Source organism: Marmota flaviventris, chromosome 6, assembly GCF_047511675.1.
Source record: "Marmota flaviventris isolate mMarFla1 chromosome 6, mMarFla1.hap1, whole genome shotgun sequence".
Lineage (NCBI taxonomy): Eukaryota > Metazoa > Chordata > Mammalia > Rodentia > Sciuridae > Marmota > Marmota flaviventris.
In genome coordinates, this window is record NC_092503.1 from 47,506,639 (window position 1) to 47,578,727 (window position 72,089).

Genomic DNA, 72,089 nt, shown 5'->3' on the forward strand with positions numbered 1-72,089 from the left:
GAAACATATATGGAAAATATGCATTTGGATAGAATTGATATAAGTTTGCCTTTATTATTTATTGTACTACCAACAAAAAATATTCCTACAGGAGTATTTTGGCAAGAAGGTCCATTATTATGGATACATTTATCTTATTCTCCTAACACTATTCTTACTAGGTATCCTGAGGCTGTAGGACAATTAATACTCAAAGGAATAAAAGCAGCAAAGGGAGTGTTTGGAATTTCTCCCAATAAAATTATTACTCCATATACTATGAATCAAATTGATGAGTTAGCTAATGAGTTAAATACTTGGGCAATAATCATGTGCAAATCTAATGTTTCATTTGATAACCACTTACCATCTAATCCTTTATTGTCTTTTTGGTCATTGCATCCTGTAATTTTTCCAAAAATGACAAGAAAAACACCTATCATGAATGCTCCAAATATATTCACTGATGGGTCAAATAATGGTACAGCAGCAGTAGTTACCCCTGATCAAACTTTTACATTTTTAGTACCCAAACAATCAGCTCAAAAGGTAGAGCTTAATGCAGTTTTACAAGCTTTTTTGATGTTTAAAGATTCTGTATTTAATTTATTTTCTGATAGTCAGTATGTAGTTAATGCTATAGTATCTCTTGAAGATGCTGGTAGGATTTCCCCTTCTTCTACTGTTTTCTCTTTGCTTTCCACTATACAAAGTCTAATCTGGGACAGAAAAGATCCATTCTTTATAGGACATATCAGGGCACATACAGGATTGCCTGGAGCCCTTAGTTTGGGCAATGATTTAGCAGATAAAACTACACATGACATACATATTTTCTCTACACTAGAAGAAGCTATAAATTTTCATAAAAAGTTCCATGTCAATGCTAATACTTTACAAAAGCGTTTTAAAATAACTAAGGAACAAGCTAGACAAATAATAAAACAATGTCAAAATTGTGTGACCTTTTTACCACAAGTTAATCTTGGAGTCAATCCTAGAGGATTGATACCTAACCATATTTGGCAGATGGACATCACACACTTGCCAGAATTTGGAAAATTGAAATATTTACATGTTACAGTTGATACTTCTTCTGGATTTTTGATGGGCTCCCTTCATGCCGGAGAAAAAACTAAAGATGTTATAGCTCATTGCTTACAAAATTTTGCCACTGTGGGTGTTCCAAAACAGTTAAAAACAGATAATGCCCCTGGTTATACTTCTACGTCTTTTAAACAATTTTGCTCAACATTTGGCATTACTCATATAACAGGAATCCCATACAATCCACAGGGACAAGGCATAGTTGAAAGAGCTCATCAAAGTATTAAAATGTACTTATTAAAGCAAAAAGAAGGAATTGGGATGGGGTATATATTCCCCAAAGATAAACTTAAAATAACCCTTTTTACTCTAAACTTTTTAAATTTGGATTCATCAGGACTTAGTGCTGCGGAAAGGCATATGTGTCCAAAAAATGTGCATAAGCCCAAGGTACTTTGGAAGGATATTCTAACAGGACAATGGAAAGGTCCTGACCCAGTAATTGTCTGGAGTCGAGGGTCTGTTTGTGTGTTTCCACAGGGAGAACAGCAGCCGATTTGGATTCCAGAGAGATTAACCAAGGTCCTGACCCAGTGATTGTCTGGAGTCGGGGGTCTGTTTATGTGTTTCCACAGGGAGAACAGCAGCCGATTTGGATTCCAGAAAGATTAACTAAAGCGATTTCTACAGACCAAAAAGAAGATGATTTGGCTCAAATCCATAACAACTGATATCCAAAACTCCAGTTTGGCTATTCTTACATCTGCAACAGAACCAGGATGCTTTTTTCAATATCTATTTTATTATTGCCCTTTGCCATATCATGAAGTTCTATTTTGTTTTTTGAGCTCATACAGACCTAGGTTAATGTTTTGCTGATCAGTTCTATTTTTTGACTATAGAGTTTTTAAACATTGCAATGGAGATTTCACCTGTAAAAAGTTATAAGGCCTTTACTATAATGTTATGTGTTGTATGTATTATATTATGTGTGCACACTTGTGTTTTGTGTTATATGTTTGAATGTATGTATGTCCATATATCATATATGATGAGCGCTCATGATAAAATGAATCCAAATATTTTTTTTCACGTGATTTATATGGTTTAATTTAAATTGGGTAAACAACTGTTGAGGATTGTTTTAATATGTAAACAAAAAAGAAGGTTAACAGATCTGTTTGTTTACTTTCACCTTTCCTTTTCATTATATTTAATAATTCTCTTAAAGATAATGTCAATTGTTAAGAAATTTGTTTTCTTTTAGTGCCTTCTGTAATGTTACATAATTTTTTCTTTAGCCATTGTTTCCAGAATTCCTATCTTCATCCCAGTGCTGGTGAAGTCAAAGATAAAACCAATCTACAGCTTCTACAATAGCCATCACTGAACTGCTTGCAGAACTTGCCTGGACACATTGTGAGCTCACCTGTATGCATTGTGAACTATCTGTTGGTGCAGCGACTTGTGGTAGTGTTGGGGTATTTTTGCTGATGATGTCATTGGTGGTACAATTTTTCCAAAAGGAGCCGTCAATTGGCTTGGTGTATCTTCCTCCCTTCTGCTTGTCATGATCGTCCAGCTAAAATTTGGGGGCCAACAGAGGTGAGGCAAAGAACCTCACCCCCCCCCACTGGTACAAAGACCTCTCCACAGGTGTGGCTGTATACTGGACCGGTAGTCAGTGACGGGTAAGATCCAATTGCAATGGTACCAACCTAAGGACCATATGTACTATTGGACAACCTAAGGCAGGCACAGTCCCTAAGCCACATGCTTGTTGTTTAAACAGAGAGGGGGAGATGTTGGGAGCCACAGCCGAAGGGGCCCCAGCAAACTTCCAGCTGCCAGCAAACTTCCAGCTGCCGGCTGATGATTGGCTCACAGCGGCCCCAGCAACATCTAGCTGATTGGCTCCTCTGCGGTGATGCTCATTGGGCTGTTTCCCTGCCCTTTCAGACCACGGAGCTGCTCATTGGGGGACTTTTTTGGCTCCGCCCATGTGACCCAGCCAATCGGCCTCAAGAGCAGGAGGATTGGGGGAAGTGGAGAGAAGCTTGTGTGGGAGAGAGAGGCTTGTGGAAAGCCGGTGGTGGCAGTTGAGGCTCTGAGGGTTTTTCCTGAGAGGCTGTTTTGTTTGGCGTGTGGTTCTAAAAATAAAGTTAGTTTCTTTTGACAAGTGGCTCCTGATTGTGCCCAGCCAGACTGCGGCAAGGTCCAATTATGCCCTAAGGCTTATTCCAAAGGATGCATTTGTCCAATTGATTTTATTGCCCTGTGATTCAGATAAACACCCACAAGTAAATTCAGTTTCTAAACCGCCAGACAGAGTGTACAGGTTTCAGTTAGTGCGACAAGAGCACCCTTTATTGTAACTTAAAATTAATCATAAAAATTTCAAAGGAATTCTTGACACAGGTGCAGATATTTCTGTCTTTTCTAGTAGATTCTGGCCTAGGAATTGGCCCTTACATGTAGCACCAGCTAACCTAGAGGGAATTAGACAAATTTCACAGCCTGCTCAAAGTGCAAATTATCTCTGTTGGGAAGATTCTGATGGGAACTGTTAAAAACTCCTTTAAACAGTTTAAAAACAGTTTAAAGGAGTTTTTAAACCTTATGTGTTAGAGTCTTTACCAGCAAACCTATGGGGAAGGGATATTTTAGCAAAAATGGGATTGTTATTAGTAACTCCAAATTCTATAAGGTCAATTGAGGAAGTTAATCAGAGGTATTTTCCTGGAGACGATAAGGAGACCTTTCAGGGAGAGTATCTGTTTACAAACCAGTCTCCATGACAAAGATTAGTAAATGCTCCAAGCCAAAATTTTTACTAGGGGCCCTGAGTATTTGCCCGATCCCTAAGCAGCTGAAAAAATTACCTGGATCACAGAGGAGCCTATATGGATTTCTCAGTGGCCCATCTCAGGGGAAAAAACTTAAAATAATTCATAGGTTAGTTGAGGAACAACTTCGGGCTGGTCATATAGAACCAACACTCAGTCCTTGGAACACACCTATTTTTGTTATTAAGAAAAAGTCAGGAAATTGGAGATTTCTACAGGATTTAAGGGCAACAAATCATGCAATTCAGCCTATGGGATCATTACAGCCAGGACTTCCTTCCCAGACAGCCATCCCTTTAAACTATAGCTTGATGGTAATAGATTTAAAAGATTGTTTTTTCTCTATAAGGTTACATCCTGGAGATTATGAGAAATTTGCCTTCACTGTCCCAGCAATTAATTTTAAGGAAGCTGTTAAAAGATATTGCTGGAAAGTACTTTCCCAGGGAATGCGTAATAGTCCTACCTTATGCCCAAAATATGTAGACCAGGCGATAACTCCCATAAAAAATAACTTTCCTGATGCGTATATTATTCATTTTATGGATGATATATTATTGGCTCATGCTAATCCAGAGGTACTTTCAGAAATTTTTACTCAGTTAGAGGCTTCACTTATAGCAATGGGTTTATGCATTGCTCCTCAAAAAATTCAAAAGATGCCTCCCTTTCAATATTTAGGTCAGATAATTCAAGGACGTACAATCTGTCCTCAAAATCTTCAGATAAGAGTTAAGGAGTTACATACCCTTAATGATTTTCAAAAGCTATTAGGAGATATTAATTGGCTGAGGCCATCCTTAAAACTAACTACTTTTCAGTTAAGTCCTTTGTTTCAGATATTACAAGGAAATCCTTCTCCAACCTCTCCATGTCAGCTGACCTTAAAGGCTAGAACAGCCTTAAAAAGTGTTGAAAATGCAATTAAAAAATGCACAACTTACTAGAGTTGATCCTAAGGAAATAGTGTATTTATTAATATTTCCAACTGAGCATACCCCAAAAGGAGCCATATGGCAAAGATTAGGAGTTATTGAGTGGATTTATTTATCCCACTCCCCTCAGAAAACATTGATTCCTTTTGATGACTCTATTGGTCAATTAGTAATTAAAGGTAGAACTAGGATTTTACAATTAAGTGGATCTGAGCCTGATATCATAATTATTCCATTTTCTGTTCAACAGACTAATTGGCTTTTTCAAACTTCTAGCTTATGGCAGATAGCTTTTGCTGATTTTCCTGGCCAGATAGATAGCCATTACCCTCATTATAAGATTATCCAATTTGCATCATTAACGTCACTTATTTTTCCAAAGATTGTGCGTTCACATCCTATAGATGAAGCTTTATCGGTGTTCACTGATGGTTCAAGCTCAGGTAAAGCAGGTTTTTATAGTCATGTTCACACAGAGGTAATGCAAACTTCACATACTTCTGCCCAAAGAGCAGAGCTTCAAGCTCTGATTGTGCCTTAAATTACTTTTCAAATGAGCCTATTAATATTTATTCTGACAGCTTATATGCAGTTGGAGTTACCAAAAATATTGAAACTTCAGTTATTGGGTATACTTCATCACAAGAGTTATTTGAATTATTTCATAATTTAGAGAAGGCAGTGCTAATGTGAAAATACCCATGTTTCATAGAACACATACGGGCTCATACTAATCTTCCAGGAACTTTAGTTTCAGGTAATGACAAAATTGATAAATTAGTAGCTTTTTGTCAACAGATGTCTTCATATGACTGTGCACAAGCTTCCCATTCCTTACATCATCAAAATGCTTCTAGCTTACGTAAAAAAATTTAATATTACCAGAGAACAAGCTCGTCAAATTGTAAGCCAATGCCCTAAGTGTGTTATTCACACTCCATCTCCACCATCAGGGGTAAATCCCCGTGGATTAAAACCAAATCAAATATGGCAAATGGATGTAACTCATATTCCTCAATTTGGTAAGCAATGTTATGTACATGTCATAGTTGACACATATTCCAGATTTATTTTTGCCACAGCACGTACTAAGGAAAATACTCAACATGTAATTTCTCATTGCCCAGCAGCTTTTTCTGTGTTAGGGTGCCCTATGCAGATTAAAACAGATAATGCACCAGCTTATGTAAGCTCTTCTTTTCAACAATTTTGCCAAGAGTTTCAAATTAATCATAAAGCAGGAATTCCTTATAACCCCCAAGATCAAGCCATTGTGGAAAGAGCTCATTTATCTATTAAGCTTCAATTACAAAAATTAAAAGGGGGGAATAGGTTTATGACTCCCCCAAATAGCCTCAATCATGCCTTGTTCATTTTAAATTTTTTAAACTGTGACATAGAAGGCCACACTGCGGTTGAGAGGCAAATGTCTCCCTCAGTAACAGGCCCTTTAGGCAGAGTTTTGTGGAAAGATTTACAGACTGGTCAATGGAAAGGCCCAGATCCAGTGATTATGTGGGGCAGAGGTCATGCTTGTATTTTTCCAGAAGGTGCTTTTTGTCCTATCTGGGTGCCTGAATGTGCAATCAGACATGGAAGAGATAGAACCGAGATTCAAGCGACTGAAGATCGACCCAGAGAAGCCACCATCCAAAAAGAAGAGATATTGGAAAAAGACAAAGAGAAACCAGATTGACCCAGCCGAAAAGCTGATTTCATGGGAAGATGTGAAGAAGCTAATAACACAGGCTGCCTGAATAATTCGACTCCTAGGAAAGAACAGGACCCCAGTCTTGATGGTAGAGACAGTAATTGCCCTGCTGGGCTGTCAGGTAAAGGGGAACCAGATAGACACTTACTGGACATATTTCCTAGATCCACCCCTGGTACATCCAGCTGTGTGGACTGGAGAATCTATTCCAGTGTTTACTAATGACTCATTCATGATGGGAGGATTTACAGATACTCATATTACTCCCAATCATGTGACTAGATTTAATTATTCTGGCTACAGTGCCCAATTACCTTTGTGTTGGTCCCACGATAAACATGCTGGCTGGCTGAAAGTATCATTCAAGGAAAAGACAGCAATTGGTAGACCTAGACTGACAAATTATTCTATTTATGGAGACATAAAACCTTATACTAGATCAGTAATTAAGATGGGACTTTCCCATAACAAGCCAGTCATTTCTGCAAAACCTCCATGGATACCCCACTGTCCAAATAGTTCTACAATTGATATTGGCACATTTCCTAGATGGATGGATTGTGTAAATACTTTTCCTGTACAACATAAGGTGTCCAAAGATAGTGGGTATATTTTAGACTGGTCTCCAAAAATTGATAAAAGACAATTATGAAAAAATTCTGCTATGACACCTGCAGGATTTGTTAGTAATATTTTGACTTACAGTGAGGGTGGTATTCAAAAGGATGTTTGGCGCTTAATTGCTGCCTCAGAATTCTTACATTTTACAGACAAACCTTTACCAAAATTTGTTGGCAAGAACTATAAGGAGGGATCTTGCTATGGCTTACGAGCCTGTGCCAATCTCCTTATGTTTTAATTATTGGAAATGTAAAAGTTAAATGGATAGATGACAGATATGTTGTCACATGTAACAAATATAACCTAACCAATTGTATTACTAGGTATAATGGAGGAAAAGGAGTGCTGATACTTCATCAGTCCTCTTTTGTTTTATTACCTGCTAATATTTCAGAGCCATGGTTTGCTGATACTGGTTTACAAGTCTTGCAGCAAATTCATGCCCAGCTAGCAAGACCTAAACGTGCTATTGGAATTATAATTGTTGGTGTTTTGGCGTTAGTCTCTTTCATTGCATCCACTGTTTCTGCGTCTCTGACATTGTCTCAAAATATTCAGCATGCAAAATTTCTTAATAATTTAGCTCAAAATACTTCCAAGGCTCTGCATAATCAAGTAAATATTGAAGAAAGGATTGAGACTAAATTAAACGCCTTAGAGGCGACTGTTATAGACATAGGTAATGAACTTTCAGCTTCAAAATTTAAAGAAAGGCTTAAATGCCACGCAAATTATAAATATGTGTGTGTTACAGCTGCCAAGTACAACGCTTCTCTCTGGGATTGGGAGAAGGTTAAAAACCATTTGTTAGGTATTTGGGGAAATAATAATAATAGCTTGGATCTTTTGGAACTTCATCACCATATCCAAGACATTCAAAATAATAGAGCTGATTTTTCGGATCCTTCTTCTTTGGCTAACCAAATATTGAAGGAGTTAAATGGATTTAACCCTGGAAATATTCTTAAACACTTGGCCTGGTACATTATTGGATTGTTCTCTTTGCTGTTAATTCTCTTTTGTGTTGTAATTATAGGATGGCGAGTCTTCAGAACAAGAAAGCAGAAACTCAAAAGAGTGAACCACCGCCTGATTTTTAAGAGAAAAAAGGGAGAATATGTGGGAAGCCATTCTCACACGTCATTGGGCACCTCCCTGATTATGTGTGAGGCATTCTGGCCAAACTGTGTCGGAGCTAATCCCCACCCTCTCCAGGTGCAAGAGCCTGTCTGAGTGGGGGTGTGACTGACCATTGACCCTGAGGCCAATCACTGACCCTGACCTTGTAATGCTGCCCCCCTCGACCTTCATTGGATGGAATTTTTCCCTGAATTTCTTGTTCCCCAATAAAAGGCCACTCCCTGGAGGGCTCTCTCTCTCTCTCTCTCTCCTCTTAGTCCTGAATAAACCTTGCTGCCCCACCAGGTGGCTTGAGGCAGGAGCCAGAGGGGAGAGCCATCTCGGACCTGGTCATAGAAAAATGTAATTGAGTCTGTGTGTTTAGTCTGATCTCACTAGTTAACTTCTATGCTACGAACCTCTTAAATGAAACCAGCATGCTGGTTGCGCAGTGGATACCCCCTTCCTCATTCAAGCATTCCCTCCCATTATTTCTTTTACATTTATTTCTTGATATTTAGGGCCAAAGAGATACTTTTCCTTCTCACATATTTAATCATGGCTTCATTTTTTACAAGTATCCATCAGAGATATTTTATCTACAGATGTGAGGTAAATCCACCCCATCATCTGTTTTTGTATAGTCTGTGAAGGAAGAATGATTTTCTATAATGAATGGAAAAGAATTAAAAGATTTTGTTTCACATAAACATTATATGAACTCTAAATTTTAGTGTAATTTCATGAAGTTTCATTTTCAAAATGTTATGATTCATTTAATATTTCTCTGACACTTTTGTATTAAATAGTCAGTTTGAGCAATAGTTGCAGAAACTACACCTAGCTGTCTACATGAACATTGCTTTGCACTGTTGCCTATCGCACTACAAGTCACAGTGATGTCATTGTAACACAACAGTGCTTCATGTTGCATGAGTTTTGTCATAACCTGGTAGTTAGTTAATGTTTTAAAATCACCAGTGCATACTCAGTGTATAAAAGCTAGAAGAGAAAAGTGTACTATGAATGTTTTTAAGGAAACACAGAGTGTGGATATCCTCTTATTAAGGAAGTTACCAAAGCACACATTTGGCTATCAAATGCTGAAGAACATAGTGTATATCAACATTATCAGATTAAGCAGTCATCACAATATTCCTAACTCACAAGAAAGAAATGTTTAGAAACATTAAGAAGCTTAAAACCCATCAAGTTCCAAATTTTTAGTTTTGCAAATATTTCAACACAGGTTAATGCAAAGTTATTGAAAGTGTTATATTTTTTGCTCCATTTAAGCTTTTGTAGGTGTTCCACATCTGATAGGATGGGACAAAATATTAAATATGGTTTCATAGATTCAACATCAGAAAATAGTCTGCCCTGCATGGCTATCAAATGAATCACTGAGATATTGACTTTGATTACAGATTCATTTTCATGGTTTTGTTTTTATAAAAAAAATATTTCAAATGAGATTTAATGAGTGAGGCCTTCTAAAGAGTCTAGTTTTAGAAAGAGTTACACTTTATAAATGCATGTTTTTTACAAACAAGAAAAGGAAAAATAAAAATGATGCTGGAACAAACTTCTCAGTATTCATTTGTGAGTCAAGCAAGGTAGGCTGTTTCCTGCTGTTGACTCAACTAAATGATGTTTGATTAAAGCAGCTGAAGACATGTGCCCAGAGAAAATAAACGCACCTAATATCATACCCCCTTCCAAAATGAGTGCACTCTAATTTTAATTCAGGTATTGACAAGAACTGTTATAAATTAGTGTTATCTTTGCATCTGTTAGTAACATTAGGAACTTTTTTTCTTACTTGTTGTCAACACCTGAATATTACTTGGTTCTTGCCACTTTTCCTGAAAGGCCTAAAACTTTTAATGTCTGTCCCACCCAGTAAGGTTTGTCTTACCTTTGTATAAACTCATATTTTCTCATTGTACTGAAATGGTTTTAATGATTATGATTATGTATTGCAAAATTCAAATTGTTCCTGAAGTGGTCAGATGTGATACCTGCAAGCTGGCTCTGGTATCATTTTGACTTTGTCATTATTCTTTGTGTGAATCTTTACACTGTGGTACAAGATGTCCCACATCTATCCTTTCCTGCCCCACCTCTGCAATCAGCCATTGCTCTAGATTCCTCTCAGGCAGTCTTACATGCTAGATGCACATAACATTGTGTGGTTGGGAAGAACGAAATCAAAAATGGTGCCTCTCATTCCTCACAGAAATAGAAAAAGCAATTATGAAGTTCATCTGGAAAAATAAGAGACCCAGAATAGCTAAAGCAATTCTAAGCAGGAAGAATGAAACAGGTGGTATGGCTATACCAGACCTTAAACTATACTACAGAGCAATAGTAACAAAAACAGCATGGTACTGGCACCAAAACAGGCTGGTGGACCAAGGGTACAGGATAGAAGACACAGAGACTAACCCATAAAATTACAACTACCTTATATTAGACAAAGGTGCTAAAAGCATGCATTGGAGAAAGGATAGCATCTTCAACAAATGGTGCTGGGAAAACTGGAAATCCATATGCAACAAAATGAAATTGAATCCCTATCTCTCACCATGCACAAAAGTTAACTCAAAATGGATCAAGGATCTAGGAATTAAACCAGAGACTCTGCATCTAATTGAAGAAAAAGTAGGCCCTAATCTCCATCATGTGGGGTTAGGCCCCAATTTCCTTAATAAGAAACCTATAGCACAAGAATTAAAACCAAGAATCAACAAATGGGATGAATTCAAACTAAAAAGTTTTTTCTCAGCAAGAGAAATAATATGTGCGGTGAATAGGGAGCCTACATCCTGGGAACAAATTTTTACCCCCCACACATCAGATAGAGCTCTAATCTCTAGGGTATAAAAAAAACTCAAAAAGCTAAACAGGAACAACAAAAAAACCAAATAACCCAATCAACAAATGGGCCAAGGACTTGAACAGACACTTCTCAGAAGAGGATATACAATCAATTAACAAATATACAAAAAAATGCTCACCATCTCTAGCAATCAGAGAAATGCAAATAAAAACTACTCTAAGATATCATCTCATTCCAGTAAGAATGGCAGCCATAATGAAGACAAACAACAAGTGCTATCGAGGATGCGGGTAAAAAGGTACACTCATACACTGCTGATGGGACTCCAAATTGGTGCAGCCAATTTGGAAAGCAGTATGAGATTGCATGGAAAGCTGGGAATGGAACCACCATTTGACCCAGCTATTCCTCTTCTCAGACTATACCCAAAGGACCTAAAAACAGAATACTACATAGACACAGCATTATCGATGTTTATAGCAGCACAATTCACAATAGCTAGACTGTAGAGCCAACCTAGATGTCCTTCAATGGATGAATGGATAAAAAATAATGTGACATATATATACAATGGAATATTACTCATCACTAAAAAAATAATAAGATCAAGGCATTTGCAGGGAATGAATGGCATTAGAGCAGATTATGATAAGTGAAGTTAGCCAATCCCCAAAAAACAAATCCCAAATGTCTTCTTTGATATAAGGGGGTGACTCAAAATGGGAAAGAGAGGAAGAGCATGGGAATAAGATTACCTCTACAAAGGGAAGAGGGGTGGGAGGGAAAGGGAGGGAGAAAGGGAATTGCATGGATGGTGGAAAGAGACCCTCATTGTTATACAAAATACATGTATGAAGATGTGAGAAAAAAAAAAGAATAGCGTTACCCTAGATTAAGTAGAGAGAAGTAGAGAAAGGAGAGGAGAGGGGTTGGGGAGATAGGAAGGATAGTAGAATGAAACAGACATTATTATTACTGTGTGTATATATGTGACTGCATGATCAATGTGATTCTGCAACCTGTACACTCAGAAAAATGAGAAATTATATCCCATCTGATTCAAATGTATGATATGTCAAGGTCATTGTACTGTCATGTGTAACTAAGTAAAAAAAAAAAAAATTCTGCCTCTACTCATGGAAGCAGCTGTCTTATTCACTTGGCTGTTATTACTGACTGGTCCAGATGTCTCACAGCTGATAATTATTGGGAGTCAGGGAGAAAAAGAGGGAAGATAGGAAGGCAAAAGATTCCAAGAACCTCAAAAGACCCCCTTATACATTTGGTTCATTAAAATTTGTATAATGAAAGAAATTCTTATTGAGCTTATCATAATAATAGTCTACTCCTATTTCTACCCTTCACAATGTGTTGATCGTCACAAAATGGACTATTTCAGAAACACAGACTTAGTTGAAAAATATCATGAGGAATAAGAGACAGGTTTAATATTTATAAACTGAAATTAGCCTCAGATTACACCTTACTTTCTAAACAAGAGGATTTGTACATTGAAAAGATTCAAGATCTCCCCTGGGATCAAATTCTGTATTTAGCAGGAACTTGAGAATCATTAGAGAATCATTATCTAAGAGCAGCTTGTATGAGCAACAAAAGACTGAGGAATGACTCAAGATTCCAGGAACGATGTTAGAACAGACCTGAGATGAATAATAGTTATGGTGGAAAACAAAAAGGTAATATCCACCATTAAAACAAACAACGGGACATCGATTAGAAATGGTAACTCTATGTGTACAGGAAAACAAATTTATGTTCTTAGTGAGTTCATATAACCCACTTGCAAGTTTATATAACCCATTTGCAAGTTTATATAACCACTTACAAGTTTATATAACCACTTACAAGCTTATATAACCCCTAGAGCCTTCTGTAGCTACTGCCAGTTAAGCAACAGAAGACACAAACTTCCTGAGATTATGCAAGAAAGGACCTGAAGAATGATCACCAGCCCTGAGATGGGCTGGAAAGAAACTTACCATCATTCAGGTACAAGGAAGCTGTCCTTGTAGATTTCAAATGCATCCTTGTCTTTGTTTCATAATTGCTGTAATTCAGTAAATGTGCCTTCTCTTCTCCTAAAGGTTTTCAAGTATCTCCAAAGATTTTGATCCCTTTAAAGAACCTGGGATAACCTGATAGGCTTTCTCCAGTGTCAACAAAATCTTACCCAATTTATAAGAGCAGAGTTACTCAGGTTCTAATACACTACTCACTGGCCAAAGCAAACTCTATAGGGACTATTTCTTCCTCAAAGACAGAGCAGTTCCTCTCAGCCTAAAATTTTTGTGAGAACTGGTTTTCCTTCATCAGCTGATCTCAACAGTGAGTACTAACAGAATAGATTCAGAGACACTGTCAATTCTCACCCACTTTTGAATGAGAGATTACTATCTGTATTTACCTCTTTTTCTCCCTAATTATCTATGAACATCCCCTACCCCTTTTCTTTGGGACTTCCATGAAGGAATAAGAAGGAGACACAGACAGGCTTGCTACTTATACAATCAGCTTCTCCTACATATATCAAAGACATGCAAACTATACTGAGGAGCCAGTGAGCACCCACCTGAATCCTCCTCACATGCAGCTTTCTCCTTTGCTTCTGTGATACCAGAGCTCTCAAAATTTTCTCTCCCCTCAGACTGAAAGTTGAGTGACTAAATGCAATAAACAAGAAAATAGAAGAATTTGGAATGTTTGTAGATGCTGCCTGATGCTCTTTCTCATCACCCAGCATTTCTGGAATCCTTGGTGATATTTCAGGGTGTGTGTGGTGGTGTTATGGGATGATAGGAGGGATGTGGTAGGGATCACACTTCACTTTTGGCTTTCTCCTCTACTTATATCTCCTACTATGGGCTTCTCCATTTATCCATGTGATGCAGTATAAATTCTCCCTCACCACAATCTGAAGGCTGAATTCTCCAAGGTTTTTCCTAGGAAATGCAGGATGTCAATATCAAATTAGCTCTCCATCTGCCTGTATTGAAAACAATCTTTTGATGCGTCAGCCCAACTCTTCTGTCCACAGGACTCAATATTTCATGTTTCCTAAATGTCAACTTAATGAGGGGAAACCTCTAGCAGCTTAGTAGGGCCTTAATTTTATCTTTCATTTGGTAGCCAAGAAATCAATCATGAAGGCATCACTCAGGTGAGTCTAACATTAATCATTTTATGTTCTTATTCTGGAACAGACTAAATTCTGAATTCCTCCTATTTATCAGGTAACTTGGATTGTTTGTAAAGAACTCAATGTTATTTCTTGACATTCAATTTTTAAAAAGCCAAATTTACACCTTTTTAGCAAATTCAGTTTCTTGGTATGCACAGAATTTTTAAAAAACAACTGAAATCTATACTGGTTCTAAATCTACTATTATTAGAACTACGGGATTGTCTCAATCATGTAAACTTCAAGGAAAGATTTCTCAGGAAGATCTAATAGAAATGCTTGGCTGGTCTGAATATTGTAGGTAATCTAACTGTGGAAATACACAGGGAAGCATTCCTTTTGTTAGCAAACTCAGAGTGGGTAACTGGCACTCTGTTTCCCACCCTTAGAAAGCCCTGCAGTTTCTCCTAGGAACTAGTAAGATAATGAATACATGTGCTATGTCTAGCTGCCTCGGCAATGCCCCTAAAGTCTTATCAGCCTCAACCTTGATTTCAGGCACCCAGCTCCTGGGACAACCACAATGTTTCACTGAGCCTAACCCTCTCCACATAACAGTAACTTTATACAATGGACTTTCTTGAGACCTACACAAAGTTCCTAACATTGCACATTGCAATTTAGTATATAACTGAGGGATAAGCTGCATAATGTTGCTAAGTCTGTAACCTGCCTAGTAATACAATGAACAATACTTACTAATGATGCCAATGACTTAAAGTAAACTATGGACATAAATAAAGCTGGCAGCTTGGCCATTCTGCCATCTTTCCTACTTCTGCATCTTGTCTCTGTGTCTCCCTTATTATTTTCCTTACAGATTTTTAATATTTGTCTTTACATTGTATGCTTTCTGCTTTTGTTTTAGTTTACTATTGAGATTCATACAATTTCTGATTTTAAAATCTACTACTGTAAACTATGATAATTTTCATGAAGTAACTTGTAACTACGAGGGCAGCATTTCTGAAGTAAAAACTAATTTAAAAAAGTAAAGCATTTTCATTTTTCAATTTCAACAGTATCTCAGATCCCTAATACAGAAGTTTCTTTCAGAGACAATAAGTTATGTATACTCTAGAAAAACATTAGAAATAAAAGCATATCCATTGAAGAATTTCTTATTTCTACAACAATCAAAAATATAAGTAATAAAATATAAAACAATAAGAATTTCTTGATAAAAAGTATGAATTATCTGGCCAAATTATCCCTTCTCCAATATTTCCAGTTCAGCTAGCTGGACAAGTTTAAATGATTTGGTTGACTTCTCTGAGTTAATTTCCTCTTCTCTATGTTGAGGATCATGGTATCTGTTCCTCGTGGACCTTTAAGAAGAGTTGTCTCACTTTTCAGCATTTCTGCTGCCTCATCTTTAAACCACTGATGCTAGCAATACAGCAATTTTGGATTATTGTGACGTTTTAAATCATTCATATTATGTGCTGTGGTTAGTGTCATTAGTATGTTCATACACATCAGACATTGCAACAATGCTTGGCATATATTGACCACTCAGTAACTATTATTCACTTCTAAAATAACTTGAAATTATATGTTTCCACTTGTAGGTGAAAAAATATGGACAACACAGAGGAATACTTACTTGAATTTAAAGGCTACAATTTTGAAAGGTCTTTAGTTAAAATTCATATAGTAGAAAGAGTGGATGATTTTGAAATTAGAGATGATGATGTCTTCATAATCACCTATCCAAAATCTGGTAAGTGTAAAGAGTGGTCTTATGATAGTATATTTTTGCCTAAGTTTGGTATATGTTTGTGTTTGTGTGTGTGGGTGGGTGTGTAAATGTGCTGTTTTTCAGACATCAACAGCAGCCTGACCTACATTTATATATCCATTAAGAATCAGAAAAAAAGTTAGATGAATCTCAAATCTATACTACCAAAGCTCATTTGTAATGGATATACTGTCAATTCTGTTAAAAAATAAATAAATATATATATATATAAAGAAACCAAATGCTGAGCCATGGGTAAATGCTGATCTGTTGGCTTGGTCTGCTTGACAGATCTGAGACAGTCCAAACTCATCTTTTCTCTAATTTGTAAATGCTTCCTGAGTTGGAAGATCTATCTTCCATTATTATTCGTGTTCCAAGATGTTTCATTTTCTTGAGAAGTATTCCATGACAGCTGAGTTCCACTGAAGATTCTCAAAAACGTTTTCAACCAGTAAGTTCTACTAGAAAATAAAATAAGAATGATTTTGAGATTTGTGAAGACCATCATTACAAAGAAGTGGTAAAACACAATCCTAAACAGGTACTAATGAGTCTTATGTAATAGTGACTTCTACTTCAGCAGGGCAGGATACTTGGCTTGGTTTGAGTTTTTATAGTTGCCCATGCAGACTAAGAGATAAAGCTGTAGTTATTAAGATTCTACATACAATGTTTTGCTTATTTATAGTGTGGTTTCCCCAGAACACCACAAAGAAGTTGGTCATACATGATTAGGCCATACAATTAAACTATATATATATATATATATATATATATATATATATATATATATATATATATATATATAATTATTGCTTTGCTCATGTCAGGTTCTGCTATTTCCTGACATCCTTGGATGTTTAAATAGTTTACAAAACCACCTTAAGTGGTAAATAGAAAAGGGGGAGAAAGTGAAATCGCTTATAATTTTGTTAATTTGTCTATAATTCTAAAGGGTAAAGTTCTAAGAAAGGAATCTCAGGAAGGAGAAAGAGATGCCCACAAACTGTAGTAAAAAAAGACTCAGTAACCAGAAAATATAGAAGAAATAAGCTTCAAGACTCCAAACAGAAAGAAATGATACAGAAAGGGAAATGCTAATTTCCCTGATGTGATAGTGCAGGGTGTATGCATGTGTGGAAATATCACACTCTACCCCATCAATATGTAGAATTATTATAAGTTAAGGAAAAAGTTAAAAATACTAAAAAGGACCTAATATGGAGCAGGAAACAGAGAAGGAGAGGCAGAAATAACCCAAATCATCACTATCATGGAATCAGAACAAACACAGCTCTTCAAGTGATAAAGGAATTTAGAGTCTTTGATTTTCTTTATTAACTTTAATGTTTCATAGAGAAAAAAATGAAAATCAGACAAAGTTGTTAGCATACTTAGAGTGTTTAAAAGAAAAGAAAGCTGAAATGATTTTATGGTGAATAACACTATTGTTGACTTAATTTTTAATGACTAATTGAGTTTGAAAACAACATGATTTATTTTTTCAGGTACCATCTGGACTCAGCAAATACTAAGCTTGATTTATTTTGAAGGGCATCGTAACAGAACTGAAGACATCAAAACAATAGACAGAGCTCCCTTCTTTGAATACAATATTCACAATTTGGACTTTATCAAAATGCCATCCCCTCGCCTCTTCGCTTCCCACCTCCCATATTATTTAGTTCCAAAAGGTCTGAAGAACAAAAAAGCTAAAGTACGTCCTAGAGCTTAATCTTTTTTTTTTTTTTTTTTTTTTTTTTGCACAAACGAAATAACCTGGTTTAAGTAGATTCCCCAACCTCACTAAACCACAGTTTTCCAAATGTTACAATAATTTTATGTTTAGGATATTGCCTTCCTCAATAAAAGTATATGAAAGTCCTAAAAACTATGCCTGTAGTAAGCAATTGTGGATATAATTTGCAATGTAACTCTATAGCATATAACAAAAATTCTTTCACATTGGCCATAAAATGCCATTCTTTTTTATAGTTTCATAGAAATTTATTGTGTGGCTTTGCAATAATTAATGTGTATTTGATGGACAGGTAATTTGAAGCCAATGGATGTCTTGTGTTGTAATAAACATTCCTATAAAGATTTACACTTTAATTCTCATGACATGTTTCAATTAATGTGAAGTTTTGAAATTAAAATGTCTAATATTTTCAGTGTTAACAGGGATTACCTACCTGCTTTTTATCATATATATGAATCATACTTCATGAAATACCATGTAGGAATGCCTCTGTCCTCACATGCTTACTAATAATGGGAATTATCAAATTTGCCTAATATGCTAAGTAAGAAAGTAATCTTGTTTTTGAGGGAATTTAACTCTTTTTCAATTTTAATAAGATTATCTTTTTTATATTTTTATTGGTCTTTAAATATTTTTTCCAGGTTGTCTTGTTTACTGTTTTGTGGAAAATTTATTTGTGGCAAAATCTTTCCCTTTATAAAGGAAAGACTTTTTTAATAAATTGTTGAAAACTTTTAACCTTATGTAACCCAACTGTTAATACTTCTTTCATGACTTCTGGTTCTGATGCTTTACTAAGAAAACACAACACTAACAACAAAGATTATGTAAATGCCCTCCAGCTTTTTTCTAACTAACAGTATTATTTTTAACCTTTTTGTTGGTGGGGTAGGAGGTGTGGGGTGGTAAGGAGGGATTGAACTCAGGGTCACTCAATCACTGAGCCACATCCCCAGCCCTATTTTGTATTTTATTTAAAAACATGATCTTACTAAATAACTTAGCACCTCTCTTTTCCTGAGGCTGGCTCTGAACTCATGATCCTCGTGTCTTCGCCTCCAGAGTAGCTGGGATTACTGGTGTGGGACACGGAGCCTGGCTATTTTTAACCTTCTTATGATTATAAATTAAATCTGATACTGCTTATGAGACATGAACATTGCCTTATACTTGTCTAAGGAGTTTGCTGATTGGCCCAAAACAATTTACTAAAACACTCACTTGAGTATCTCTACTGTTTTAAAGCCTATATATTGGTATGCTAAATTTTCATAGTTGGACACGAATTTATTTTACTTATTTATTTTTATGTGGTGCTGAAGATTGAACTCAGGGCCTCACCGCTGAGCCACAGTTTGAGCCCCAGATAAGGCAAATTTTTCTATCAACTTTCTACAATATAGTATAGTTCCACACTGATTGTCAAATGTGGGTTTTAATTTAAGAGAGATTTGTTCTGGGAAAACAAACATTGCAATATTCTTACATTCCTCGAGTTACAGTCTATGTATCAGGTCTACTTTAATGACATCTATATGTACCTTTTATTGTTCTCAGTGTGATTTTTTCCCACTTGTAGATATTTAACATTGAAAAAAGTATAAAATTTTAATGATCTTGTCAATTTACTCCAATTTTGTGGTTATATATTTGCATTCAGGCTGCAATGATAAAAATTTTATATTCTCTTATTTTTAGAGTTTTCAGGATATAAGGAGTTTTCTATTTTACTAGGTTTTTACTCTCTGAGGAACTAGCCTTTTTTTTAAGCATAATTCAAGTTTTCTTTTTTGTTCATGTATACTTTCATTTTAATTAGTGTCTCATTTTAATATATATCTTTCTATCTTCTTTAATTAAATGTCTAGTATATCTATTTCCAGTGTTTATTTTTGTCAATATTAACATTTTTAAATGAATACCATTTTTAGTGTAACTATGGGTGTAATTTTGTTAATGTTTAAATACTTTGTCATTTCAGTTTTACCTTTTTAATTGGTTTCAGCTCTTTTGAGATTTTTTTTAGTTTGAAAGTGTTTGTATAGTTTTCTATCATGGGCAATGGTGTTTACATATTCTAATTTTTGGAATTTATTTATAAGTTAATTGTCAATTGCATGATCAGTTTTCAAACGTGGAATATGTTTCATACACGAGAAAAGGAGATAAATTTTCTGTGTTGGGTACTTATACAAATTTTAAAAACTAAATAAAATAAAATTTTAATAATCAATTTAACAAATTTATTTTTGCTTTTATTGTTTTGTTAAAGACAATTCTCTGTAAATGTTCTACTATGATTGTGGCTAAATCAAAATACTTACAAATTTACTGGAACTTTTCCACTGAAGTTTTTCTATTATGATCATCAGTGTACGAATGTTCCTTTTCTGTTGGTCTTTGAAAACAAATTATGGGCCATCCCTTTAAATCATTTGGCCTGCAATTTTACTTAATTTCATTTTATTCCTTATTCTCTAATTCGGGACTTTGCCACATGCTCTTGTTTTCCTTGATTTGAAATGCCATTTTCACTGCTGCATAACTTTACAACTTTTGAAAGTAGTTTTATCAGATCCGTTCTTTTTCTTAATAGAAAAATTAGAATATTCCAGCATTTGAATATCACTACATGCTGCTTTGGGCACATATGCAGGCGTTTCCCTGGAATATATATCCAAGAAGGGAACTGCAAAGCCAAAAGTACAAGGATGTTCAGTTGTATGGGATGGGGGCTATATTTTCTTAAGAAAGCAGGTGTATCAATTTCTACTGAAATTGGTAATGGACATGTTTTTATTCCCCCCCCCCCGCCCCGTAATGATACATATCAGACTTTTAAATTTTTTCAATGTGTTATTTATGAAGAGGTATGTTAAAGTGACCTTAACCTACATGTCCAATACTCAGTAATGAGAATAAGCCTGTTTTGACAGGTTATTGACCATAATTATTGTATATTCTGTGAAAGGACTTTTTTGACCCAATTTTTCATTAGTGGTATTTTCCATATTTACTTTCTTTATACAGTTTCTCTCCTATATATAAAAGAATTTATTTCAACAATACTTTTTGTAATAGAGGAAAAATTGGGGGAACACCTAATTTTCCATGGCTAGTAGAATGGATTAAAATAATTATGATTCATTCAGCTAATGAATATGATGCAACTGTTAAAAACTTGAAATAATATACTGGAATTGTTAATATTATTTCTAATTCTCCCTGCAGATTCTTTATATCTACAGAAATCCTAAAGATGTTTTGGTGTCCTTTTATCATTTTTCAAATTGGGTGGCTCGATTAAAGCCTTCTGATACTTTTGAGAATTTTATGGAAATGTTTCTAGATGGACAAGGTAACTATGAGTTTATTTATCAAGGAATTTAGGGAAGATATTTAGAGAGATGGAAAAGGGCAATTGTACAATGGGTGCTTGTGAGTAGTTACTATGACATATCAACCTAGTCTGCCACCCAGTGGCTTTTCCTTCCTTGTCAGGACCGTGTGGGTCTTGTCAAATTTGCAAAGGCATATTGTTTAGAAAACATTTTGACCAGTCCATAAGAGGCTTACAAATATTCTATCAATTTAAACTAGCTACAAATATAATTAAAATAATACATTCCAGAATCACTAATGATCAGGGTGTTTGTGTACTCTCTCCTGGACCTGTGGTAAGCCTTCTAGGGCCATGGTGGAGTTTATCACTCCACTACTGATGAGGATTGATGGTTGCAAGGGACTTGTAGTGAGAAGTATCAGGATCTCACTCATTTAAAGATTACATTCAGGTTTTGTCTCATTGTAAACAGGTAGCTTCACTATCCAGAGATCTTAGAGAATGAGAAGAAAAATGGACATGTGTGTTTTCTGGTGGATATAGGAAAGTGGAGGAACTTGCTTTAAAGAAATATGATTTAAACTTAGACCCAGAGGCTTTCTCATTTCTTTATTGCTGCCTTCCTGCATCCATAAGGTCACTTTTCATGGTCACTTCTCTATGAAAACCATGATTGTTCCCCTAAGCAGTAATCATTTCAAAACAGTAATATAGATGTTCAGTGGTTGGGGCCTTTATTTTTGTTTTTGTGACTATAAGGAGGAAAAGACAGAATACTTTGCTATTCAATAAGTGCAACATCTTCACCTTCTTACTAATTATTTTTTGCACAGTGGTGGGAAGTCGTTGGTTTGATCACATAAAAGGCTGGTATGAACACAGACGTGACTTCAATATTCTGTTCATGAGCTATGAAGATATGAAAAAGGTAAAATAAGAAGTATTTTTTAAAATTCTATTTTTAAACCTTTTTCTCCTGGTTTCAGGAAAACTCATTCTCCTAGTCATTTATGAAAATACATATTTCGTAGGCTTTTGGGGATAAGTGGGGGTTCTAATTTCCTGCTTATCCATTAATTACTGGTTTTCCTCAAGGGTTTGTTCTCAAACAGTCACCATTATTATCATGTAACAACTGTAGCATTAAAGGCAACCTCAAATATCTAGGATACCAGTCTTTGTAAAACATTTTTATTAATATTAATTACATATTAATGGATTTTGTTTTCTGATTTCTATATGACCATACAACATGCACTGATCATATCCAATCTCTCCTTCTTCCACTCTCTTACCTCCCCTTTGCCCTGGACCCTTCAGAGGCCCTAGTATTCATGATTCTACTTTCAGTCAATATTTCTTGTTCTTCTCATGTGTGCTGCTTGTGCTATTTGTCTTTCTATGTCTGGCTTATTTTAGTAACATCATGTCGTCCAGTTCCATGAATTTTGCTGGAGAATTTCATTTTTTGTATCTGAATAATAGTCCAGTGTGTGTGTGTGTGTGTGCGCGCGCACGTGTGATAATTTCTTCGTCTGTTCATCTGTTGATAAACACCATGTATGCTGAATCCTTATCTGTTGTGAATAGCGGTACAATAAACACGGGCATGTGAGTTGTCTCTTGTATGGTGCACTGTTTCTTTTTGATATATACCCAGGAATGTGAAGTTGGATTATACAGTAGTTCTGTTTTTAGTTTTTTTTTTTTTTTTTTTTTTTTTTTTTGAGGATACACCAAACTGTTTTCCATGGTAATTATACTTAATAAAGTTCATCAAGGAGCACTAAGGCACTGAGGCATGAAGTCACTACTAAGAGAGGATAATTATTGCTGAAGATGAGGGTGAGCCCTGTGAGGCACCTTCTTCCTGTAAAGAGAATCTTAAAAACTAGTTCTCATGTGAAGTCATAGAATGCTTATATGCTGGTTAAAGATTCTAAACTGCCTGAAAACTTTGTGTAATTCAAACACAAGACAGGTGAAGCTTATTGTTCTGTGGACTCTGGTTGGTATGTTGATTCATTAATACATCATCTATTTAGTTACTTTAAAAAAATCACTGAATGATTGCTCTCTGCCTTGCACTGAATCATGAGTAATAGACGACTGAATCTTTTATAGACAGAACTCATAATCTGTCAGGGAAAACAAGTACTCACCAAGCTAGTATATGTATTTTAAAAGTAATAATTGCAAATATTAAGGAAATGTCTAATACAATATCAATGTGTATATGTACTGAGGGTATCTAATATACTCAAAAGTAATGGTCTTTTTTCTTTCTTTCCTGAAACAAAGAAAATGGGAAATACAAGCTAATAAATAAGAGCTAAGTGAAAGAAAAAAAAAACATGGGAGAGACTTATAAAAGAAAAAAGGAAAGTACATGAGACCTTTGAGGACCTAAGGGAAAAACTTGAACAATCTGGGAGAGATGAAAGTTTAATATAGGGGGGTTTTATAGGAGCCAGATTTTATAATATCTGTAGGCTATGTTAATGAGAGTGATTTCTTTAATATTAAAAGTAGTAAGGAGACTCTTAAGAGCTATTAAGAAGGGTAGCCATAGATTATACTTAATATTTTTGAATATTATTTACATTTATGAGTTGAAGAGGAAAAATAGTGAATATAAGGAAACCAGAATAGACAGAGACCAGTGTATTAATCCACTGAACATCGGTGGTGGCTTGGATTGGAGTAGTGTCATTGTGAATGAAGAGAATACAGAGTTTTGAGGCACAGTTAAGATGCAAAAAGAAAAGGGATCATCTTCTCTAACTCCATCCATTTACCTGCAAATGCCATGATTTTATTGTATTTAATTGCTAAGTAATATTCCATTGTGTATATATGCCACATTTTTTTATCCATTCATCCACTGAAGGGCATCTAGTTTGGCTTCACAGTTTAGCTATTGTGAATTGTGCTGCTATAAATATTGATGTGGCTGTGCCCCTGTAATATGCTGTTTTTAAGTCCTTTAGGTATAGCGGGATAGCTGGATCAAATGGTGGTTCCATTCCCAGATTTCCAAGGAATCTCCATACTGCTTTCCATATTGGATATATCAATTTGCAGTCCCACCAGCACTGTATGAGTATACCTTTTCCCCACATCCTTGCCAACACTTATTGTTGTTTGTCTTCATAACAGCTGCCAATTCTGACTGGAGTGAGGTGCTATCTTAGAGTAATTTTGACTTGCATTTCTCTAATTCCTAGTGACGATGAACATTTTTTCATGTATTTGTTGATTGATTGTTCTCTCTTCTGAGAAGTGTCTGTTCATGTCCTTGGCCCATTTGTTGATTGGGTTATTTGTTTTTTTGGTTTTTAGCTCTTTGAGTTCTTTATATACCCTAGAGATTAGTGCTATATCTGATGTGTGAAGGATAAAATTTGGGCCTAATCTCACGTGATGAAGATAAGGGCCTACTTTTTCTTCTATTAGACACAGAGTCTCTGGTTTAATTCCTAGATCCTTGATCCACTTTGAGTTGAGTTTTGTGCCTGGTTACAGATAGGGGTTTAATTTCATTTTGTTGCATATGGATTTCAAGTTTTCCCAGCACCAGTTATTAAAGAGGCTATCTTTTCTCCAATGCATGTTCTTGGCACCTTGTCTAACATAAGATAATTGTAATTTTGTGGGTTAGTCTCTGTGTCCTCTATACTGTACCATTGGTCTACCAGTCTGTTTTGGTGCCAATACCATGCTATTTTTGTTACTATTGCTCTGTAGTATAGTTTAAAGTCTGATATAGTGATGCCACCTGCTTCACTCTTCCTGCTAAGGTTTGCTTTAGCTTATGGGTCTCTTATTTTTCCAGATGAATTTCATGATTGGTTTTTCTATTTCTATGAGGAATGTCATTGGGAATTTGATTGGAATTGCATTAAATCTGTATAGTGGTTTTCATAGTATGATCATTTGGATGATATTAATTCTGCCTATCTAAGAGCAAGGTAGATCTTTCCATCTTCTAAGGTCTTCTTTCACTTCTTTTTTTTTTTTAGGGTTCTGTAATTTTCATTATATAGATCTTTCACCTCTTTCATTGATTCCCAAGTATCTTTTTTTTTGAGGTTATTGTAAATGGGGTAGTTTTCCTCATTTCCTTCTCAGAAGATTTGTCACTGATATACAGAAATGGCTTTGATTTATGGGTGTTGATTTTATATCTTGCTACTTTGCTTAATTTTTTTATTAGTTCTAGAAGTTTTCCAGTTAAACTTTTAGGGTCTTCTAGGTATAGACTCATATCATCAGCAAATAGTGCTAATTTAATTTTTTATTTTCCTATACATATCCCTTTAATTTCTTTCATCTGTCTAATTGCTCTGGCCAGTGTTTCAACTACTATGTTGAATAACAGTGATGAAAGAGGGTATCCCTGTCTTGTTCCAGTTTTTAGAGGGAATGCCTTTAATTTTTCTCCATTTAGAATTTTGTTGGCCTAGGGCTTAGCATAAATAGCTTTTATGTTGTTGAGATATGTTCCTGTTATCCCTTATTTTTCTAGTTTTTGAACATAAAGCGGTGTTGTATTTTGTCAAATGCTTTTTCTGTGTCTATTAAGATGATCATATGATTCTTACCTTTAAGTCTATTGATGTGATGAATTACATTTATTGATTTTTGCATGTTGAACCAAACTTGCATCCCTGGGATGAACCCCACTACATCATGGTGCGTGATCTTTTTGATCTGTTTTTGTATTCGATTTGCCAGAATTTTATTGAGAATATTTGCATCTATGTTCATTAGAGATTTTGGTCTAAAGTTTTGTCTTTCTTTCTTCCTTCCTTCCTTCCTTCCTTCCTTCCTTCCTTCCTTCCTTCCTTCCTTTCTTTCTTTCTTTCTTTCTTTCTTTTGTTCTTTCGTTCTTTCTTTTTATGTGTCTTTGCCTGGTTTTGGAATCAGGGTGATATTGGCCTCATATAAGAGTTTGGAAGTGCTGCCTCTTTTTCTATTTCCTGAAATAAATTAAAGAATATTGGTATTAGTTCTTCTTTAAAGGTCTTTTAGAACTCGGCTGTGTATCCATCTGGTCCTGGGCTTTTCTTGGTTGGTAGATTTTTGATGGTGTCTTCTATTTCGTCACTTGAAAGTGTATTTCATTCTGATTCAAGTTGGACAAATTATATGACTCTATAATTTGTCGATGCCTTCAATATTTTCTATTTTATTGTAGTACAAGTTTCCAAAATAATTTCTAATTGTCTTCTGTATTTCTGTAGTGTCTGTTGTGATATTTCCTTTTTCATCACATATTAGTGATTTGAGTTTTCTCCTTCTCTTCGTCAGCATGGCTAAGGGTCTGTCAATTTTATTTATTTTTTCAAAAAACCAACATTTTGTTCTGTCAATTTTTTCAATTGTTTCTTTTGTTTCAATTTTGTTGATTTCATCTCTGATTTTAACTATTTCCTGTCCTCCTTCTTTCGGTGTTGATTTCTTCTACTTTTTCTAAGGCATTAAGAGTAATGTTAAGTCATTTCTTTGTTGAATTTGTCTTCTTTTAAGGAATGAACTCCATGCAATAACCTTTCCTCTTAGAACTGCTTTCATAGTGTCCCAGAGATTTCAGTATGTAGTATCTGTGTTCTCATTCACCTCTAAAAATTTTTTAATCTCCTCCTTGCTGTTTTCTGTAACCAATTGTTCATTCAGTAGAATATTATTTAGTCTCCAGGTGTGGGAGTGGATTTTATTTCTTATTTTATCATTGATTTCTAATTTCATTCCATTATGATCTGATAGAATGCAGGATAGTATCGCTACTTTTTTATATTAGTTAAGGGTTGCTTTGTGGCATAGTATATGGTCTATTTTAGAGAAGGTTCCATGTGCTGCTGAGAAGAAAATGTATTCTCTCATTGAAGGATGAAATAGTCTATATATGTCAGTTAAGTCTAGGTTATTGAGTGTATTATTGAGTTCTATAGTTTCTTTGTTCAGCTTTTGTTCAGAAGATCTATCTATTGATGAAAGAGGTGTGTTAAAGTCACCCAAAATCATTTTGTTGTGGTCTATTTGACTCATGAATTTGAGAAGAGTTTGATGAACGTAGATGCTCCATTGTTTGGGGCATATATATTTATAATTGTTAAGTCTTGTTGGCATATGGTTCCCTTGAGTAGAATGTAGTGTCCGTCTTTATCCTTTTTGATTGACTTTAGTTTGAAGTCTACTCTATTTGAAGGAGGATGGAAACCCCTGCTTGTTCCACAGTCCATGTGAGTGGTATGATTTTTCCCAACCCCTCATCTTCAGTCTGTGGATGTCTTTTCCTATGAGGTGAGTCTCTTGGAGATAGCATATTGTTGGGCCTTTTATTTTATTTTATTTTTTGATTCAATCTGCTACTTTATGTCTTTTGATTGGTGAGTTTAGGCCATTAACATTCAGGGTTATTATTGAGACATGATTTGTATTCCCAGTCATTTTTGTATATTTTTGGTATTTAACGTGACTTGGTTTCTCCTCTGATTAGATTTTCCTTTAGTGTAATACCTTCCTCTACTGATTTTCATCATTTTTTTTTCATTTCCTCTTAGAATATTTTGCTGAGGATGTTCTGTAGTGCAGGCTCTCTAGTTGTAAATTCTTTTAACTTTTTTTTATCATGGAAGGTTTTTATTTCATCATCAAATCTAAAGCTTAGTTTTGTTGGATATAAAATTCTTGGTTGGCATCCATTTTCTTTCAGGGCTTGGTATATGTTGTTCCATGATATCATGTCTTTGAACGTCTGGGTTGAAAATCTGCTGAGATACAAATTGGTCTCCCACTATATGTGATCTGATTCCTCTCTCTTGTGGCTTTTAAGATTCTATCCTTATTCTGTATGCTAGGCATTTTTGTTATAATGTGCCTTGGTGTAGATATGTTGTAATTTTGTGTATTTGGTGTCCTATAAGCCTCTTGTATTTGATTTTCCAATTCATTCTTCATGCTTGGGAAATTATCTGATATTAACTAATTGAAGAGTTTGTACATTACTTTGGTTTGAAACTCTGTGCCTTCCTCTATCCCAATAAATCTTAGATTTGGTCTTTTGATACTGTCCCATAATTCTTGGATGTTCTATTCATGGTTTCTAAATTTCTTCACTGTGTGATCAACTTTATTTTCCAGATTGTATACTTTGTCTTCATTATCTGACATTCTTTCTTCCAAGTGATCTAGTCTATTGGTTATGCTTTCTATTGAGTTTTTTATTTGATTTACTGTATCCTTCATTTCAAGGATTTCTGACTTTGTTTTTCAGAGTCTCTGTCTCTCTCTTGGAGGAGTCTTTTGCTACCTATATTTTCTCTCTTACATCATTGTTGGAGTGATCAACTTTTGCCTGTATTTGCTCATTTAGGTCATCCTTTAATTCACAAATCATTTTAATTATGAACCTTCTGAACTCCTTCTCTGACATTTCATCAACCCACTGCCCATGGGTTCTTTTATTGTAGTGTCCTGGTTTGTTTGGGGCACTTTCCTCCCTTCTTTTTTCTTGGTGTCCATATGTCTTCTTTTCTTGCAGTGTGGATCTGAGATATTATAGTTTATTCCCTATATTCTTATAGTACTTGTGCATATTGTCTGTACCACACCTTGAAGTTGGGCTTCCAGACCCTGCTGGTGTCCCTCAATGTATGCTACTGCAACTAAAGTTGGTGGCGGCAATAGCAGAGGTAACTTGAGATAATATTTAAGGTGCCCCAAGATGGAAGCAATGTCTTACAGCGATGGGGCTGAAAGGGTGGCCCCCACACTCCCTTTGGGATGCCTGCTCTGAGATGCACCTGCTTGTAGGCCCTGTCTGTTGTAAAAATGTTAGAGGCTACTGCATGGGGAAGGCTATCATAATGACTGCAGTGTCCCAAGATGGAAGTGGGTTAGGCTTAGGTTCCCATGTGGGGGAGGGGGTGAACTTAGACCTACCATGGACATGGATCCTGCGCAAGTTTGTGTGGACAGATCTGGGCTAGGCTTGGACTCCTGCAGTAGTCTGCTGGTTGGAAGAGGTGGTCCTATGCCAAAGGCTGGGCTCCCGTGAGTGTGGTGGTTCTAGGCCAGTGTGGGTGCATCTGGGCCATTGGGCTTGACCTCCCGAGGTAGTCTGCTGGTCAGAAGAGGCGGTCCTCTTCCAGAGGCTAGGCTCTGGTGGGTGTTTGCCCCGCGGGTGGAGGGATGGACCTGGGCCTACCAGGTCCCTTGCAGGCTTGTGTAGGCAGTCTGGGCTGGGTCTCAGCTCCTGCGGTAATCTGCTGGACAGAAGAGGTGGTCCTGGGATGGAGGATGGGCTGCGGCAGGTGCCTGCAGGTGAAGGGGTAGACTTGGGCCTGCTGTGAGTCTTGGTCCCGCACAGGCTGGTGTTGGTGGATCTGGGATGCTAGGCTTGACGTCCCCCAGTAGTCTGCTGGTGGAAAGAGGTGATCTTGCATCAGAGGCTAGGCTTTGGCAGGTGTCTGCTGTGCCAGTGGAGGGGTGGACCCAGACCTACTGTGAGCCTGGGTCCCACATGGGCTGGTGTGGATGGTCCCAATTTTAAGTTAGTTTTAATATGTGGCATAGGATCAGGATCAACTTCAAGCTTTTGCATGCAGTCATTCAATTTTCCTATTACCTTTTGTTGAGGAAATTGTCCTTTTACTATGAAATGTTCTTTGCATTCATGTCAAAAATCATTTGACCACATGTGTGAGAGCTGGTTTCTGTGAACTCTATTCAACTCTATTGATTCATACTTCCAAATTTATGGCATTTTCAGACTGTTTAGATGACCATTATTTTGTAGTAAGTTTGAATTATGGAAGTGTGAAAACAGAGAATCTAATATTCTTTTTCAAGACTAACTATTCAGGATGCCTTGGAGTTTTATAAGAATATTGTGATGGATTGTTCTTCTTCTTCTTTTTTTTTTTTTTTTGCAAAAAATATCATTGGGATTTTGATAGAGTGCATTACATCTATCTGTGAATTGATTTACATTGTATTTTTTTAATTCCAGTCATCAGTATAGGATATTGTTTTATTTATTTGTTTGCTTTTACTTTTCAGTAATGTTTTGTAGGTTTCAATAGGCAACACTCTCACCTCCTTGTTCATTCCTTGGAGTTTTAGTCTTTCTTCTTGTGATTATTAGTGTAATTGTTCCTTAATTTCCTTTTAGGTTTACTCATTGTTAGTGTATAGAAATTCAACTGATTTTTACAAGTTGGTTTGATTTTTGAATTTACAACTTGATTAAATTTCTTTGTTCTCATATTCTTTTTGGTGTGTGTGTGAGTGCTTTTTGGGGGCGGGGGTTTCTACATATAAGATAATATTATGGGTTATCAGGGATCATTTCATTATCTTTATTTTCTATTTAAATACCTTTTTTTCTTTTTTATTGCTTAGTACCTCCAGATAGTATTTCTATTATCATAATAAAGAGAAGTAGAAAAACTGAATTGGACTTACTCCACGTCTCAGATGAAAATCTTCCTCTCTCAGTTGAGTTTGCTATTAGCTGCAGGTATTCCATATAAGACCTTTTTCATGTTGAGGTAGTTTCCTTCCATTGCAGATTTATTGAGCATTTCATCATAAAAAGATGTTGGTTTTTTTTAAAGCTAAAATTTTATTGTCTGAGTAAATATCAGTAAGTATTTTTTTAACATTTATTTTTTTTTCTTTTTTTGTTTTAATTAGTTACACATGACAGTACAATGACCTTGACATATTATACATTTGAATCACATGGGATATAATTTCTCATTTTTCTGAGTATACAGATTGCAGAATCACATTGGTCATACATTCGCCTATATACACACAGTAATAATAATGTCTGTTTCATTCTACTATCCTTCCTATTTCCCCAACCCCTCCCCTCTCCTCCCATCACTTCTCTCTACCTAATCTAGGGTAATGATATTCTTTTTATTTTTTTCTCACATCTTCATACATGTATTTTGTATAACAATGAGGGTCTCCTTCCACCATCCATGCAATTCCCTTTCTCCCTCCCTTTCCTTCCCATCCCTCTTCCCTATGTAGAGGTAATCTTCTTCCTATGCTCAAAGATGTTGGGTTTTGTTAAATGTTTTTTTTTGCATCAATTGAGATAATCATGTCAGTTTGTTTCCCCATTCTCTTCTCATAACAAACTGCATGGTTCATATGAGGACACTTCTTTGCATTCCAGCAATCAATTTCACTAGAATATGAAAATGTTGTGTGTTTGGCTGTAACTCATGCATACTCATGACTCTTTCAGGACCTCAGAAGTGCAGTGCTGAAAATCTGTAGATTTCTTGAGAAACAACTTAGTGAAGAAGTTGTGGATACTGTTGTGAATCAGGCTACATTTCAGAACATGAAGACTAATCCACAAGCAAATTATCATGATATCATAAAATATGAAATTGGAACAAGAAGCGATAAAGGACATTTTCTGCGCAAAGGTACTATTCAGTAGTTTATAGTAGCAAGATGTAAGCTGTCATTCAAGTGCTTGGTACCTAGGAGAAATAATAAGTGCTTCCAATATGTCTCTCCAAGTAACAGTGACATTTGGAACCTAGAGAAATTAAGCGCCTAATTGAGAGTAGGTCTGAAAAGTTTTTCAAGAAACCTAAGTGTTTTAGTACACAATCTGACACATTAACTTGCTTAATTAATATTGCCTTATATCTAAGCCACATGAGCCTGTTTAGGTATATCAAATGAGAGGAACAATAATCCTTGTTTTCCCTTTTTTTCTTCTAGAACAATCTAGGAAGTAAACTTAATGTGTTTTGCTTTGCTGGGAGGAGGTTTGGATTACTGTGTTCCCATGTGTCAGATTGCAACATCACAAAGAGTATTATCTTATTAGTACTATCTGCTATGAAATCAGTTACTTCAAAAAGTCATTGAAATCATTTTTACTGTGATCTTATTACATGCTTGAAGTAGTTGTCAAGAATGAATATTATTTCCCTTGTAACTGATACCCTTTAAATTCAAATTATTATTATTATTATTATTATTACTACTACTACTACTACTACTACTACTACTACTACTACTACCAGGGATTAAACTCAGGGGCACTCAAGCACTAAGCCACATTCCCAGCTGCTATTTTGTATTTTATTTAGAGACAGGATCTCACTGAGATGTTGAACTCAACATCCTCCTGCCTCAGCCTCTTGAGCTGCTGGGAATACAGGCATACACCACCACACCTGGCTTCAAATTGTTAATTTTAATTTAATCATTTAGTGTATAAACATTCTAAACACTTCACTTCTACTTTATTCACATTTTATGTCATAATTGGCTCATAATTTACTAATAGGATGATCGATATTAATTTATTAAATTATATAAACATCTTATGGAAATTGCCCTAGATATTGATATATTTTAAAATTCTTATTTTTTGGTGACATTTATTATCAATTATCCCTTTTCATTCCTCAGCTACAGCAGATAAAAAGCAATTCTCATACCCCTAAAAGCTTGTTATCTACTCCAAAGGCCAATAATAATGTCTACACTAGTGAACCTGATAGCTGGAAATGCCAAGTTAGTTTTCACTTAAGAATGATGTAATGTAATCCCTGCGGCTCAGAAGGCTGAGGCAGGAAGAATGCAAGCTCAAAGCCAGCGTCAGCAAAAACAAGGTGCTAAGCAACTCAATGAGACCCTGGCTCTAAATAAAGTACAAAATAGGGCTGGGGAGTGGCTCAGTGGTCGAGTACCCCTGAGTTCAATCTCCAGTACACCCCCTCCCCAAAAAAAGAATGGCATAATGATGGTTTAATTTTGTATAAAATAAAGATGCAGAAAGGGAAGCTCTGATGCTCTATATGACTTTAATTTTGTTAGTTGAAAATATTTAAGTCTCATTTTTTTTTTCAAATTTAAAAAGAAAAAAATACCTATCTTGGAGGGCTTTAGTAAGAACTATATTACAGTTGATAAATGTGGTTCACTTAGTGTGAAGTTCACTTAGTATATATACAAGAGTATATATACTAAAACATACTTGTTAAATTCTAATATATTCATATCCTCTATAGTTTTTTCCTCTTAAGGATCACATAGTGGGAAAGGCTAACATACAGGGAAGTGAATTTTAAATCTATTTATTGCATTATTGTGTTCCTAGATTCTTTATTCAATCATTCCTGTGTAAGAAAAGATGAGGTCTCCAATCCTATGGACAGGAACAAATATTTAGCTTGGTTGAAAACAGATTTACCCATTAATTTCCAATTTTTTAATTCTGTGAACACAATAATATTCACATATTATTACAAAGTTACCACAAGAGGTATATTGGTTGCTCCATTTAAATTTGACAGGTGTTCCACATCTGGGACAATAGGACACATGGGTTCAAATGGTTGAGGCAGTCTTTAACATGAAGTGTTCTTTATTCACCAGGTGCCATTCATGTTCTTATCCCATTAGGTACCATTGGAGACTGGAAACATCATTTTACTGTGGAGCAGAATGAAAGATTTGACCAGATATTCCAAAGAGAAACAAAAGACATTCCCCTGAAGTTCATCTGGGATATAAATGAGGAGTAGAATTCTAATCAAACTATAAAAGAATCATATAAACTCTAACCAGAGGCTGTACCTTAACATACATAATAATAATAACATACATAATGCCTATTTAATTACTAATTATAAAACTTAACTAACAAAATAAATAAACTATGCTTAGATTAATTGCCATGAATTCTTTAAAATTAAAAAAGGATTAGTTTTACTTTAAAATTAAAATTATAAATCAGAAATTATGTTGCTTTTGCAGCTTTGGTACCCTGCATGAAAATGGCAAAACAGAAAGCATAAAACATGACTTGCAAATGTCTTCAGAGACGATTCTGTATTGTGCATTTTCCTTTACTCACAATTAAACTCAGGATTAATTAAACATTAAAAATAATTTTATTCTTGTACTTAAATTTTAATTCTTTGGTTTCAAAATCAATGTGGATATTCAAATGTGATATAGAATAAATGGAGAAATCCTTCATAAACAGATACTTCTTTTTAATAATTTTACAGATCACAGTTTGCACTAGTTTTTTTCTGGCTGGTCAGGATGGCATGCACCTGTAACCTCAGGACTCAGGAAGCTGAGGCAAGAGGATAGCAAGTTCTAGCCAGCCTCAGCTCCATACAGAGATCTTGTCTCAAAAGTTTTAGAAAAGGAAAGGGAGCTTGGGGATAGAGTTCAGTAGTAGAACTCCCCTGTGGTTATTCCCTAGTACTGTAACACCACCACCACCACAACAAAAGTTCTATCCATAATGTATCACTCAGTAAAATTACATCACAGAAATTTAACAGTTGAATATTTAATAAAAGTTTAGTAGATTTATAAGCCTTTAAGGGTAGCATCATACAAAGTCATCAAATGGAAACAACCTGTGTTACTTGGCTTTCCATTATTATAACAAAATACCTGAGATAATAAATTCATCAGAAAGGAAAAGTCCATTTTGGATCATAGTTTCAGAGTTTTCAGACACAGTCACTTGACTCAGTGGTTTATGGGCCTGTAGAGAAACATTACTTCATGATGGGCAGTGTGTAGTGGAGTAAAGCTGCTCCCTTCAAGGCATCTGGGAAGGAAAAAGAAAGAAAGAAGAAAAGTCCGGGGCCCTAATATTCCCCAAAGGAATGGCCCTGATGACCTAACTTCCTCCATCTAGACCCAGCAGGTGCTCTGTTTCCCAAGAGCACTAAGGAGTAGGGATGGAGCTTTCAACAGAGGGGTCTTTTGAAGGACACTTACCCAAACCATAGCACAAACCAATATCCATGTGCATCCAAATAAATAAGTAAATTGTGGCATTTCCCATAATGAAACAAATTATGTATAAAGAAGCATGAATTACAACTCTCTGAAAAATACACAAGTCTCGAAATATAATATTCAGTGGAAAAAAGCCAGACACTTATTGCATGTTTTCTTATATTATTCAAAAACAGGTGCAACTAATGATGGTTTTAGAAGGTGTTTACCTTCAAGGAATAATGTGGTAACTTAACAGGTAAATGAGATTAGTTCTGGGTTGTTAGGATCATTTTTTCCCTTAATCTCAGTACTGTTCATTTTGGGAATATTTGTGTGACTGTGTACATAGGATTTGTACATTTTTCTGATTTTTACCATACATTTATGAGATTTATAAAATAAATAAGAAAACATTTTCAAAGAGCAGAAAAAAATCTTGCAGTAACTAAATGGACAAACATTAATTCATAATTAGCAAAAGTTTAAAAACTAGGGAATACTCAATGTTGTGCTCAGATGCAAAAAGTCCCAGAGGAAGAAAGAAAGAGAATAAAGCATTGGGCCCTTAGAAAATCACTAACAATAAGGACTGATTAGATTTTAAATGTTAATTTTAATGTTTCCTTCTCTGAAACGGCAGAAGTCTCCTATCCTTGAGAATGGAAGGATCAAGTATGCCCTCTACAGATTGAATTGGATGGATATCATTACAAGGATTAAAGAATATCTTCCCTGTAACTGTTTAGAAAATTGGGTAGATAATGTTTCTTAAGCTAAACATCTCTATAGAACCTGAAAAACACAGGACCCTTAAAAAGATCTAGAAAAGGGATATGAATTTTCATTTATATGGATTTTATTGTATCATAAAAACAAGCATACTGGTTTACACTTATCTGGGAAAGTCTCAACCTCTCAGTTCACTCTTTAATAAGGTCAATGATCCGGGCTGGGGTTGTATGTAGCTCAGTGGAACAGCACATACCTAGCATGTGTGAAGCACTGGGTTCAATTCTCAGCAACACATATAAATTAATTTAAAAGATTAAAAGTCCATTGACAAGTAAAAAAATATTTTTTTAAAAAAAAAGTAAGGTCAAGGGTCTATCTATTTCTCTCCTGTCAATGGAGTTGATGGAGAAAATAAGGAATCCCTCACCTCTAGAATCTTGGATAAATGGAGATGAAGATGAAGTTTAAATTCAATATCACTGTAACCTGGAAAAATCAGGAATTCTGGGAAAGTAGGGAATTCAAGAAAACACAGGTTCCAAGGGAAAATTATAGGTGCCAGTTGTGGGTGAAAAAAATGTACTCATACAGAAAAGAAACCCACTTAAGAAACCAGGATTTTGTCTCAAATAAATCCAGCTTACAGGAGGTTAAAGCTCCGTATGGTTATTCAAAGATTCATACAGTCCTACAACCCAAACCACACCATTCAATTTCCCATACCATTATGACAACTTAACCCCCTTTGAGACCATCTGTCAAACATCTATAAATTCTAGGCAAATAACAAAAATACAAGTAGCTGAAGATACAGAAAAGTAAACAAAGGCAGGAAGATTATGGAGGGGAAACAAAACTCAAAGAAGAATCTAGAATGGGGAGGGTAAAGTTTTCCTTTTTTGTTTTTTATTTTTGTGTCCCTTTGCTCCCAGGAGCCATCAACAGATAACAATAATGCTGGCAACTAGAACACCATATATACTTCAACCAGTAAATGGTGCTCATGAACACTGCCTTTTCAAGACAATTTACTCTATTTGGTTGAAGACTGCAATAGTGTCTTTTATAGGATCAAAAGAGGCATTTAAATTTACCATTAATTATATATTCATGGTACATTTATTATGCGTACATTTTACACTTAGAAAAACGTACAAAAATATTTCTTATTTAATGATAATGTATTGGCCTCATATGATAATTGAGAATGAAAGTCACATTAGTCTCATTTCTCTCATTCACAACCATGAGAAACTTAAGATGTGCTTATTTCGTGCCAAGGATCTGAACAGACGCTTCTCAGAAGAGGATATACAATCAATCAACAAATACATGAAAAAATGCTTACCATCTCTAGCAATCAGAGAAATGCAAATTAAAACTACTCTAAGATACCATCTCACTCCAGTAAGAATGGCAGCCATTATGAAGTCAAACAACAACAAGTGCTGGTGAGGATGTGGGGAAAAGGGTACACTTGTACATTGCTGGTGGGACTGCAAATTGGTGAAGCCAATTTGGAAAGCAGTATGGAGATTCCTTGGAAAGCTGGGAATGGAACCACGATTTGACCCAGCTATTCCTCTTCTCGGACTATACTCAAAAGACCTAAAAATGGCATACTACAGGGACACAGCCACATCAATGTTTATAGCAGCACAATTCACAATAGCTAGACTGTGGAGCCAACCTAGATGTCCTTCAATGGATTAGTGGAGTAAAAAAAAAATGTGGCACTTACACACAATGGAATATTACTCAGCATTAAAAAATAATAAGATCATGGCATTTGCAGGAAAATGGATGGCATGAGAGCAAATTTTGCTAAGTGAAGTTAGTCAATCCCAAAAAAAAACAAATGCCGGATGTCTTCTCTGATATAAGGGAGGCGACTCAAAATGGGGTAGGGAGGAAGAGCATGAGAAGAAAATCACCTCTAGATAGGGAAGAGAGGTGGGAGGGAAAGGGAGGGAGAAGGGGAATTGCTTGGAAGATGGAAGGAGACACTCATCGTTATACAGAATACATGTATGACAATGTGAGGGAAAGAAAGAAGTGTGTCACATTAGATTGGGTAGAGAGAAGTGATGGGAGGGGAGGGGAGGGAGGGGGGATAGAAAGGACAGCAGAATAAAATAGACACTACTATTGCAGTATATATATACTTGACTGTACGACCAATGTGATTCACCAAAATGTACACTGAGAAAAAGGAGTAATTATACTCCATTTGATTCAAATGTATGATATGTCAAGATCATTGTACTGTCATGTGTAACTAATTAAAACAAATTTTTAAAAAAAGATGGAATAAAAAGATGTGCTTATTTTTCATCATAAACAGTATCAAAAAAATTTTTTAAAAGTAAATTCATTGCATTTACTTCAACACAAGTCCTGTCTTTGATAAATAATGAACATTGTTGAAGTATAACTCACTGCAGGACCTATAAGATTTCCATGTTCACAGGACTCTTCAATAGTGCTGTGCTCTGCTCACTCACTAGCTGAGTGATTTGCTCCCAAGGAGGCACCTTCCAGCATTGATACAAATTTAAGTCCAGGACATTAATTATTCTCTCAATCTCCTACAACTTGGTAAGGATTGTAGCCCTATGACTCAGCAATGGGATAGGGGTAGGGGGTTTTATTTTCTACCCATTTTATCCTTAAATCTCCATTATCATCGTTTAAAAAAAAATAAATGCAACCTACAGACTGAAATCACCATCAGTGTTAAAGAGTGACTTCAAGTAAATATCCAGGCAATTTAAACACCCTGTCAGGGTTATTTCTCCTGCCAATGAATCTTCCCTTCCTATTTCTCTTTCCATAAATGGCACAGGACATGGAAGCTTAGTGTCCACATTTTGTGTTCTGTCTCCTTGATCTTTGCTGACCTTCACTAAGATGTGTCTTCTTCCACCTAGGCATCCAGCAAAGGTATCTCTCGAGTGAAATTGGCAACTACAATTGGGGACAGTGGACTTGCCTTGTCTAAGGTCTCAAAAGTCTTTGCTCAGTCACCTCCTTACCCCTACCCCAGGCCCTTCTTCATCCTTTAACAGGAGCTTGGTGGAAATTCTTTATGGCCTAGAACAATGGTTCCCACCCTATTATATCCTTATCTCTTCTATTTCCCCATTTTATTTTCCCCAAAATACTCTGTTTTAATGGAAGTACAATGTACATACTACAAAACACATAATATTAATATATGGGTTATGTATTCTATAAAATATATACATTTCCATCAACTAAATCTTTTCCAATTTCCATATCTGAGACAAGCATTATTTCAGTTTTTTTAAAACATAGGTTTTGCTTCCTGAAACTTCATATAAAGAATATCAATCATCTTTTGCTTAAAAAAATTGAGACTCATCTGTATACCAGGATATGTTCTTTTGTAATTGCTGAGTAGAATTTTATATAAAAATAACACAAATTCTTAATTTACTCATTGATGGCTTAGGTTATTTCTAGTTCAGGATTTTCATGAATAAAATTGTTATGAATAGTTTTGAACAAGATCTTGTTTTTGGACACACATTAAGTCTTTTGCATAAATACCTAAGAATAAAATCACCAAGTTCTAGAGAAAATGAACTGTTTATTTATAAGAAACTCCCTTTTTTTCAAAATGATTATATCATTTTACACTTCCAGTATCATTTGTGAGAGTTTCAATTGTTCCACACTCCACCATATTGAGATTGTTTGTCTTTTAATTGTGATCATTCTAGTGAGTCTGAAGTACTTTATTTTGATTTCATTTACACTTTTCAAAAAGTTCTAATTCCTTTACTCTCCTGAGATAAAATCCACAGATAGCATGACCTAAATGTACATCTGCAATTTAGAAAAAACTCAATACTATAACCAAAAAGTAGAAACAAAAGTGTAATAAAATAGAATTACATATATTTATATGTGAAATATGAAAGTACTACTAACTATAACATAATAAATAACAAATCATTATACCTATAAATAGAATTACTATAAATTCAAGAACTACAAATGTATAAAATATATACATTGTCTTGTCAATTCATGTATAATATGAAGCCTTGGAATCAATAATGATATTTTATTAAATGCTAATAAGCTCTTAATAAATTTCTGAACATAACGAAGTGTAGTCTTTCCTTGATTTGTATGGCAATTACATTCTTAAAACACTCAGTGGATATTAAAAGTTTACAAAACAAACTTTGAGTTTATATGTCAAATGGAATGAAGTTCTGCACTCAATTTTATACATGTCTTTCCACAGTCATGAATGTCTAGAGAAAAGTTAGAAATTTGTGTAGCGTTTGGAACAGCTTTTTGTCTTGTGGGACTATGCATATCAGAAAATGTCTAGTATCACTGGCTCCTACCCACTTTGGTGTATCCAAACACTCAAAAATGCTCCCACATATTCCACTGCCCACCCAGAACCACTCTTCTTAGCACAACCTGGGGTCAGTGGGAATTAGCTTAGGCACTAGCTCAAGACCCTCCTGACCAAATTCTGCTTTCAGCCAGGTCCTATCTACTACCATCTGCCATTGGGTCACCATGATTCTTTAATTTAAATCATTGAATAAGATGCCTGCGTTTGAGTTCTCCCAGGGAAGAGACGGATGTGTATATAGGCTGGGAAGAACTCCAAGGAACCATATCTTTGTGGGAGTGGAGCAAGCATGACTGAGCAAGGGAGAAGCTGAACTGAAATGCAGTTGCAATAGAGACCACAGCTGATCAAATAGGGAGAAAAGGAGCTCCCTATTCTACTCTTCAGAATTATTCTAACTTGAGGCAGATTGGCTCCACAGGTGGGAACGCAGAGCAACATTTGTGCAAACTAAAGGAGATACACACTGCTAAATAAACTTTTGATTTTTTTCTGGGTTTAGATATTTTGATGATATCATGACAAAAGAAGATGGAGAAGTATACAGCATTGCAATTCAATTGTGTAGGGCTTATGGAATAAGATGCATCAGGAAACATTTATAGGCAAAGCCCAGTGAAAAGCTTTACTGTAACTGACCAGTAACGCAACAATTTTCTCTTTCTAAAAATGAATCATTAAATATTATCATCCCCACCTTACAGATGAGACAAGGATCAGACAGGTTCAGTGAATTTTGGTCAAGTTCACACTACTTGTGCATGACTATTTTAACTATCACTATTCTAAACAGCTGTCCCATACATTTGTACACTAAGAAATGTGCCAACATAACTGATGAACTAACATATTAATTTTTAAATACTAAATCTTCACTCTTATTTCTTGTTTTCTCTTGTGCTAAAGCCCCTCAGCACTGGCTCAAAGTATGCAAGTTCATTATCAATTGATTTCCAATGATGATAGACAGAAAAACACCAACCTTCCCACATAAAAAACAAATGTGCAGACTTCCTATCCCAAACAAAATCCCATAAAATTAGTTAACAATAGCAAAGAAAGAGAATAGTGGTAAATATGATTTTGCTTAAAATGCAAACTTCATCAAAGCTACTGTTTCCCATTTTCTAATCAGTGATTTTATTGTTGCTATAAAAATTTATTTTAGTATTGGCATATAAGTGCATCATGAGGTAGTTTATGCCCCACCCTGGCCCCCTGCTTTTGGGGGGTTAAATACTTTACCTTTTAAATGGGGGTAACTAAATATATTTTGTTTCCAACTCTTATTTTCAGTCAATGAATATCATGGTGCCTTGTTCAGATAAAAAAGTTTCAACAGTAAAGAATTTCCAAAAGTAAATACTCTTCACCTCTGTGTAAGGAGATAACATCAAGAAAACTAGCAGAGTGTTCTTGTAAAGAAAAATTGTTGCAAATGCGGAGATCAAAGGAGAAGAGGAAATTCTTGAGTATGTTTAGGATGAGCAAATGCCTAATACAAAAGGCCAATAGGCAGGAAAAAAAACAATTATTTAAAAATATTAATTAAATATACAAGGAAATGAAAAGATCTGGTTAACTATGGGAAACAATTCTCTTAGTTCTTTGAAAACACTTTTACTCATTGTCCTCTTTCAGAGACTATGCTTTTCCAAAAGTATGAATCAGTCTGTCTCTCTTACTCTTCTATTTCCTCTTCAACCCAGTGCTCTCTTCTCATTTGGCTTAGTATGCCTAAAATATTTAGCTGCATCACAGAATTAAGAGAAACAAAAATAATAATCCCCCTTTTTCTGAAGATCCCACCCGACTCACAGGTTTAATAGAATCACTGATGTTTTCACACCAGCCTACTTGGGACGATTGCCAATAGCTTCTAGGGACCCTCTTCACAACTGAGGAACGAGAGAGGATCCTCCTGGAAGCCAGGAAAAATATTCTTGGACCAGATGGACGACCCCCAACTTCCCAATCTAATTGAAGCTGCCTTTCCCCTGAACAGACCCAACTGGGATCCCAACACCCTCGAAGGTAGGGAGCATCTGTCCACTTATCGCCGGACTCTAATAGCGGGTCTCCGAGCGGCCGCCAGATGGCCAACTAATTTGGCCAAGGTAAGAGAGATTATCCAAGGGCCTAATGAGTCACCCTCAATGTTTCTAGAGAGAATTATGGAAACATATAGGAGATATACTCCTTTTGATCCTCAGGCAGAGGACCAAAAGGCATCTGTTGCAATGGCCTACAAGATATGACTTTAAGAAATTTAGTCAGAGAGGCTGAGAAAGTGTATTATAAAAGGGAGACAGAGGAAGAAAAAGAACAAAGAAGGGAGAAAGAAAGGGAAAAGAAGGAAGATGAAAGGAATAAAAGACAGACTAAGATGTTGGCAAAGGTCCTGGTCACAGCAGCAGACAGACTAGAAGTTAAAAAGCAAGGAGACAGAAAAGGGTACCTGGGCCCAAGCCAAAAATCGCCCTTGGCTTCAGACCAATGTGCTTACTGTAAGGAAAAGGGACACTGGGCCAGAGATTGCCCTAAAAGGAAACAGTCACGCCAGCCAGCCATCCTAACCCTGGAAGATGATTAGGGGAGTCAGGGCTCGGACCCCCTCCCCGAGCTCAGGGTAACTTTTGAAGTGGAGGGGACCCCAGTAAACTTCGAACTGGACACAGGAGCAATATACTCAGCCCTTAAAACTCCATTGGGCCCCTTATCAAACAACAGGTCACTAGTTCAAGGGGCTAATGGCAGTAAATATCGGGCTTGGACAACTAAGAGGACTATGGACTTGGGGAAGGGTAAAGTTCACCACTCTTTCTTGGTAATCCCAGAATGTCCGGCCCCATTGATGGGCAGAGATCTGCTCACCAAACTCCGGGCCAGAATAACCTTTAACCCTGATGGTCCCCAAGTGGAGTTTCTGAACCCTTCAGTAAAGACTCCCATAGTCACAGCTTTAACTATGTCAGTAGATGATGAACATCAACTCTTCATGCCCTCTAAGACTGATCAAATGGGCAAGCTACCCCAAAAATGGATAATAAATTACCCCGATGCCTGGGCAGAAACTGCTGGACTAGGTTTAGCAGTCAAACAGCCTCCGATAGTAGTGGAATTAAAAACCTCTGCCTCCCCAATCAATATTAAACAATATCCTCTAAGCAAAGAAGCTAAAAATGGAATAAGACCTCATATTCAAAAATACTTGGCTCTGGGAGTCCTAAGGCCCTGCCAATCGGCCTGGAACACTCCCTTACTGCCAGTAAAGAAACCTGGAGGAGACTATCGTCCTGTGCAGGACTTAAGGGAAGTCAACAACAGAGCACAGGACATTCACCCCACAGTACCTAATCCATATAATCTGCTTAGTACTCTAAATCCTGAACGAAAATGGTATACTGTCCTGGACTTAAAAGATGCCTTCTTTTGTTTGCCTTTACATAAAGATAGCCAGCTACTGTTTGCTATTGAGTGGGTGGATCCAGAAACAGGAACGTCTGGCCAACTAACCTGGACTAGACTCCCAAAAGGGTTCAAAAACTCCCCCACTCTCTTTGATGAAGCCCTCCACAGGGACCTCAATAACTTCAGGACTACACACCCAGGAGTCACCCTGCTTCAATATGTGGATGACCTGCTGCTGGCAGCTGACACCAAGGAAAATTGTGAGTCTGGAACATGAGCACTATTATCCGAGCTTGCTCGGCTTGGATATAGAGCTTCTGCCAAAAAGGCTAAAATCTGCCAGCAAGAAGTTATTTTCCTGGGCTATTCCCTTAGAGATGGCAAAAGATGGCTCACAGGGCCCAGAAAACAGACTGTTGTGCAGATACCGCCCCCATCTAATAGGAGGCAACTTAGAGAGTTTCTCGGGACTGCTGGCTTTTGTAGATTATGGATTCCTGGGTTTGCATCCCTAGCCGCTCCTTTGTACCCACTGTTGAAGGCAGACACCCAATTCCAATGGACCCCCAAACATCAGCAAGCTTTTGATGATATTAAAAAGGCGCTGCTATCTGCTCCAGCTCTAGCACTTCCGGATGTAGAAAAGCCCTTCACTCTTTACATTGAGGAAAAGAAAGGAATAGCCAGAGGAGTGCTCACTCAGACTTTAGGGCCCTGGAAGAGACCTGTAGCCTACCTGTCCAAAAGGCTAGATCCAGTGGCTAGCGGGTGGCCCCATTGCCTAAAAGCTATAGCAGCAGCAGCCCTTCTAATAAAAGATGCTGATAAATTAACGCTGGGACAGAAGCTAACCATTATAGCCCCTCATGCCCTGGAGAACATCATTCATCAGCCTCCAGACAGATGGCTATCAAATTCTAGAATAACTCACTATCAGAGCTTGTTGCTTGACAAAGACAGAATAACACTGGGACCCCCCAGCCCCACTTAACCCAGACACACTCCTACCTGAAGAATCATCAGAGCCTGTCATCCATGACTGTCAACATATACTGGCAGAAGAGACCAGTATACGACAGGATCTAAAAGATCAGCCACTGCCCCATCCTGAAGTCCTGTGGTTTACCGACGGCAGCAGCTTCCTCCAGGACGGTAAGCGGCGAGCTGGGGCAGCAGTAGTTAGCAGGACAAAAGTCATCTGGTCCTCTAGTCTCCCGGAAGGGACATCTGCACAAAAGGCAGAGCTGATCGCTCTTACGAAGGCATTAGAACTAGCAGCAGGCAAAAAGGCCACCATATATACTGATAGCCGATATGCGTTTGCTACCGCCCATATACATGGGGCTATTTATCAGCAAAGGGGGCTATTAACCTCGGCCGGAAAAGAAATAAAAAACAAAGATGAGATTCTCCGCCTTCTCTCAGCAGTGCAAAACCCCAAAGAACTAGCTATAGTGCACTGCCCAGGGCACCAAAAGGGAAATGATCCCGTGGCGGTCGGAAACAGAAGGGCAGATGAGGAAGCTAAGTTGGCAGCTCTGACGGGAGTAACCATGTTAACACTTTCCTCACCGGGGGAACAACAGTCAGGAGATTCAACTGCATCCGAGTACCCAGACAATTTAACACCTGAGGACACTGAAACTGAACTCCTTGACTCCACCGGGCCTAGCCTGCAATTTCAAAAAGCCCTACACTATGTTAAAGATGTGCATCAACTCACTCACCTTGGTTCAAAAAAACTACAGGCATTCCTGAAGGATCAAGAGCAGAAATTTCCGCTGACCAGCACACAACGAAAAAAAATAGCCGAACGGGTAATAAAGGCCTGCCGGGTCTGTCAATTGGTTAATGCTTACCCCTCCAAGCTTCCTACAGGGAAACGCCTACGAGGAACCAGACCAGGACAATTCTGGGAAATAGACTTTACTGAAATTAAACCAGCAAGGTATGGACTTAAGTATCTTCTAGTTTTTGTAGATACTTTTTCAGGGTGGATTGAAGCCTTCCCCACGAAAAAAGAAACAGCTCAAATGGTAATCAAAAAGATCCTGGAGGACATCTTCCCGAGATTCGGCCTGCCTAAGGTAATAGGGTCCGATAATGGACCGGCGTTCGTGGCCCAGGTAAGTCAGGGATTGGCCAGGACCCTGGGGATTAATTGGAAATTACATTGTGCTTATAGACCCCAGAGTTCAGGACAAGTAGAAAGGATGAATAGAACTATTAAAGAGACCTTAACAAAATTAAGCTTGGAGACCGGTATAAAAGATTGGACTATGCTCCTACCTTATGCACTGTTTCGTGCAAGAAATACCCCCTCCGCCTCTTTGTGTAACCTCACCCTCTATGAAATTCTCTATGGTGCCCCTCCTCCAATAAGAGACCTAACCCCAACCCTGAGACTTAACGATTCCTTTCACACCCCCTTGCTTGACAGACTTAAGGCTCTTGAACAAACCCAGCGATTCCTGTGGAAGCAGCTGGCTACTGCCTATCAGCCCGGAGACGAAGGAACCCCACATCAATATCAAGTGGGAGACTTCGTCTAAGTGAGACGACATCAGGTGTCATCCCTAGAACCCCGCTGGAAAGGACCATACCAGGTGCTACTCATAACACCTACAGCGGTGAAAGTGGATGGAGTTGCTTCTTGGATCCATGCCTCCCATCTCAAGCCTGCGCCCTCTCTGGACTCCAATTGGAAACTGGAAAAGACTGGTAACCCTTTCAAATTGCGTATTCGCTGTATGGATAGGGCTATGGACTCTCCCCTTGACCACCAGCAATCCTAACCCCCATCAGCCTGTTCAACAGCGATGGCAGATCATAAATCCCACTGGACAAGAAGTATGGTCTATTTCAAATACAACCCCCCTAGGGACCTGGTGGCCATCTCTTCACCCAGACATTTGCCAGCTTGCTGTAGGTCTTTCCTACTGGGATATTCCTGATGTAGAGGACCCCACCAAAATCCCTTTATACCCCAGCCGATCAGGATCCCCTTTTTATGATAAACTCCATGGTTGCAGTGGCCCCCCAGTTAGATGTGAGCTAGCTGGATTAGACTTCTCTGTCTGTCCCGCAAACTACAGAAGCCGCAAACAGACACAGTTATGCGGAGGAATAAATGACTTTTATTGTAAATCATAGGGATGTGAACAAACAGGGACTGTCTGGTGGAAATCAAACTCCCCTAGCAGCTTGATCCGGGTAGGACGAAACCATACCTGGAAACCAACTAATTACAACTGTGATCCCAGAACAGTTAAAAATACCCCTTGCGGAAATAATAGCTTGTGTAACCCCCTAAATATAACCATCACTCCCCAAGGAAAACAAAATATTCTAACATGGCTTTCAGGAACCACTTGGGGAATGCGATTTTATGCCCCAGGAAATGATTTTGGCCTCTGGTTCACTATCAGGCTCAAAAGGGAAATTCCCTCAGCCATAGGACCTAATTCCCCCAAGCCAGTTTCAATCATAAGACCCAATCCCCATAGGATAAGACTCCATTCTTGGTCTCCAAAAACTATAAAACCCCCAATACTTAAATCCACCAAAGCCAGGCTGCCTCCTCTTGCCAAAACCCCTTCACCGGCTCATACTTCCCAGATTACTTCCCTCATCCCAAGTAAAACCGACACCTCCCCCTGGAAATTAATTAAAGGAGCCTATACGGCATTGAACTCCACACAACCAGAACTTACCCAATCTTGCTGGCTCTGCCTTTCCGCTGCTCCCCCCCCCAATTATGAAGGAATAGCAACTAATGGAACCTATACAATAGAGATACAAAGTTCCTCCTGTAGTTGGGGTAAAAATCCTAAATTAACCCTCCCAGAAGTAACCGGGGTAGGCTTATGCCTAGGTTCCCTGCCCAAAAGTAAACAACAATTATGTACCCAGATAAAAAAGATCAGCACTATGCAGGGCTTTCTAGTCCCTGAAAAAGGAACCTGGTGGGCATGTGACTCAGGGTTAACTCCTTGCATTTCAGCCCAGATATTTAACAACTCTGTAAATTATTGTGTAATGGTACAAATATTTCCCAGAGTGCTCTATCATGATACAAATACATTTGAAGATCAAATAAGGGGATATACCACCCAATTCCGCCGGGAACCTGTGTCCCTCACTTTAGCCATATTATTAGGAATAGGAGTTGCTACAGGAGTGGGTACAGGAACCGCTGCCCTGGTCCATGGGTCTCAACAAATGGCCCAATTACAAGCAGCAATAGATCAGGACTTAAAAACATTAGAAACCTCCATCACAGCCTTACAAGAGTCCCTAACCTCTCTCTCTGAAGTTGTTTTACAAAATAGACGAGGGTTAGACCTCCTCTTCATGAGGGAAGGGGGACTCTGTGCTTCCCTAAGGGAGGAATGTTGCTTCTATGCTGATCATAGTGGGGTAGTCAAAGAATCAATGACTAAATTAAGAAAACGCCTTGAGGAGCGACAACGAGAGAGAGAGGCTCAAAAAGGATGGTTTGAGTCTTGGTTCACACAATCCCCTTGGCTAACTACACTCTTATCAGCCCTAGCTGGTCCTTTAATAATCCTCATGTTATTGTTCACTGTGGGACCCTGTTTACTCAACCATGTGGTCTCCTTTCTCCAAGCTCAAATTGGACAAGTTAAACTTATGGTAATAAGACAACAGTATGTCCCTTTAGCAGACACAAAGTGTGATACCCCTCAATAATCTGTCACTTCTAAGATTAGAAGTACTCAGAAAAAGAAGTGGGCAATGTAAAGGTTAAATTTAAGTTTTGCTCTCCTGTTAAGTTTAAGTTTTGCTTTTCTGTGAGTTTAAGTTTTGTTTTCTTGGAACCCGAAACTTATGTTAAAAACAGTCACTTATGTCAAAATGTACCCTGACCCAACACCCCCTGACAAAACGCATGATTATTCTATAATGGTTATTTTGTAACAATCCCACCCTCGCACCCTAACTGCCATATGAACTTCCCTGTTTAAACACTGCATAAAAACTCTGCTTAAGCGGTGCTCAAGGCTCCAGCTTCTCTCAGGAGAACTCTGAGCCCCAGCATGCTGGCCCAATAAACCCCTTTGCTTTTGCATGAGACAGTCTCTTGGTGGTCCTTTCCTCCGACGTTTGCCGGACCCTAACAAAATGACAAAAGTGGAAAGCCATTTCAATATTTGGAGGAAATGTATAAAACTGATCCTTAAAAACAACATGAAGGGGAAAGAGGAATCTTTTTATTTTTATTTTTTGGCAGTGCTATGGATTGAATTCAGGACCTCACACGTACTAGGTAAACACTCTACCACTGAGCCACATCCCTAACCCCAAGAATCATTCTTGACACCGAGAGGTCAAGTCTTCACTGAACTCAGTACCACATGGCTCCTCACTGCTATTTTAGCCTCAGTTAGTCTGCTTCTTCTACGTTCTTATGCATCTTTTAAACAGCTTTCAGCAGGAGCTTTTAGGAAAAATAAAACCTCACGTAACCATTTTTGGATCTCTCCCTGTTCTATTGCTCTGGCATCAAGACTGACTACAAGTTTCCTTGAAAAAGTATTAAATTACCCAATGATAATTTGACTTTTAATAACAAAAGTCCAAAAGTCAATGTGGGATCGATATAGTTTTGTTTGCAGGTATGTGGCATGGGTCTTTTTTGAATTAAGACAGCCTTTGACAACAGCACAAGTGATTTCCCACTGGATTTGGATCAATCCTCCATGGCTTCAAAGACTGGAAAACTCACATGAAGCCTGGCTCTCCCATAAGGTAGCCCCAAGTCAATCATTTCAAATTAATACAAAGACAGTCTTACACATGTATGGAGATTAATGTGTGCTCCTCTTGCACACGGTGTATAACTCTTAAAATTCAGATCCCTTCAGACTGGCTAATTAGAAAGCAGCAGGGAAACACTAAAACATACAAACTTCACAATTGCAAGACAGTAGTTCAATCAGGAGTGTGCATCAGAATCACCTGTAGAACTGGTATGCAATTTCACTTTTTAAAAATGCAGACTGGGACTTACATAAGTCTAACCTGAGAAGTGGCCTAAGAATAAACATCTTCTAAAAATACTACAAATTCTGACTCCAATACTACTATTATAATGAAATCCATTTTTTCCTGCCTCTAATGTGGGCTCTGGTTTTATTAAGACTTAAATTTATTGTGCCAGAAGGATCTAGGATTAAAGTTCTATTTGCCTCAGCCTTCTAATACAAATGACTACACTTAGAAACCAAAGAAACAACTATCACCAGCAGAGAAATTCTGAGTTATTCTGATTCCTCATGTATGAACCTTCACATGTGCCTACAGTAGCTTACCTTCAAGTCTTGGTGTTATAGGCAGGATCTCTCTTCAACACTAAATGACTTTAAATATGTCATAAATATATTACCTTCTGCTCATCAATTAGAAGACATAAATATTCTGTATTTGAAACTTTAAGGTCAGTTTATTAAGTTCATTGATGAAAGTGATCAGAAGAATATTCTCCTGAAAATTATTTTTTTCTTAGAAAAAAAGAAAGGAAAATCAAAACCCTCTCAGCATAGCCACAGATGCTGTGGCAGTCAACTTCTCTGCAGATGGGGACAGTCCATTAGTCTGCTGAGCCACTCCCTGGGTCAGCAGGATTGTAGTCTGGATCATCTTCATCATCCTCCAGCTCCAAGTCATCCATTTCCTGGAACAAAGACTCATCCACCTCCACATTGTTTCCAGCTGCAAAAAGCAAAACAAAATTCCCTTTCAGACTTATACTCAAGAGTCAATGACAGAACTCACTGGAATACCAGACAGAAGCTTCTCAGTGTATATAGGAGGTGTCACTTATGAAATCCCAAACTACTAGTGAAAATCACATCTTTCTTTGTCAGTAGAGACTCTTAACACTTTAAGAGGAATTTCATTCCTCCAGGTCACAGTTCAAAAATCTCTTGTTGTTATTGTTGTTGTTAAGGGATTATCATAGAATGCATATTTATAATATGGCATGTTATATACTGAAGATATATTGCCCTGGTTATAGTAAGTTAACTATCAATGAGACTTGTACCAGGAATCTCTCTTATACTTGCTAATTAATTGACAGATGGAACTTGACCTTTCCTCTCCACCAGTTCTCCTTGTAACCAATAGTATCACTTCTCAAGATTCCATGTGTCTGAGCCCTACAGTAAGCAATAGCCAGGCTCCCCATTAAACATGTCACTCTTCACTTTGTCTGAAGTAGATAAATAAAGGATAGTATAACTCTATTGAATCCCCACACATTGTAACCTTCCTTCCCTCTCAGATCCACTTACTGACATTCATTGTAATGAGAATATAGAGAACAAGTGTTGTTTCATGCCTATGAATAGATCAGAAAGAAAAATATAAAATGCTAAGCCCTGGTCAAATAACTGTCTCTGTAAGGTTTCACAGAGCAGATGAAGTCTAAAATATCCAACCAAGAAGAAAAGGTCAGGTGAAAGCAATTCTAGGTAGAAATGTATACAAAGGCAAGAATAAGAGTAAGACCTTGAATATGTTGAACTGGAAGGCAAGATTTTTTAGGAAAAATACCAACAGATAACATGGACAAAGGTCAGACTGAGGACTGTATAAATCAACCTTTTTTCAAACCAATGGAAATCATGAAAGAATTTCAAAAGAGAAATTTATGACTAAATATTGGTTTTAGAAATGTCATCTCAGAGACAGCAACAATAAAACAGATAAGGACATTAGAAAGAAGGAACAGATTTGGTTGATATAGTTTCAGAGGCTACCACAAAAGTCAAATGAAAATGATAAAACCTTCAAGTAAGGAAAGGAAAGTGATGAGAAGAGATATTTCAAAGCCAAAATCAATAGGTATTTTTTGGTACCTTACTGGATATGAAGAGGTATGTGACCAATCACAAAAGGAAAGGAATGAAGAATAAGTGACACTAAAACTTGTTCTGAGAGAATGAAAAGATGCTTTGGAATTAGTAATTCTGGAAAAAAAAAAAGGAAAAGTGTATCCTTGCTAGGTTTTTGCTTTTTATCCTGACTATATATATTTTTTTCATTTAGACAATTAAAAATCTGCTACAGAGAATGTAATAAGATGCATTTTTTAAGAATGTGAGTACTAGCAAGTTCAAAAACAATGATTTAGCAGTGGGTCAGTTCAACATTGGTTCTTAACTTTCTATAAAAATAACACCTTGCATAATTCTAATCCTCTATAGCAGATAAGCAGAACTAGGTTGAAAGGCCAAAAGCTAGAAGATCCCCAATTAGCAAAATGAATCTTGCAGAAATTTGACAAAGTATAGAAATCTAGGGTCTTATAAGAGGTGTGACTGAGTGTGAAGTCCAGTTTAAAAATATAAGTAAGCCATAAGCTCCATGAGGACAGGAAATTGCTTTATACTATTCTCTGCTACAATCTCAGTGTCCAAGATACACAATAAATATTTGTGAATGTATGGATGGATAATGGATAGATGAAAAAACCAAAAGAGGGTAAGGGGTAGGAGAAAAAGGAGGATAAAAAAGCAAAGGGGATAAGCCGCTCCACAGGTAGCAAGAGAGGAAATACTAGGAGTTCTATATCTGAGGTTTTTCCAAGCTCCATGAGACACTATGGAAGATCATTCTAGATGATTCTAGAAATTTGGGGAAAACAGGTCATCTGAGTCACAATGGGCCTGTTTCCTTGTCACCATAATTGTCTTATCTATTCCTATCTTGAGATTGCTTAAGTTATCATGAAACTTTTAAATAGTACATTGTTGTAGGATTAAAATATTCAGTTCAAATGTATTAACTGATCAACTGTTAGAATTTTTGCTTCAAAATGAATTTTTCATCAGTCTTGGGAGGAAAATTTTACATTGAATTATCACTCTGATCTTTTTTGTTTGTTTATTTAGAGAGAGAGAGAGAAAAAAAAAAAAAAAAAACCTTTTTTGTTTTGGTAGATGGACACAATACAATGCCTTTATTTTTATGTGGTGCTGAGAATTGAACCTGGGTCCTGCCTGTGCGAGGCGAGCGCTCTACCACTAAGCCACACTCCCAGCCCTCACTCTGATCTTTATGGTTTAAAATTAAAGACAACATTATACACACATGGAATTCTGATGTTATCTTACCATCCTCCAAGAACTGGATATCAGATGTGTTAAGATTATGATCTGTTTCAAATAGCTGTTTCTCTAAAAGACATAAGTATATTTAACTGAAATGGCATAATATTCATTCACCTTCCCTACGAACATTGAAAAAATGTAACAATTCAGGAAAACAAGTCTGAAAATCCATCTTCCTACAAATTTCAATAAATTTATGAACTCATTCAGTAGCTAGGAGGTATATGAAATATATTCACATTAAAATGGAACAAGTGATAAACCTAGTCTATCTAGAGTCCTAGAAAAATGAGATTGCCTCTATGTAAAGTTTATTACCTTAAATACTCCTGTATTTCAAGATCTATTTTTAATATTTGTACCAGAAATCAGACATAAAAATTCCTCATAGCAAGGTACAGTGAAACATGCCTGTAATCCCAATTACTTGGGAGACTAAGGCAGAAGGATTGCAATCAGGACAGGCCTTGTCCTCTTAGTGAGACCCTGTGTCAAAATAAAAAACGAAAAAGGGCCAGGAACATGGCTCAGTGATAGAAGATCACTGGAATAAATCCTCAGTACTGGGGAAAAATTAATTATAGATTATACTTTAAAAAAATAACATCATGTTGATATATTTTCTTTTTCTCCTAGATGCCTACGAATATTATTTTCTTATAAAAACCTGTTCAAATGATCTTCTTGCTACAGAAGATACTAGAGTATTTGAGGGTAACAGAAAAAAACATGGGGTAGGGGAGTATCATACCACTTAATTTATTTTTTTTTCCTGCTTGCTCTTCTTCTTTCATCCATTTCTTTTTAATTTCCAAAAGTTCTGCATCAAACTTAGCCTTTCAACTTAAGGAATTCTCTATTGTAACAGGAATGCCATGGAAAAATTGCTTAGAAAATGAAAATGACAATACTCACAAGATTGATATGATAGTTTCACAAATAAAGCCTAAAGATATCTTCTAGATAAATAAGTACAATAACTTAGAAGAGAAACAACTTACCAAAAAAACTAATGTTTGAAATTTTGAAACATTTAATCTGATTTCTGCCTGTCCTAGCTACTTTCATTGGTTTTGACAACTTGCTCTGGAAAAGCCCATTTTTAATTCTTATTATAAAAAAACAAAATAATATACAATGTAGTTGCTATATTTACCACTGATATTTACCATTAAGAAGAATGTTGTCTGTTTTAATATGCCCTGAATACATATCAATTTATGAGAATAAATTATTGTTTTTTTACTTCATTTCAGAATTTGAGATTCTCAGATCATTGTGATAGTGACTTTATCATTCTAAACTCTATATGATAAGTAAGATATTTACATTTCTTGATTTTACTTGTATGAGCTTTACTAATCTAGCTAATTAGAATTCATTACTCATGTTATTCCACCAACCAAATGAGAGACTTCTAAATTTTTACTCTTCAAAAAATTTACAAAACTTTTCTTTTTGTAATTTCAAAAAAATTGAAATTTCTAAAGTAGAAAAACCAACAGTAATAAACCACATAAAACAGATTTAGAGAACAAATGTACCTTTTCTGCTTCTTCTGCTTCTCTTTTTGTTTTTTTCTTTCCTTTCTTCTAGTTCTTAATCTGATCTACTATTTCATTTTGTTTGCTCAGCTGTCACCAGAGTAAATATCATCACCATACCAAGATTTTCTTCAGCCTATGCAACAAAAAAGGTGATAAAAAACATACTTCTCAGAAAAATAGAAACTAGCCCATGAAAAAATCTTTTAGTGTAATCACTAAAGACATATGCTTCTAACATGATTACAATTCAGTTACACCATATATTCATACACTAGAATAAATGAAAATGTTAAGTGATTTTATATTTATTTATTTATTTATATCAGCGGAATCCATTATAATTCTTATTACACATATAGAGCACAATTTTTCATATCTCTGGTTGTATACAAAGTATATTCACACCAATTCATGTCTTCATACCTGTACTTTTGATAATAATAATCTTCCCATTCCACCATCATTAATAAACCCATACCCCTTCCCTTCCCCTCCAACCCCTCTGCCCTATCTAGAGTTTGTCTATTCCTCCCATGCTCCCCCTCCCTATCCCACTATGAATCAGCCAAAAAAAGAAGTGATTATATATATATATATATATATATATATATATATATATAGAGAGAGAGAGAGAGAGAGAGAGAGAGAGAGAGAGAGAGAACTTCCTCTAAAAGTCATGTCATTTGCCACACCCAACATAAAGCATGTTATTTCAGTAAATTGTGTTTAATAATCATATATGTAGAATTCAGAAAACCTTTTCCTACAGTCTGAGTAACAACTTTTCTCAAGCATTTCTCAGTATTTTAATTTACAGTTTTGAGTATTAAAAGCTAAAACAACAGAATTTGGATGCCAGCTTGAATTTTTAAACTATTACTATAATAAACACTGTGGGTACTTTTGTAATTTATTTTCATCTTCTTTTCTTTAGGTTTGAAATGGTTTAAAACTAAATGTAAAAGCATCTCCAATTCATGAAAGGATAATAACTCAAAGACAGACTACTAGGAACCTAAAAAATCACTTTCAAACTTACTAGCCAGAATCTCAGAAATCATTAAGTACTTCTCTGGGCAAGGTTCGCCTAAGGAATATATATGAATGGGTATCTCATCAGTTGTGCCCTTTGTAAGGGGCTTCAAGCTAAATCCTGTAATCCTCCTCAATGTGCTGCATCTATGCTAAGCATCCTAAATTTATGAGTAATAAGAGATTCTCCTGAGTGTGAACCCATACTGAAACTACCCTCTAGAAGGTGACTTAATATCTAACAATCACTTCAATACTAAATGTTCTTCACAAAACCCATTCCTGGGTTCTCAATCTCAGCAAACCACATCATCTTCTACCCAGTCTGAATATCCTTACCCTTATCCTTATCCTGCCTCTGTTGTTCTGCCCATTGTTTCAAAAACATTGTTAATACCCTAGCCCAGGACACCATCATTTTCAGTTTCAAATACAAGAAACTTTAATTGGTCTTCTTACACCTATGATCTTGCCCCCTGACATAACTTCTCTAGACCACTCTATACATACATACATACACGGCTAAGCTAATTTATATGCTGAAGCAACATAAAATTGCCTGGATTAGAAACTGACATGATTCTCACTCAGAAAATAAAATCTTAGAATTAAAAATCTGAACTAACAGTTGTGCATCTTCCCCTTATTATCTGAAAACATGGTCTACTTTTTCATTTTGTGTATGAGATGTTTGGTGTCATTCAGTATCTCAAAAATTTAAACCAAGTTCACATATTTTCTTAACTACTTGACTTTCCAAAAAGCCTCTCTTTTCAGTGGTAGATTTGTGCACTGATTAAAAGAACACACTTCAAATGTAGGAACACTAAAAACAAAAAACACCTCAGCTTAGTTTCTGTCCACATCTGGGATAAAGCAGGCATAAAACTCTTCAGAGGAAAGTCAGGGAATTCTTCAAATTCTTAAGAGGGGAAATGTTAAAGACAGCACACCAGAAAAAGACAGATTTAGGCAAATAATGAACAGTGATTTTCAGTTATTAAAGGGAAAAGCCAATGATAAAAATTCACCCTGATTTTATTCCTTGGTTATATCAATGCAAAAATACCTAGGAAGTAACTTCTGTGTACCAAGTGCTTATGCTTTACTATATAGAGATACAGAATAAAAGTAAATTTAAACCTTGGCCTGAAGGATCAGAAAACACACCTTTAATTTTATGTTAATCAAAGTGGAAAATTGGTTCTTAGACAACTATAATATTTTCTGGATTATGTTCAGTTAATCACAGAATGAAAAATTGAATTAAAACAAAAGTATTATTAGGAAGAATCTAGCTCCTAGGAACAGTCAACTACACATGGTTTAAAATATAAGAACATCTATTGTTTATTAACTGAAATCCAAAGTAGACTAACCTGAGGCTAGAAATGATAACTCAAGATTAAGTGAATTTTTCTACTATTAAGTTTTAGATCTTGCTTTTATTTTTGTGTATGAGTGTGTATTTCTATTATAGGTTTTCAGGGTTTTGGTTGTTATCACTTTATTAGTCCATTTTTTATTGCTATAGAAAATAACAGAGGCTAGATGCTTTATAAAGTAAAAAGTTTGCTTGGCTCATGATTTTGGTAGATACAACATCCAAACATCATGACACCTGTTGGGGATGCAAATCAAGTCAAGATGGCACTTGGCAGTTTGCTAGGAGGAGTGGTTTGTGAAGTAACGCCAGCGAGCCATTAAGATGATGAGGATTCCTTATTGACTGACTGCTGTATCTAGATGATGTTAATTAAGTTAAGCTGAGTGTAATTAGTTGGGTATATGTACCTCTGCTGCCTCGCAGAGAGGCGGTTCCTGCTACCTTGGGTGCCCGCTACTTTGAGTTCTCGCTCAGTTCCCGTTGAGTTCACTAGCAATAAAGTAGTTCCCACTTCAACCTTCAAGTTGCTTGTCACCTCCCGGTTATTTGCCCAGCCAGACTGCGGCAGACACCAATATCCTGTCAAGAACCTGTGGCTGTGTCACAACATGGTAGAGAAGTAGAAAAGGAGCTGTCATTGGAAAGCATGAAAGACACAAAGAGAGGGATGGAGGAAGAGACAGACGGACAGACAGACATATATACATTGGAGAAAAGATAGCCTCTTCAAAAAGTCGTGCTGGGAAAACTGGAAATCCATACGTATCAGAATGAAATTCAACCCCTATCTTTTACCCTGCACAAAACTCAATTCAAAGCACATCAAGGACCTAGGCATTAGACCAGATACCCTGTGCCTATTAAAAAGGAGGCCCAACTTTCCATCATATTGGCTTAGAAACTGACTTTCTCAAGAAGAAGCATGAGAAATAAAATCAAGAATCAATAAATGGGAGATAGGACTGTAGCTCAGTGGCAGAGTGCTTACCTAGCCTATGAGAGACACTGGGTTCAATCCTCAGCACCACATAAAAATAAATAAAATAAAGACATACTATCCACCTATAACTAAAATATTTTTAAAAATCAATAAATGGGATGGTATCAAACTAAAAAGATTCTTCACAGCAAGGAAACAATCAAGAATGTAAAAAGAAAGCGTACAGATGGGAGAGAATTTTTGCCAAGTACGCCGCAGATACAGCATTAATCTTAAGGATATAGAAAGAATTCGAAAAACTTTAACACCAAAAAAATAATAACCCAATTAATAAATGCACAAAAGTGATCTAGTCTGTTGGTGATGCTTTCTATTGAGTTTTTAAATTTGATTTATTGTTTCCTTCATTTCAAAACTCTTAACACCAAAGAAACAAATAACCAAATCAGAATGGCAGCTATTAAGACTATAAACAACAATAAGTGTTGGTGTGGATGTGGGGGAAAAGGCACACTCATACATTGCTGGTGGGACTGCAAATTGGTGCAGCCAATATGGAAAGCAGTGCAGAGAATCCTTGGAAAACTGGGAATGGAACCAATATTTGACCCAGCTATCCCACTCCTCAGTCTATACCCAGAGGACTTCAAGACAGCATACTACAGTGACACAGCCACATCAATGTTTATAGCAGCACAATTCACAATAGCTAAACTGTGGAACCAACCTACACGCCCTTCAGTAAATGAATGGATAAATAAATGTGGTATATATACACATGGAATATTATTTATTAAAAGGGAATAAAATTATGGCATTTGCAGGTAAATGAATAGAGTTAGAGAATATAATGCTAAGGGAAGTTAGCCAATCCCCCCCCCCAAAAAAAATGCTGAATGTTTTCTCTGATTTAAGGATGCTGATTCATAATGTGGTTGGGGTGGGGCATGGAAGGATTAGATGAACTCTAGATAGGGCAAAGGGGAGGGAGGGGGAGGGAGAAGGTCTCCAGGTAGGAAAGACAGTGGAATGAGATGGACATCATTACCCTAAGTACATGTATAAAGACATGAATGCTGTGATTTTAATTTATGTACAACCAGATAGAAAAATTGTATTCTACAAGTGAATTGAAATGCATTCTGCTGTCATATATAACAAATGGAAATTTAAAAGAAAGAAAAAATGGGCAAAAGAACTTAACAGGCACTTCACAGAAGAGATATGAATGCTCAACAAATATATAAAAAAATGTTCAACATCTTTAGCCATTAGAGAAGTGCAAATCAGAACTATACTGAGACTCCACTGCACTCCAATCAGAATGGCAATTATCAAGAATACAAGTAACAATAAATGTAGCAAGGATGTGTGGAAAAAGTTTCACTCATACATTGCTGAGGGGACTGCAAATTGGTGCAGTTGTGGAGAGTGATGACTCGAACCATGGTCTCTGATTCCCTCATGGCTTCACTTGTGCTGGGAGCTTGCACAAAAGTGCAAGTTGAGATGTTCCAATTGCTATGGTAATGACGGCCATAGGTGGCTACAAGCAAAGGCACGTTGCTTTAACAGTTAGAACCTTGGATTCAGACACCAACTCCTGGGATAGACAATTCTGGGCATGACAAGATGACCTCAAAGTCTCCCAAGTTTTGCTGCATCCTTCAGACGGCCTGCTTTGCTAAAACTTTCTCACAAATAACCTTCTGATGACAAAACCTATATAATGAACATGCTGAACTAGCTCTAGTGTCAGTCAAGCCTCTCCAGGTCTTGGCTATCCACCTGGCCCCAGCTTTGTCCTCTATGTTTGTCTGTTTGTCTTTTCTTCATCCCATCTCATCACCTTTCCAGTTTCTGAATTAACAGTCATGCTGGTTGTGATATGCAATCACTCTGAAAGGAAGTGTGGAGATTACTCAGAAAACTAAGAGTAGAAACACCATCTGATCCAGTTCTCTCACTCCTCAGATTATAACCAAAAGACTTAAAATCAGCATACTACAATGATGCAGTCACACCAATGTTTATGGAACTCAATTCACAATAGCTAAGCCTTGAACTAACTTAGGTGGCCCTCAACAGATGAATTCATAAAGAAAATGTAGTATATATACTCAATGGAGTATTACTCAGCCATAAAGAATGATGAAATTATGTCATTTGCTGGCAAATGAATGGATCTAGAGACTATCATGCTAAGTAAAATATGCCACTCCCCAAACCAAAGATCAAATATTTTCTCTGATACTTGAAAGCTAACCAACAATCGGTGGGCAGCAGGGATTGAAGTTTATTGGATTAGACAAAGGGGAATAGGTAAGACAATAGAATGAATCTGACATAACTTTCTTAATGCATCTATGAATATACCACCAGTGAACCTCCACAACATGTACAACCACAAGAATGGGATCCTAACTAGAATGTTATACTCTATGTATGTATAATATGTCCAAATACCCTCTACTGTCATGTATATGTAAAAAGAACAAATAAAAATGAAAAAAACTAAAAACAAAAACTTCACCCTTGTATAACCTCTGAGTTCAAGCAGGATGAGAGCTCCAGCAGGATCTGGCTAGGTACTTTCCTTAAGGCCATATAGGACTAAGATCAAGCTGTTTTCCTTTCTGATGGCACTATGGAAGAAGCAGCTTCCAAGGTCATTCATGTGTTTGAATACATTCGGTTCCTTGTGGTTATTAGACAGAGGTCTGCCTTTCCTTTATATGTGGTTCCCTCCATCATCAAGTCAGCATTACCTAAATTTCAGTGTAATTTCACGGAGTTTCATTTTCAAAATGTTATGATTCATTTAATATGTCTCTGATCACTTTTTTATTAAATAGTCAGTTTGAGCAATAATTGCAGAAACTGGCTGTCTATGTGAACATTGCTTTGCACTGTTGCCTATAACACTACAAATCACAGTGATGTCATTGTAACACAATAGTGCTTCAACAGTGGCAGGTGTTTTGTCATACCCTGGTAGTTAATGTTTTAAAATCACCAGTGCATACTCAGTGTATAAAAGCTAGAAGAGAAAAGTGTATTATGAATATTTTAAGGAAACATGGAGTGCAGATTACCTCTTATTAAGGAAGTTGGCAAAGAACCCTCGAGCTATGCTGAAAGAACATAGTGTATATCAACATTATCAGATTAAGCAGTCATCACAATATTCCCAACTCACAAGAAAGAAATGTTTAGATACATTTAGAAGCTTAAAACCCATCAGGTTCCAAATTCTTAATTTTGCAAATATTTCAAAACAGGTTACTGCAAAGTTATTGAAAGTATTATATTTTTTGCACAATTTAAGCTTTATAGGTGTTCCACATCTGATAGAATGGAACAAAATATTTAACATGGTTTCATGGATTCAACATCAGAAAATAGTCTTCCCTGCTTGGCTATCAAATGAATCACTGAGATGTTGACTTTGATTACAGATTCATTTACATGGGGATTTTTTTATTAAAAAAAAATCAAATGAGATTTAATGAGTGAGGCCTACTAAAGAGTCTAGTCTTTGGAAAGAGTAACACTTTTTAAATGCATGTTTTTTACAAACAAGAAAAGGAAAAATAAAAATGATGCTGGAAACAAACTTCTCAGTATTCATTTGTGAGTCAAGCAAGGTAGGCTGTTTCCTGCTGTTGAATCAAGTAAATGAACTTTGATTAAAGCAGTTGAAGACATTTACCCAGAGAAACGTTGCCTAACATCACACTCCCCTTCCAAAATGAGTGCACTCTAATTTTAGTTCATGTATTGACAAGAACTGTTATAAATTAGTGTTATCTTTGAATCAGTTAGAAACATTAGGCACTTTTTGTTTCTTGTTGACAACATCTGAATATTATTTTGTTCTTGCCACTTGTCCTGAAAGGCCTAAAACTTTTAATGTCTGTCCCAGCCAGTAAGGTTTGTCTTACCTTTATATAAACTCACATTTCCTTATTGTACTAAAAAGATTGTGATCTACTCTATGATTATGTATTGCAAAATTCGAATTGTTCCTGAAGTGGTCAGATGTGATACCTGCAAGCTGGCTCTGGTGTCCTTTTAACTTTGTGTATTTCAAGTATTCTTTGTGTAAATCTTTACACTGTGGTACAAGATGTCCCACATCTATCCTTTCCTGCCCCACCTCTGCACTCAGCCATTGCTCTGGATTCCTCTCAGGCTGTCCTACTTGCTAGATGCACATAACATTGTGTTTGGGAAGAAGGGAAGCAGCTGTCTTATTCACTTGGCTGTTATTACTGACTGGTCTAGATGTCTCACAGCTGATAATTATTGGGAGTCAGGGAGAAAAAGAGGGAAGAGAGGAAGGCAAAAGAATCCAAGAACCTCAAAAGACCCCCTTATACATTCGGTTCATTAAAATTTGTATAATGAAAGAAATTCTTATTGAGCTTGTAATAATAATAATCTACTATTTCTACTCTTCACACTGTGTTGATCTTCACAAAATGGACTATTTTAGAAATACAGACTTAGTTGAAAAATATCATGAGGAAAAAGAGACAGGTTTAATATTTATAAACTGAAATTAGCCTCAGATTACACCTTACTTTCTAAACAAGAGGGTTTGTACATTGAAAAGATTCAAGATCTCCCCTGGGATCAAATTCTATGTTTAGGGAGAACTTGAGAATCATTATCTGAGAGCAGCTTGTATGAGCAACAAAAGACTGAGGAATGACTCAAGATTCCAGGAAAGATGTTAGAACAGACCTGAGATGAACAACAGTTATGGTGGAAAACAAAAAGGTAATATCCACCATTAAAACAAACAACGGGACATCGATTAGAAAGGGTAACTCTATGTGTACTGGAAAACAAATTTATGTTCTTAGTGAGTTCATATAACCCACTTTCAAGTTTAATAACCCCTAGAGCTTTCTGTAGCCATCGCCAGTTAAGCAACAGAAGAAACAAACTTTCTGAGATTATGCAAGAAAGGACCTGAAGAATGGTCACCAGCCCTGAGATGGGCTGGAAAAAGACTCACCCTTATTCAGGTACAAGGAAGCTGTCTTACAGATTTCAAATGCATCCTTGTCTTTGTTTCATAATTGCTGTAATTCAGTAAATGTGCCCTCTCTTCTCCTAAAAAGTTTTTAAGTATCTCCAAAGCTTTGGATCCCTCTAAAGAACCTGGGATAGGGGCTGGGCCTGTGGCTCAGCGGCAGAGTACTCACCTCGCATGTGTGAGGCCCTGAGTTCAATCCTTAGTCCCACATAAAAATAAGCAAATAAAATAAAGGCATTGTGTCCAACTACAACTAAAAAATAAATATTTTTAAAAAAACCTGGGATAACCTGATATGCTTTCCCCAGCGCTAACAAAATCTTACCCAATCTACTAATCTACTCAGACAGGTTCTAGAACACTACTCACTGGCCAAAACAAATTCCATAGGGACTATTTATTCCTCAGTGACAGAGCAGTTCCTGTCAGCCTAAATTTTTGTAAGAACTGGTTTTCCTTCAGCAGCTGATCTCAACCGTGAGTACTCACAGAATAGATTCAGAGCCACTGTCAATTCTCATCCTGTTTTGCATGAGACAAATATGTGTATTTACCTCCTTTTCTCCCTAATTATCTATGAATATCCCCTACATCTTTTCTTTATGACTTCCATGAAGTAATAAGAAGGAGACACAGACAGGCTTGCTACTTATACAATCGCCTTCTCCTACATGCATCAAAGACGCAAACTATACTGAGGAGCCAGTGAGCACCTACCTGAATCCTCCTCACATACAGCTTTCTCCTTTGCTTCTGTGATACCACAGATTTTAATTTTTTTTTCCCCTTAGACTAAAAGTTGAGTGACTAAATGTAATAAACAAGAAAATAGAAAAATTTTATTCGAAATGTTTATAGATACTGCTTGATGCTCTTTCTCATCACCCAGCATTTCTCGAACCCTTGGTGATATTTCAGGGTGTGTGTGGTGGTGTTATGGGCTGATAGGAGGGAAGTGGTAGGGATCACACTTCACTTTTGGCTTTCTCCTCAACTTATATCTCCTACTATGGGCTTCTCCATTTATCCATGTGATGCAGTATAAATTCTTCCTCACCACAATCTGAAGGCTGAATTCTCCAAGGTTTTTCCTAGGAAATGCAGGATGTCAATATCAAAATAGCTCTCCATCTGCCTGTATTGAAAACAATATTTTGATGCATCAGCCTCTATAAGTTGACATCATGTTTCCTAGATGTCAACTTATAGAGGGGAAACCTCTAGCAGCTTAGTAGGGCCTTAATTTTATCTTTCATTTGGTAGCCAAGAAGCCAATCATGAAGGCATCACCCAGGTGAGTCTAACATTAATCATTTTCTGTTATTACTCTGAAAAAGACTAAACTCTGAATTCCTCCTATTGATCAGGTAATTTGGATTGTTTGTAAAGAACTCAGTGTTATTTCTTGACATACAATTTAAACAAAGTCATATTTGCAGCTTTTTAGCAAATTCAGTTTCTTGGCATGCACAGAATTTTAAAAAATATAAATAACAAATCTATACTGGTTCTAAGTCTACAACTTATGGGATTTTCTCAACCATGTAACCTTCAAGGAAAGATTCTCAGGAAGAGCTAATAGAAATGTTTGGCTGGTCTGAATTTTGTAGGGATTCTGACCTTGGAAATATACATGGAAGCATTCCTCTTGTGAGCACACTCAGAGAGGGTAACTGGCACTCTGTTTCCCACACTTAGAATACCCTGCAGTTTCTCCTAGGAACTAGTAAGATAATGAATACATGTGCTATGTCTAGCTGCTGAGGCAATGCCCCTAAAGTCTTATCAGCCTAGACCTTGATCTCAGGCACACAGCTCCTGGGACAACCACGATGTTTCACTGACCCTAAACTTGTCCACATAACAGTAACTTTATGGGCTGGGGATGTGGCTCAAGTGGTAGTGCGCTCGCCTGGCATACTTGCGGCCCGGGTTCGATCCTCAGCACCACATACAAACAAAGATGTTGTGTCCGCCGATAACTAAAAATAAATAAATATTAAAAATTCTCTCTCTCTCTCTCCCTCTCTCTTTAAGAAAAAAAAAAAAAACAGTAACTTTATACAATAGACTTTCTTGAGAGCTACACAAAACTCCTAAAATTGCACATTAAATTCAGTAAGTAACTGAGGGATAAGCTGAATAATGTTGCTAATTCTGTAACCTGCCTAGTAATACAATGAACAATATATACTAATGATGACAATGACCTGAAGTAACCTATGGATATAAATAAAGCTGGCAGCTTGGCCATTGTGCCATCTTTCCTCCTTCTGCATCTTGTCTCTGTGTCTCCCTTGTTATTTTCCTTACAGAACTTTAATAATATTTGTCTTTACATTGTTTGCTTTCTGTTTTTGTTTTAGTTTTTTATTAAAAGATTCATATGATTTTTTATTTTAAAATCTCCTACTATAAACTATGATAACTTCATGAAGTAATGTAACTATGAGGGCAGCATTTCTGAGGTAAAAACCCAATTTAAAAAACCAAAGCATTTTCATTTTTCACTTTCAACAGCATCTCAGTTCCCTAATTCAGAAGTTTCCTTCAGAGAAGGAAATAAAAGCAGAGAAGGAAATAAAATAGAAACAAAAGCATATCGATTGAAGAATTTCTTATTTCTACAACAATCAAAAATAAAGCAATAAAAATATAAAACACTAAGAATTTCTGGATAAAAATTATGAATTCTCTGCCCAATTATCCCTTCTCCAATCTTTCCAGTTCAGCCAGCTGGACAAGTTTAAATAATTTGGTTGACTTCTCTGAGATAATTTCCACTTCTCTCTGTTGAGGATCATGATATCTGTACCTCATGGACCTTTAAGAAGAGTTGTCTCACTTTTCAGCATTTCTGCTGCCTCATGTTTAAAACACTGATGCTAGCAATACACAATGTTGGCTTTTTGTGACGTTTTAAATCATTCATATATGTGCTGTGGTTAGTGTCATTAGTATGTTCTACACATCAGACATTGCAAAAGTGCTAGGCATATATTGACCACTCAATAACTATTATTCACTTCTAAAATAACTTGAAATTTTATGTTTGCACTTGTAGGTGAAAAAATATGGACAACACAGAGGAATACTTACTTGAATTTAAAGGCTACAATTTTGAAAAGTCTTTAGTTAAAATTCATATAGTAGAAAGTGTGGATGATTTTGAAATTAGAGATGATGATGTCTTCATAGTCACCTATCCAAAATCTGGTAAGTGTAAAGAGTGGCCTCATGATAGTAAATTTTTGACTAAGTTTGGTATGTGTTTGTGTGTGTGTGTCTGTGTGTGTGTCTGTGTGTGTGTAAATGTGCTGTTTTTCAGACATCCACAGCAGCCTGACCTACATTTATATATCCATTAAGGATCAGAAAAAAGTTAGATGAATCTCAAATCTATACTACCAAAGCTCATTTGCAATGGATACATTGTCAATTCTGTTTAAAAAAATATATAAAGAAACTAAATACTGAGCCATGAGCAGGTACTGGGTAAATGCTGACCTGTTGGCTTGGTCTGTTGAACAGACCTGAGGCAGTCTAAACTCCTCTTTTCTCTAATTTGTAAATGCTTCCTGAGTTGGAAGATTTATCTTCCATAATTATTCATGTTCCAAGATGTTTCATTTTCTTGAGAAGTATTCCATGACAGCTGAGTTCCAATGAAGACTCTCAAAAACATTTTCAACCAGTAAGTTCTACTAGAAAATAAAATAAGAATGATTTTGAGATTTGTGAAGACCATCATTACAAAGAAGTGGTAAAAAACAATCCTGTTGGGCTAAACAAGTCTTATGACTTCTACTTCAGCAGGGCAGGATGATTGGCTTGGTTTGAGTTTTTACAGTTGCCCATGCAGACTAAGGGATAAAGCTGTAGTTATTAAGATTCTACATGCAATGTTTTTCTTATTTATAGTGTGGTTTCTTCAGAACATCACAATGAAGTTGGTCATATATGGTTAGGCCATTCAAGTAAAAAAAATGTTATATATATATATATATATATATATATATATATATATATATATATATATATCTTTGCTCATGTCAGGTTCTGCTATTTCCTGATATCCTTGGATGCTTAAATAGTTTACAAAACCACCTTAAGTGGTAAATAGAAAAGGGGGAGAAAGTGAAATCACTTATAATTTTGTTAATTTGTCTATAATTCTAAAGGGTAAAGTTCTAAAAAAGGAATCTCAGGAAGGAGAAAGTGATGTCCACAAAATATAGTAAAAAGAGACTCCGTAACCAATAACATATTTTAAGAAAATATAGAAGAAATAAGCTCCAAGACTCCAAACAGAAAGAAATGACACAGAGAAGGAAATGCTAATTTCCCTCATGTGATCAGTACAGGGTGTATGCATGTGTGGAAATATCACACTCTACCCCATCAAAATGTAGAATTATTATTATAAGTTAAGGAAAAAGTTAAAAATACTAAAAAGGACCTAACATGGAATAGGAAACAGAGAAGGAGAGGCAGAATTAATACAAATCATCACTATCGTGGAATCAGAACAAACACAACTCTTCAAGTGATAAAGGAATTTAGAGTCTTTGAGTTTATCTTTATTAACTTTAATGTTTCATAGAGAAAAAAATGAAAATCAGACAAAGTTGTTAGCATACTTAGAGTGTTTAAAAGAAAAGAAAGCTCAAATGATTTTATGGTGAATGACACTATTGTTGACTTAATTTTTAATGACTAATTGAGTTTGAAAACAAGATGATTTATTTTTTCAGGTACCATCTGGACTCAGCAGATACTAAGCTTGATTTATTTTGAGGGGCATCGTAACAGAACTGAAGACATCAAAACAATAGATAGAGCTCCCTTCTTTGAATACAATATTCACAATTTGGACTTTATCAAAATGCCATCCCCTCGCCTCTTCGCTTCCCACCTCCCATATTATTTAGTTCCAAAAGGTCTGAAGAACAAAAAAGCTAAAGTATGTCATACAGCTTAATCTTTTTTTTTTTTTTTGCACAAACAAAATAACCTGCTTTAAGTAGATTCCCCAACCTCACTAAACCACAGTTTTCCAAATGTTACAATCATTGTATGTTTAGGATATTGCCTTCCTCAATAAAAGTATATGAAATTCCTAAAAACTATGCCTGTAATAAGCAATTGTGGATATAATTTGCAATGTAATTCTATAGCATATAACAAAAATTCTTTCACATTGGCTATAAATGCCATTTTTTATAGTTTCATAGGAATTTATTGTGTGGCTTTGCAATAATTAATGTGTATTTGATGGATAGGTAAGTTGCAGCCAATGGATGTCTTGTGCTGTAATATACTTTCCTATAAAGGCTTGCACTTTAATTCTCATGCCTTGTTTCAATTAATGTGAAGTTTTCAAATTGAAATGGCTAATATTTTAAGTTTTGACAGGGATTACCTGCCTGCTTTTTATAATATATGAATCATACTTCATCAAATAACCATGTAGGAATGCCTCCTTCCTCACATGCTTACTAATAATGGGAATTATCAAATTTGCCTAATATGCTAAGTAAGAAAGTAATCTTTCTTTGAGGGAATTTAACTCTTTCAATTTTATAAGATTATCTTTTTATATTTTATTGGTCTTTAAATATTCTTATTCCATGTTGTCTTATTTACTGTTTTGTAGGAAATTTATTTGTGGCAAAATCTTTCCCTTTATAAAGGAAAGACTTTTTTAATAAATTGTTGAAAACTTTTAACCTTATGTTATCCAACTGTTAATACTTCTTTCATGACTTCTGGTTCTGATGCTTTACTAAGAAAACACAACACTAACAACAAAGATTATGTAAATACCCTCCAGCTTTTTTCTAACTAACAGTATTATTTTTAACCTTTTTGTTGGTGGGGTAGGAGGTGTGGGGTGGTAAGGAGGGATTGAACTCAGGGTCACTCAACCACTGAGCCACATCCCCAGCCCTATTTTGTATTTTATTTAGAAACATGATCTTACTAAATAACTTAGCACCTCTCTTTTCCTGAGGCTGGCTCTAAACTCATGATCCTCATGTCTTCGCCTCCAGAGTAGCTGGGATTACTGGCATGGGACACGGAGCCTGGCTATTTTTAACCTTCTTATGATTATAAATTAAATCTGATACTGCTTATGAGACATGAACATTGCCTTATACTTGTCTAAGGAGTTTGCTGATTGGCCCAAAACAATTTACTAAAACATTCACTTGAGTACCTCTACTGTTTTGAAGCCTATATATTGGTATGCTAAATTTTCGTAGTTGGACACAAATTTATTTTACTTATTTATTTTTATGTGGTGCTGAAGATAGAACTCAGGGCCTCACACATGCGAGGTGAGTGCTCTAATGCTGAGCCACAGCTCTAGCCCCAGATAAGTCAAATTTTTCTATCAACTTTTTACAATATAGTTTAGTTCCATAATGATTGTCAAATGTGGGTTTTAATTTAAGAGAGATTTGTTCTGGGAAAACAAACATTGAAATATTCTGACATTCCTCGAGTTCCATTCTATGTATCAGGTCTACTTTAATGCCATCAATATGTACCTTTTATTGTTCTCAGTGTGCTTTTTACCCACTTATAGATATTTAACATTGAAAAAAAGTGTAACATTTTATAATTTTTTAAAGAGAGAGAGGAGAGAGAGAGAGAATTTTTTAAATATTTATATTTCAGTTTTCGGTGGACACAACATTTTTATTTTATTTATTTGTATGTGGTGCTGAGGATTGAACCCAGTGCCCCATGCATGCCAGGCGAGCGTGTTACCGCTTGAGCCACATCCCCAGCCCAAATATAACATTTTAATGATCTTGTCAATTTACTCCAATTTTGTGGTCATTTATTTGCATTTAGGCTGCAATGATAAAAATTTCATATTCTCTTATTTTTAGAGTTTTAGGATATAAGGAGTTTTCTATCTTACTAGGTTTTCACCCTCTGAGGAACTAGCTTTTTCTTTTTTTAAGCATAATTCAATGTTTTCTTTTTTGTTCATGTATACTTTCATTTTAATTATTGTCTCATTTTAGTATATATCTTTCTATCTTCTTTTATTAAATGTTTAGTATACCTATTTCCAGTGTTTATTTTTGTCAATATTAACATTTTTAAATGAATACCACTTTTAGTGTAACTATGGGTGTAATTTTGTTAATGTTTAAATACTTTGTCATTTCAGTTTTACCTTTTTAATTGGTTTCAGCTCTTTTGAGACTTTTTTAGTTTGAAAGTGTTTGTATAGTTTTCTATCATGGGCAATGGTGTTTACATATACTAATTTTGGGAATTTATTTAAAAGTTAATTGTCAATTGCATGATCAGTTTTCAAACATGGAATATGTTTCATACATGAGAAAAGGAGATAGATTTTCTGTGTTGGGTACTTATACAAATTTTAGAAACTAAATAAAATGAAATTTTAATACTCAATTTTACAAATTTATTTTTCCTTTTATTGTTTTGTTAAAGACAATTCTCTGTAAGTGTTCTACTATGATTGTGGCTAAATCAAAATACTTACAGATTTACTGGAACTTTTCCATTGAAGTTTTTCTATTATAATCATCAGTGTACAAATGTTCCTTTTCTGTTAGTCTTTGAAAACAAATTATGGGCCATCCCGTTAAATCATTTGACCTGCAATTTTACTTAATTTCATTTTATTCCTTATTCTCTAATTCGCTGGGACTTTGCCACATGCTCTTGTTTGTTCTTGATTTGAAATGCCATTTTCACTGCTGCATAACTTTACAACTTTTGAAAGTAGTTTTATCAGATCTGTTCTTTTTCTTCATAGAAAAATCAGAATATTCCAGCATTTGAATATCACTACATGCTGCTTTGGGCACATATGCAGGCGTTTCCCTGGAATATACATCCAAGAAGGGAACTGCAAAGCCAAAATAACAGTTCTATGGGATGGGGCTATATTTTCTTAAGAAAGCAGGTGTATCAATTCTTTCTGAAATTGGTAATGGATATGTTTTTATTTCCCCCCTAGTAATGATACATATCAGAATTTTAAATTTTTTCAATGTGTTATTTATGAAGTGGTTTTTCAAGTGATCTTAACTTACATGTCCACACTCAGTAAAGCGAATAAGCCTGTTTTGAAAGATTATTGACAATAATTATTCTATATTCTGTGAAAGAACTTTTTGACCCAACTTTTTATTAATGGTATTTTTCATATTAATTTTCTTTATACAGTTTCTCTCCTATATATAAAAGTATTTATTTTAACAATACTTTTTGTAATAGAAAAAAATTGGGAAAACACCTAATTTTCCATGGCTAGTAGAATGGATTAAAATAATTATGATCCATTCAGCTAATAAATATGATGCAACTGTTAAACATTTGAAATAATATACTGGAATTGTTAATATTATTTCTAATTCTCCCTGCAGATTCTTTATATCTACAGAAATCCTAAAGATGTTTTGGTGTCCTTTTTTCATTTTTCAAATTGGGTGGCTATATTAAAGAATTCTGATACTTTTGAGAATTTTATGGAAATGTTTCTAGATGGACAAGGTAACTATGAGTTTATTTATCAAGGAATTTAGGGAAGATATTTAGAGAGATGGAAAAGGGCAATTGTACAATGGGTGCTTGTGAGTAGTTACTATGACATATCAACCTAGTCTGCCACCCAGTGGCTTTTCCTTCCTTGCCAGGACCATGTGGGTCTTGTCAAATTTGCAAAGGCATATTGTTTAGAAAACATTTTGACCAGTCCATAAGAGGCTTACAAATATTCTATCAATTTAAACTAGCTACAAATATAATTAAAATAATACATTCCAGAATCACTAGTGATCAGGGTGTTTGTGTACTCTCTCCTGGACCTGTGGTAAGCCTTCTAGGGCCATGGTGGAGTTTATCACTCCACTACTGATGAGGATTGATTGTTGCAAGGGACTTGTAGTGAGAAGTATCAGGATCTCACTCATTTAAAGATTACATTCAGGTTCTGTCTCATTGTAAACAGGTAGCTTCACTATCCAGAGATCTTAGAGAATGAAGAGAAAAATGGACATGTGTGTTTTCTGGTGGATATAGGAAAGTGGAGAAAATTGCTTTAAAGAAATCTGATTTAAACTTAGGTCCAGGGGCTTTCTCATTTCTTTATTGCTGCCTTCCTACATCCATAAGGTCGCTTTTCATGGTCACTTCTCTATGAAAACCATGATTGTTCCCCTAAGCAGTAATCATTTCAAAACAGTAATATAGATGTCCAGTGGTTGGGCCTTTATTTTTGTTTTTGTGATTATAAGGAGGAAAAGACAGAATACTTTGCTGTTCAATAAGTGCAACATTTCACCTTGTTAGTAATTATTTTTTGTACAGTGATGGGAAGTCGTTGGTTTGATCACATAAGAGGCTGGTATGAACACAGACATGACTTCAATATTCAGTTCATGAGCTATGAAGATATGAAAAAGGTAAAATAAGAAGTATTTTTAAAAATTTCATTTTTAAAC

The 72,089-nt window shown here is 36.2% G+C and overlaps 2 protein-coding genes, 1 long non-coding RNA gene and 1 pseudogene across 3 annotated transcripts in view; 2 read left to right on the top strand and 2 right to left on the bottom strand.

Moving 5' to 3' along the window:
- Positions 1-15,880: 15,880 nt before the first annotated feature.
- Positions 15,881-33,729, top strand: LOC114086885 (amine sulfotransferase-like). Its single transcript, XM_027928322.1, has 6 exons — positions 15,881-16,022; positions 17,552-17,760; positions 21,040-21,166; positions 21,985-22,079; positions 31,422-31,608; positions 33,608-33,729. The coding sequence occupies exons 1-6, from the start codon at positions 15,881-15,883 to the stop codon at positions 33,727-33,729; spliced, it is 882 nt and encodes a 293-aa protein (XP_027784123.1).
- LOC139706216 (uncharacterized) lies at positions 33,138-45,025 on the bottom strand. Its single transcript, XR_011707851.1, has 3 exons — positions 44,508-45,025; positions 34,619-34,778; positions 33,138-33,637 (listed from the first exon to the last, which is right to left on the bottom strand). It is a non-coding gene; the product is annotated as an uncharacterized lncRNA (long non-coding RNA).
- A 4,956-nt stretch (positions 45,026-49,981) lies between these two features.
- LOC114086960 (RWD domain-containing protein 1-like) lies at positions 49,982-54,313 on the bottom strand (annotated as a pseudogene).
- Positions 54,314-65,666: 11,353 nt separating this feature from the next.
- The window catches only part of LOC114086945 (amine sulfotransferase-like), a 21,346-nt gene continuing 14,923 nt past the window's right edge, over positions 65,667-72,089 (top strand). Inside the window, exons 1-4 of the mRNA XM_027928378.1 lie at positions 65,667-65,808; positions 67,347-67,555; positions 71,013-71,139; positions 71,956-72,050. Coding sequence (XP_027784179.1) covers positions 65,667-65,808; positions 67,347-67,555; positions 71,013-71,139; positions 71,956-72,050 — 573 coding nt within the window. The remainder of the gene's footprint in view (positions 65,809-67,346; positions 67,556-71,012; positions 71,140-71,955; positions 72,051-72,089) is intronic.

What these genes read in the sequence shown, in the direction of transcription:
- LOC114086885 (XM_027928322.1), top strand. Translation starts at nt 15,881, where the DNA reads ATGGACAACACAGAGGAATACTTACTTGAATTTAAAGGCTACAATTTT. An exon ending in TGAAGAACAAAAAAGCTAAA is followed by an intron (nt 17,761 to 21,039) that starts GTACGTCCTAGA and finishes TTCTCCCTGCAG; the next exon opens with ATTCTTTATATCTACAGAAA. An exon ending in AATGTTTCTAGATGGACAAG is followed by an intron (nt 21,167 to 21,984) that starts GTAACTATGAGT and finishes TTTTTTGCACAG; the next exon opens with TGGTGGGAAGTCGTTGGTTT.